The 72,089-nt window shown below is 43.6% G+C and overlaps 3 protein-coding genes across 5 annotated transcripts; 2 read left to right on the top strand and 1 right to left on the bottom strand.

The window, feature by feature from the left end:
- The first annotated feature begins 31,991 nt into the window (after positions 1-31,991).
- On the top strand, positions 31,992-36,787 carry LOC127343676 (uncharacterized). 3 transcript variants are annotated; one of them, XM_051369862.1, is made up of 4 exons: positions 31,992-32,263; positions 32,358-32,673; positions 33,408-36,035; positions 36,653-36,787. In XM_051369862.1, exons 1-3 carry the CDS (start codon positions 32,235-32,237, stop codon positions 35,997-35,999), a joined length of 2,937 nt encoding a protein of 978 aa, XP_051225822.1. In that variant the 5' UTR covers positions 31,992-32,234; the 3' UTR covers positions 36,000-36,035; positions 36,653-36,787. The 3 variants fall into 3 exon arrangements, with proteins under 3 accessions (XP_051225822.1, XP_051225820.1, XP_051225821.1); XM_051369860.1 differs by having other exon boundaries at positions 33,363-36,035; XM_051369861.1 differs by lacking the exon at positions 36,653-36,787 and having other exon boundaries at positions 33,363-36,465.
- A 181-nt stretch (positions 36,788-36,968) lies between these two features.
- LOC127343678 (HVA22-like protein f) lies at positions 36,969-38,119 on the top strand. Its single transcript, XM_051369864.2, has 5 exons — positions 36,969-37,106; positions 37,224-37,250; positions 37,349-37,471; positions 37,574-37,820; positions 37,899-38,119. Exons 1-5 carry the CDS (start codon positions 37,060-37,062, stop codon positions 37,923-37,925), a joined length of 471 nt encoding a protein of 156 aa, XP_051225824.1. The 5' UTR covers positions 36,969-37,059; the 3' UTR covers positions 37,926-38,119.
- Positions 38,120-38,283: 164 nt separating this feature from the next.
- Positions 38,284-40,348, bottom strand: LOC127343677 (GDSL esterase/lipase At5g45670). Its single transcript, XM_051369863.2, has 3 exons — positions 39,990-40,348; positions 39,324-39,448; positions 38,284-39,246 (listed from the first exon to the last, which is right to left on the bottom strand). Exons 1-3 carry the CDS (start codon positions 40,234-40,236, stop codon positions 38,524-38,526), a joined length of 1,095 nt encoding a protein of 364 aa, XP_051225823.1. The 5' UTR covers positions 40,237-40,348; the 3' UTR covers positions 38,284-38,523.
- Between the last annotated feature and the right edge of the window lie 31,741 nt (positions 40,349-72,089).

Raw genomic sequence — 72,089 nt, 5'->3', positions numbered from 1 at the left:
CGGCAACGGCGCCAGAAAATCTTGATTGCTTTGTTACGCGTACAGAACGCGTCCGTTGGGAACCCCAAGAGGAAGGTGTGATGCGTACAGCGGCAAGTTTTCCCTCAGTAAGAAACCAAGGTTTATCGAATCAGTAGGATCCAAGAAGCACGTTGAAGGTTGATGGCAACAGAGTGTAGTGCGGCGCAACACCAGGGATTCCGGCGCCAACGTGGAACCTGCACAACACAACCAAATTACTTTTCCCCAACGTGACAGTGAGGTTGTCAATCTCACCGGCTTGCTGTAACAAAGGATTAGATGTATAGTGTGGATGATGATGTTTGCAGAGAACAGTAGGACGAGTATTGCAGTAGATTGTATTCGATGTAAAAGAATGGACCGGGGTCCACAGTTCACTAGTGGTGTCTCTCCGATAAGAATAAGCATGTTGGGTGAACAAATTACAGTTGGGCAATTGACAAATAAAGATGGCATGACAATGCACATACATGATATGATGAGTAGTGTGAGATTTAATTGGGCATTACGACAAAGTACATAGACCGCTATCCAGCATGCATCTATGCCTAAAAAGTCCACCTTCAGGTTATCATCCAAACCCCTTCCAGTATTAAGTTGCAAATAACAGACAATTGCATTAAGTATGGTGCGTAATGTAATCAATAAATACATCCTTAGACATAGCATTGATGTTTTATCCCTAGTGGCAACAGCACATCCACAACCTTAGAACTTTCTCACATCGTCCTGCATTTAATGGAGGCATGATCCCACTATCGAGCATAAATACTCCCTCTTGGAGTTACAAGCAAAAACTTGGCCAGAGCCTCTACTAGCAACGGAGAGCATGCAAGATCATAAACAACACATAGATGATAGATTGATAATCAACATAACATAGCATTCATTATTCATCGGATCCCAACAAACGCAACATATAGCATTACAGATAGATGATCTTGATCATGTTAGGCAGCTCACAAGATCCAACAATGATAGCACAATTAGGAGAAGACGACCATCTAGCTACTGCTATGGACCCATAGTCCAGGGGTGAACTACTCACACATCACTCCGAAGGCGACCATGGCGGTGTAGAGTCCTCTGGGAGATGATTCCCCTCTCCGGCAGGGTGCCGGAGGCGATCTCCTGAATCCCCCGAGATGGGATTGGCGGCGGCGGCGTCTCTGGAAGGTTTTCCGTATCGTGGCTCTCGGTACTGGAGTTATTATCGACGAAGGCTTAAGTAGGCGGAAGGGTAGGTTTAGGGGCAACACGAGGGGCCCACACGCTAGGGCCGCGCGGCCAGGGCCTGGGCTGCGCCGCCCTAGTGTGGCGTCGCCTCGTCGCCCCACTTCGTATCTCCCCCGGTGTTCTGGAAGCTTTGTGGAAAAATAAGATCCTGGGCGTTGATTTCGTCCAATTCCGAGAATATTTCCTTACTAGGATTTCTGAAACCAAAAACAGCAGAAAACAACAATTGGCTCTTCGGCATCTTGTTAATAGGTTAGTGCCGGAAAATGCATAAATATGACATAAAGTATGTATAAAACATGTAGGTATTGTCATAAAACAAGCATGGAACATAAGAAATTATCGATACATTGGTGACGTATCAACATGTCACTTCAGAAATTATCTTTGTTATCGTTTACCTAGTCGGGACGAGTAGGAACTAAGCTTGGGGATGCTGATACGTCTCCAACGTATCGATAATTTCTTATGTTCCATGCTTGTTATATGACAATACCTACATGTTTTATACATACTTTATGTCATATTTATGCATTTTCTGGCACTAACCTATTAACAAGATGCCGAAGAGCCAGTTGTTGTTTTCTGCTGTTTTTGGTTTCAGAAATCCTAGTATTGAAATATTCTCGGAATTGGACAAAATCAACGCCCAGGATCTTATTTTTCCACGAAGCTTCCAGAACACCGAAAGGGAAACGAAGTGGGGCGACGAGGCGGCGACACACCAGGGTGGCGCGGCCCAGGCCCTGGCCGCGTGGCCCTAGCGTGTGGGTCCCTCGCGTCGCCCCTAAACCTACCTCTTCGCCTATAAGAAGCCTTCATCGATAATAACTCCAGTACCGAGAGCCACGATATGGAAAACCTTCCAGAGACGCCGCCGCCGCCAATCCCATCTTGGGGGATTCAGGAGATCGCCTCCGGCACCCTACCGGAGAGGGGAATCATCTCCCGGAGGACTCTTCACCGCCTTGGTCGCCTCCGGAGTGATGTGTGAGTAGTTCACCCCTGGACTATGGGTCCATAGCAGTAGCTAGATGGTCATCTTCTCCTAATTGTGCTATCATTGTTGGATCTTGTGAGCTGCCTAACATGATCAAGATCATCTATTTGTAATGCTACATATTGCGTTTGTTGGGATCCGATGAATAATGAATGCTATGTTATGTTGATTATCAATCTATCATCTATGTGTTGTTTATGATGTTGCATGCTGATACGTCTCCGACGTATCGATAATTTCTTATGTTCCATGCCACATTATTGATGTTATCTACATGTTTTATGCACACTTTATGTCATATTCGTGCATTTTCTGGAACTAACCTATTAACAAGATGCCGAAGTGCCAGTTGCTGTTTTCTGCTGTTTTTGGTTTCAGAAATCCTAGTAAGGAAATATTCTCGGAATTGGACGAAATCAAAGCACAGGGGCCTATTTTTCCACGAAGCTTCCAGAAGTCCGAAGGAGAGACGAAGAGGGGCGACGAGGGGGCCACACCCTAGGGCGGCGCGGCCCCCCCCCCTTGGCCGCGCGGCCCGTGGGTGTGGGGCCCCGTGCCGCCTCTTGACCTGCCCTTCCGCCTATAAAAAGTCTCCGTGACGAAACCCCCAGTCGAGAACCACGATACGGAAAACCTTCCGCAGACGCCGCCGCCGCCGATCCCATCTCGGGGATCCAGAGATCGCCTCCGCACCCCCGCCGGGAGAGGGGAATCATCTCCCGGAGGACTCTACGCCGCCATGGTCACCTCCGGTGTGATGTGTGAGTAGTCTACCCCTGGACTATGGGTCCATAGCAGTAGCTAGATGGTTGTCTTCTCCCCATTGTGCTATCATTGTCGGATCTTGTGAGCTGCCTAACATGATCAAGATCATCTATCTGTAATTCTATATGTTGCGTTTGTTGGGATCCGATGAATAGAGAATACTTGTTATGTTGATTATCAAAGTTATGCTATGTGTTGTTTATGATCTTGCATGCTCTCCGTTACTAGTAGATGCTCTGCCAAGTAGATGCTTGTAACTCCAAGAGGGAGTACTTATGCTCGATAGTGGGTTCATGCCCGCATTGACACAGGACAAAGCGATGTAAAGTTCTAAGGTTGTGTTGTCTTGTTGCCACTAGGGATAAAACATTAGTGCTATGTTCAAGGATGTAGTCACTAGTTACATTACGCACCATACTTAATGCAATTGTCTCGTTGTTTGCAACTTAATACCTGGAGGGGGTTCGGATGATAACCTCAAGGTGGACTTTTTAGGCATAGATGCGCTTGGATGACGGTCTATGTACTTTGTCGTAATGCCCAATTAAATCTCACAATACTCATCATGATATGTATGTGCATGGTCATGCCCTCTTTATTTGTCAATTGCCCAACTGTAATTTGTTCACCCAACATGTCGTTCGTCTTATGGGAGAGACACCTCTAGTGAACCTGTGGACCCCGGTCCAATTCTCTTTCTTGAAATACAATCTCATCGCAATATCGTGTTCTACTGTTTTCTGCAAACAATCATCTTCCACACAATACGGTTAACTCTTTGTTACAGCAAGCCGGTGAGATTGACAACCTCGCTGTTTCGTTGGGGCAAAGTACTTTGGTTGTGTTGTGCAGGTTCCACGTTGGCGCCGGAATCCCTGGTGTTGCGCCGCACTACATCCCGCCGCCATCAACCTTCAACGTGCTTCTTGGCTCCTCCTGGTTCGATAAACCTTGGTTTCTTTCTGAGGGAAAACTTGCTGCTGTGCGCATCATACCTTCCTCTTGGGGTTGCCCAACGAACGTGTGAAATACACGCCATCAAGCATAGATTTCTGGCGCCGTTGCCGGGGAGATCAAGACACGCTGCAAGGGGAGTCTCCACTTCTCAATCTCTTTACTTTGTTTTTGTCTTGCTTAGTTTTATTTACTACTTTGTTTGCTGCACTAAATCAAAATACAAAAAAATTAGTTGCTAGTTTTACTTTATTTGCTATCTTGTTTGCTATATCTAAAACACAAAAAAATTAGTTTACTTGCATTTACTTTATCTAGTTTGCTTTATTTACTGTTGCTAAAATGGCCAACCCTGAAAATACTAAGTTGTGTGACTTCACAACCACAAATAATAATGATTTCTTATGCACACCTATTGCTCCACCTGCTACTACAGCAGAATTCTTTGAAATTAAACCTGCTTTCTCGAATCTTGTTATGCGAGAGCAATTTTCTCGGTGTTAGTTCTGATGATGCTGCTGCCCATCTTAATAATTTTGTTGAATTATGTGAAATGCAAAAATATAAAGATGTAGATGGTGATATTATTAAACTAAAATTGTTCCCTTTCTCATTAAGAGGAAGAGCTAAAGATTGGTTGCTATCTCTACCTAGGAATAGTATTGATTCATGGACTAAATGCAAGGATGCTTTTATTGGTAGATATTATCCCCCTGCTAAAATTATATCTTTGAGGAGTAGCATAATGAATTTTAAACAATTAGATACTGAACATGTTGCTCAAGCTTGGGAAAGAATGAAATCTCTGGTTAAAAATTGCCCAACCCATGGATCGACTACTTGGATGATCATCCAAACCTTCTATGCAGACTAAATTTTTCTTCACGGTATTTTTTGGATTCAGCTGGTGGTGGTTCCTTTATGTCCATCACTCTTGGTGAAGCAACAAAGCTTCTTGATAATATGATGATCAACTACTCTGAATGGCACACGGAAAGGGCTCCACAAGGTAAGAAGGTAAATTCGTCGAAGAAACCTCTTCCTTGAGTGATAAGATTGATGCTATTATGTCTATGCTTGTGAATGATAGGACTAATATTGATCCTAATAATGTTCCGTTAGCTTCATTGGTTGCACAAGAAGAACATGTTGATGTAAACTTCATTAAAAATAATAATTTCAACAACAATGCTTACCGAACAATTCTAGTAACAACTATAGACCATATCCTTATAATAATGGCAACGGCTATGGTAATTCTTATGGGAATTCTTACAACAATAATAGGAATTCACCCCTGGACTTGAAGCCATGCTTAAAGAATTTATTAGTACACAAACCGCTTTTAACAAATCGGTTGAAGAAAAGCTTGGGAAAATTGATATACTTGCTTCTAAAGTCGATAGTCTTGTCATTGATGTTGATCTTTTGAAATCAAAAGTTTTGCCTAATGAGAATCATCATAATAAAATTACTACTACAGCAAATGCCATTCAAGTTAGAATTAATGAGAATATAAGATTAATGGCTGAACTGCGTGCTAGGTGGGATAGAGAAGAAAATGAAAAACTAGCTAAAAAGAAGAATATAGCTAAAGTTTGGACTATTACCACCACTAGTAATGCTAATTCTACACATGTTGCTGCACCTCCTACTAATACTAATAAAAGAATTGGTGTTAGCAATGTTTCCACTTCTAATGCAAAGCACGAAAAACTGCTCAAATCGCTAAAACTCATTAAACCGCCCGTGATAAAGTCACTGAAATTTTTTCCAACATTGGGGATGATGATCCCATTGCTTTAGATTATAATGGTTTGAATTTTGATGATTGCCACATCTCTGAAGTTATAAAGTTCTTGCAAAAACTTGCTAAAAGTCCTAATGCTAGTGCTATAAATTTGGCTTTTACACATCATATTACAAATGCTCTTATAAAAGCTAGAGAAGAGAAACTAGAGCGTGAAGCCTCTATTCCTAAAAATTTAGAGGATGGTTGGGAGCCCATCATTAAGATGAAGATTAAAGATTTTGATTGTAATGCTTTATGTGATCTTGGTGCAAGTATTTCTGTTATGCCTAAGAAAATTTATAATATGCTTGACTTGCCACCGCTGAAAAATTGTTATTTGGATGTTAATCTTGCTGATCATTCTACAAAGAAACCTTTGGGGAAAGTTGATAATGTTCGCATTACCGTTAACAATAACCTTGTTCCCGTTGATTTTGTTGTCTTGGATATTGAATGCAATGCATCTTGTCCCATTATATTGGGAAGACCTTTTCTTCGAACTGTTGGTGCTGTTATTGATATGAAGGAAGGTAATATAAAATATCAATTTCCTCTCAAGAAAGGTATGGAACACTTCCCTAGAAAGAGAATGAAGGTACCTTTTGACTCTATTATGAGAACAAATTATGATGTTGACACTTCGTCTCTTGATAATACTTGTAACACACTTTCTGCGCCTAGCTGAAAGGCGTTAAAGAAAAGCGCTTATGGGAGACAACCCATGTTTTTACCTACAGTACTTTGTTTTTATTTTGTGTCTTGGAAGTTGTTTACTACTGTAGCAACCTCTCCTTATCTTAGTTTTGTGTTTTGTTGTGCCAAGTAAAGCCGTTGATAGAAAAGTAAGTACTAGATTTGGATTACTGCACAGTTCCAGATTTCTTTGCTGTCACGAATCTGGGTCCACCTCCCTGTAGGTAGCTCAGAAAATTAAGCCAATTTACGTGCATGATCCTCAGATATGTACGCAACTTTCATTCAATTTGAGAATTTTCATTTGAGCAAGTCTGGTGCCATTTTAAAATTCGTCAATACGAACTGTTCTGTTTTGACAGATTCTGCCTTTTATTTCGCATTGCCTCTTTCGCTATGTTGGATGAATTTCTTTGATCCATTAATGTCCAGTAGCATTATGCAATGTCCAGAAGTGTTAAGAATGATTGTGTCACCTCTGAATATGTCAATTTATATTGTGCACTAACCCTCTAATGAGTTGTTTCGAGTTTGGTGTGGAGGAAGTTTTCAAGGATCAAGAGAGGAGTATGATGCAACATGATCAAGGAGAGTGAAAGCTCTAAGCTTGGGGATGCACCCGGTGGTTCACCCCTGCATATATCAAGAAGACTCAAGCGTCTAAGCTTGGGGATGCCCAAGGCATCCCCTTCTTCATCGACAACATTATCAGGTTCCTCCCCTGAAACTATATTTTTATTCCATCACATCTTATGTGCTTTTTCTTGGAGCGTCGGTTTGTTTTTGTTTTTTTGTTTTGTTTGAATAAAATGGATCCTAGCATTCACTTTATGGGAGAGAGACACGCTCCGCTGTAGCATATGGACAAGTATGTCCTTAGTTTCTACTCATAGTATTCATGGCGAAGTTTCTCCTTCGTTAAATTGTTATATGGTTGGAATTGGAAAATGATACATGTAGTAATTGCTATAAATGTCTTGGGTAATGTGATACTTGGCAATTGTTGTGCTCATGTTTAAGCTCTTGCATCATATGCTTTGCACCCATTAATGAAGAAATACATAGAGCATGCTAAAATTTGGTTTGCATATTTGGTTTCTCTAAGGTCTAGATAATTTCTAGTATTGAGTTTGAACAACAAGGAAGACGGTGTAGAGTCTTATAATGTTTTCAATATGTCTTTTATGTGAGTTTTGCTGCACCGGTTCATCCTTGTGTTTGTTTCAAATAAGCCTTGCTAGCCTAAACCTTGTATCGAGAGGGAGTACTTCTCATGCATCCAAAATACTTGAGCCAACCACTATGCCATTTGTGTCCACCATACCTACCTATACTACATGGTATTTTCCGCCATTCCAAAGTAAATTGCTTGAGTGCTACCTTTAAAATTCCATCATTCACCTTTGCAATATATAGCTCATGGGACAAATAGCTTAAAAACTATTGTGGTATTGAATATGTAATTATGCACTTTATCTCTTATTAAGTTGCTTGTTGTGCGATAACCATGTTCACTGGGGACGCCATCAACTTTTCATGGTTGAATTTCATGTGAGTTGCTATGCATGTTCGTCTTGTCTGAAGTAAGAGAGATCTACCACCATATGGTTAAGCATGCATATGTTAGAGAAGAACATTGGGCCGCTAACTAAAGCCATGATCCATGGTGGAAGTTTCAGTTTTGGACAACAATCCTCAAATCTCAAATGAGAAAATTATTAATTCTTGGTATATGCTTATGCATAAAAGAGGAGTCCATTATCTGTTGTCTATGTTGTCCCGGTATGGATGTCTAAGTTGAAGAATAATCAATAGCGAGAAATCCAATGCGAGCTTTCTCCTTAGACCTTTGTACAAAGTGCGGCATAGAGGTACCCCTTTGTGACACTTGGTAAAAACAATGCATTGTGATGACCCTAGTCCAAGCTAATTAGGACAAGGTGCGGGCACTATTAGTACGCTATGCATGAGGCTTGCAACTTATAAGATATAATTTACATGATGCATATGCTTTATTACTACCATTGACAAAATTGTTTCATGTTTTCAAAATCAAAGCTCTAGCACAAATATAGCAATCGATGCTTTTCCTCTATGGAGGACTATTCTTTTACTTTCAATGTTGAGTCAGTTCACCTATCTCTCTCCACCTCAAGAAGCAAACACTTGTGTGAACTGTGCATTGATTCCTACATATTTGCTTATTGCACTTATTATATTACTCTATGTTGACAATATCCATGAGATATACATGTTACAAGTTGAAAGCAACCGCTGAAACTTAATCTTCTTTTGTGTTGTTTCAATATCTTTACTTTGAATTGTTGCTTTATGAGTTAACTCTTATGCAAGACTTATTGATGCTTGTCTTGAAGTGCTATTCATGAAAAGTCTTTGTTATATGATTCACTTGTTTACTCATGTCATAAACATTGTTTTGATCGCTGCATTCACTACATATGCTTTACAAATAGTATGATCAAGATTATGATGGCATGTCACTCCAGAAATTATCTGTGTTATCGTTTTACCTGCTCGGGACGAGCAGAACTAAGCTTGGGGATGCTGATACGTCTCCGACGTATCGATAATTTCTTATGTTCCATGCCACATTATTGATGTTATCTACATGTTTTATGCACACTTTATGTCATATTCGTGCATTTTCTGGAACTAACCTATTAACAAGATGCCGAAGTGCCGCTTGTCGTCATTGCTTTTTGGTTTCAGAAATCCTAGTAAGGAAATATTCTCGGAATTGGACGAAATCAAAGCCCAGTGGGCCTATTTTTCCACGAAGCTTCCAAGTCCGAAGGAGAGACGAAGAGGGGCGACGAGGGGCCACACCCTAGGCGGCGCGGCCCCCCCCTTGGCCGCGCGGCCCCGTGGTGTGGGGCCCCGTGCCGCCTCTTGACCTGCCCTTCCGCCTATAAAAGTCTCCGTGACGAAACCCTCAAAGATCGAGAACCACGATACGGAAAACCTTCCGTAGACGCCGCCGCCGCCGATCCCATCTCGGGGGATCCAGAGATCGCCTCCGGCACCCACGGAGAGGGGAATCATCTCCCGAGGACTCTACGCCGCCATGGTCGCCTCCGGTGTGATGTGTGAGTAGTCTACCCCTGGACTATGGGTCCATAGCAGTAGCTAGATGGTTGTCTTCTCCCCATTGTGCTATCATTGTCGGATCTTGTGAGCTGCCTAACATGATCAAGATCATCTATCTGTAATTCTATATGTTGCGTTTGTTGGGATCCGATGAATAGAGAATACTTGTTATGTTGATTATCAAAGTTATGCTATGTGTTGTTTATGATCTTGCATGCTCTCCGTTACTAGTAGATGCTCGGCCAAGTAGATGCTTGTAACTCCAAGAGGGAGTACTTATGCTCGATAGTGGGTTCATGCCCGCATTGACACCGGGACAAGGATGTAAAGTTCTAAGGTTGTGTTGTCTTGTTGCCACTAGGGATAAAACATTAGTGCTATGTTCAAGGATGTAGTCACTAGTTACATTACGCACCATACTTAATGCAATTGTCTCGTTGTTTGCAACTTAATACCGGAGGGGGTTCGGATGATAACCTCGAAGGTGGACTTTTTAGGCATAGATGCGCTTGGATGACGGTCTATGTACTTTGTCGTAATGCCCAATTAAATCTCACAATACTCATCATGATATGTATGTGCATGGTCATGCCCTCTTTATTTGTCAATTGCCCAACTGTAATTTGTTCACCCAACATGCTGTTCGTCTTATGGGAGAGACACCTCTAGTGAACTGTGGACCCCGGTCCAATTCTCTTTACTGAAATACAATCTACTGCAATACTGTTCTACTGTTTTCTGCAAACAATCATCTTCCACACAATACGGTTAACTCTTTGTTACAGCAAGCCGGTGAGATTGACAACCTCGCTGTTTCGTTGGGGCAAAGTACTTTGGTTGTGTTGTGCAGGTTCCACGTTGGCGCCGGAATCCCTGGTGTTGCGCCGCACTACATCCCGCCGCCATCAACCTTCAACGTGCTTCTTGGCTCCTCCTGGTTCGATAAACCTTGGTTTCTTTCTGAGGGAAAACTTGCTGCTGTGCGCATCATACCTTCCTCTTGGGGTTGCCCAACGAACGTGTGAAATACACGCCATCACATGCTCTCCGTTGCTAGTAGAGGCTCTGGCCAAGTCATTACTTGTAACTCCAAGAGGGAGTATTTATGCTCGATAGTGGGTTCATGCCTCCATTAAATCTAGGACAGTGACAGAAAGTTCTAAGGTTGTGGATGTGCTGTTGCCACTAGGGATAAAACATCAATGCTATGTCTAAGGATGTATTTGTTGATTACATTACGCACCATACTTAATGCAATTGTCTGTTGTTTGCAACTTAATACTGGAGGGGGTTCGGATGATAACCTGAAGGTGGACTTTTTAGGCATAGATGCATGCTGGATAGCGGTCTATGTACTTTGTCGTAATGCCCAATTAAATCTCACACTACTCATCATAACATGTATATGCATGGTCATGCCCTCTTTATTTGTCAATTGCCCAACTGTAATTTGTTCACCCAACATGCTATTTATCTTATGGGAGAGACACCACTAGTGAACTGTGGACCCCGGTCCATTCTTTTACATCGAATACACCCATCGTAATACTTGTTCTACTGTTTTCTGCAAACATCATCATCCACACTATACATCTAATCCTTTGTTACAGCAAGCCGGTGAGATTGACAACCTCACTGATACGTTGGGGCAAAGTATCTTGGTTGTGTTGTGCAGGTTCCACGTTGGCACCGGAATCCCTGGTGTTGCGCCGCACTACACTCCGCCGCCATCAACCTTCAACGTGCTTCTTGGCTCCTACTGGTTCGATAAAGCTTGGTTTCTTACTGAGGGAAAACTTGCCGTTGTACGCATCACACCTTCCTCTTGGGTTTCCCAACGGACGCGTGCTGTACGCGTATCACATCCCCAAGCTTAGATGCTTGAGTCTTCTTGAAATATGCAGGAATGAACCACGGGGGCATCCCCAAGCTTAGACTTTTCACTCTTCTTGATCATATTATATCATTCTCCTCTCTTGACCCTTGAAAACTACCTCCACACCAAACTCAAAACAATCTCATTAGAGGGTTAGTGCATAATCAAAAATTCACATGTTCAGAGAGGACACAATCATTCCTAACACTTCTGTACATTACCCAAGGCTACTGAAAGTTAATGGAGCAAAGAAATCCATTCAACACAGTAAAAGAGGCAATGTGAAATAAAAGGCAGAATCTATCAAAACAGAACAGTCCGTAAAGACGAATTTTTTAGAGGCACTTAACATGCTCAGATGAAGAAGCTCAAATTGAATGAAAGTTGCGTACATATCTGAGGATTACTCATGATTTTTCGCAGATTTTTCTGAGTTTCCTACAGAGAGATATACTCAAATTTGTGACAGCAAGAAATCTGTTTCTGCGCAGAAATCCAAATCTAGTATCAACCTTACTATCAAAGACTTTACTTGGCACAACAATGCAATAAAGTAAAGATAAGGAGAGGTTGCTACAGTAGTAACAACTTCCAAGACACAAATATAAAACAAAAATTGCAGAAGTAAAATAATGGGTTGTCTCCCATAAGCGCTTTTCTTTAACGCCTTTCAGCTAGGCGTAGAAAGTGTAAATCAAGTATTATCAAGAGATGAAGCATCAACATCATAATTTGTTATAATAATATAATCAAAAGGTAACTTCATTCTTTTTCTAGGGAAGTGTTCCATACCTTTCTTAAGAGGGAATTGATACTTAATATTCCCTTCCTTCATATCAATAATAGCACCAACAGTTCGAAGAAAGGGTCTTCCCAAAATAATAGGACAAGATGCATTGCATTCAATATCCAAGACAACAAAATCAACGGGGACAAGGTTATTGTTAACCGTAATGTGAACATTATCAATCCTCCCCAAAGGTTTCTTTATAGAATTATCAGTGAGATTAACATCCAAATAACAATATTTCAATGGTGGCAAGTCAAGCATATCATAGAGTTTCTTAGGCATAACAGAAATACTTGCACCAAGATCACATAAAGCATTACAATCAAAATCATTGACCTTCATTTTAATGATGGGCTCCCAACCATCTTCCAACTTCCTAGGAATAGAAGTTTCAAGTTTTAATTTCTCTTCTCTAGCTTTAATGAGAGCATTTGTAATATGTTTTGTAAAGGCCAAGTTTATAGCACTAGCATTAGGACTTCTAGCAAGTTTTTGCAAGAACTTAATAACTTCAGAGATATGACAATTATCAAAATCAAAACCATTATGATCTAAAGCAATGGGATCATTGTCCCCAATATTCTGAAAAAATTCAGCACTTTTATCACAAACAGTTTCAGCAGTTTCAGGCAGTTTTGCACGCTTTGTATTGGGAGTAGAAACTTTGCCAACACCAATTATTTTACCATTGATAGTAGGAGGTTTAGCAACATGTGAAGCATCAACATTACTAGTGGTGGTAATAGTCCAAACTTTAGCAACATTATTCTTTTTAGCAAGTTTTTCTTCTCTTTCCCACCTAGCATGCAATTCAGCCATCAATCTAATATTTTCATTAATTCGAACTTAGATAGTGTTTTCTGTAGCAAATGACTTAATATCTTTAGTTTCATTAGGCATAACTTTCAATTTTAAAAGATCAACATCAGTAGCAAGACTATCAACCTTAGAAGCAAGTACATCAATTTTACCAAGCTTTTCTTCAACAGATTTGTTAAAAGCAGTTTCTGTACTAATAAATTCTTTAAGCATGGCTTCAAGACCAGAGGGTACACTCCTACTATTGTTGTAAGAATTACCACAAGAATTACCATAACCATTACTATTATTAGAAGGATGTGGCCTATAGTTGTTACCAAAATCATTCCTATAAGCCTTGTTGTTGAAATTACTATTTTTAATGAAGTTCACATCAACATGCTCTTCTTGAGAAACCAATGAAGCTAAAGGAACATTGTTAGGATCAACATTAGATCTACCATTAACAAGCATAAACATAATAACATCAATCTTATCACTCAAAGAAGAGGTTTCTTCAACAGAATTTACCTTCTTACCTTGTGGAGTCCTTTCAGTGTGCCATTCAGAGTAGTTGATCATCATATTATCAAGAAGCTTTGTTGCAGCACCCAAAGTGATGGACATAAAAGTACCTCCAGTAGCTGAATCCAATAGGTTCCTCGAAGAAAAATTCAATCCTGCATAAAAGGTTTGGATGATCATCCAAGTAGTCAGTCCATAGGTAGGGCAATTCTTTACCAAAGATTTAATTCTTTCCAATGCTTGGGCAACATGTTCATTATCCAATTGCTTAAAATTCATTATGCTACTTCTCAAAGATATAATTTTAGCAGGAGGATAATATCTACCAATGAAAGCATCTTTACATTTAGTCCATGAATCAATACTATTTTTAGGCAAAGATAACAACCAGTCTTTAGCTCTTCCTCTTAAGGAGAAAGGAAACAATTTCAGTTTTATAATGTCCCCATCTACATCCTTATACTTTTGCATTTCACAAAGTTCAACAAAATTATTAAGATGGGCAGCAGCATCATTAGTACTAACACCAGAAAATTGCTCTCTCATAACAAGATTTAGTAGAGCAGGTTTAATTTCATAAAATTCTGCTGTAGCAGCAGGTGGAGCAATAGGTGTGCATATGAAATCATTATTATTTGTGCTAGTGAAGTCACACAACTTAGTTTTCTCAGGAGTACTCATTTTAACAATAATAAAAATAAGTAAAGCAAACTAAATTAAGTAAAGTAAAACAAGTAACTAATTTTTTTGTGTTTTTGATATAAAGAAAGCAAACAAAACAGAAAATAAAATAAAGTAAAGCAAGACAATAAACAAAGTAAAGAGATTGGATGTGGGAGACTCCCCTTGCAGCGTGTCTTGATCTCCCCGGCAACGGCGCCAGAAAACAGTCTTGATGGCGCGTGATGCACACGTACGTTGGGAACCCCAAGAGGAAGGTGTGATGCGCACAGTGATACGCGTACAGCACGCGTCCGTTGGGAACCCCAAGAGGAAGGTGTGATGCGTACAGCAGCAAGTTTTCCCTTAGTAAGAAACCAGGGTTTATCAAACCAGTAGGAGCCAAGAAGCACGTTGAAGGTTGATGGCGGCGGAGTGTAGTGCGGCGCAACACCAGGGATTCCGGTGCCAACGTGGAACCTGCACAACACAACCAAAATACTTTGCCCCAACGTGACAGTGAGGTTGTCAATCTCACCGGCTTGCTGTAACAAAGGATTAGATGTATAGTGTGGATGATGATGTTTGCAAAGAACAGTAAGAACAATGTTTGCAGTAGATTGTATTCGATGTAAAAGAATGGACCGGGGTCCACAGTTCACTAGTGGTGTCTCTCCGATAAGAAATAGCATGTTGGGTGAACAAATTACATTTGGGCAATTGACAAATAAAGATGGCATGACAATGCACATACATGATATGATGAGTAGTGTGAGATTTAATTGGGCATTAGGACAAAGTACATAGACCGCTATCCAGCATGCATCTATGCCTAAAAAGTCCACCTTCAGGTTAGCATCCGCACCCCTTCCAGTATTAAGTTGCAAACAACAGACAATTGCATTAAGTATCGTGCGTAATGTAATCAACACAAATATCCTTAGACAAAGCATTGATGTTTTATCCCTAGTGGCAACAACACATCCACAACCTTAGAACTTTCTATCACTGTCCCAGATTTAATGGAGGCATGAACCCACTATCGAGCATAAATATTCCCTCTTGGAGTTACAAGTAACGACTTGGTTAGAGCCTCTACTAGCAACGGAGAGCATGCAAGATCTTAAACAACACATATATGATAGATTGATAATCAACATAACATAGTATTCCATATTCATCGGATCCCAACAAACGCAACATGTAGCATTACAAATAGATGGTCTTGATCATGTTAGGCAGCTCACAAGATCCGACAATGATAGCACAATGAGGAGAAGACAACCATCTAGCTACTGCTATGGACCCATAGTCCAGGGGTGAACTACTCACACATCACTCCGGAGGCGATCATGGCGATGAAGAGTCCTCCGGGAGATGATTCCCCTCTCCGGCAGGGTGCCGGAGGCGATCTCCTGAATCCCCCGAGATGGGATTGGCGGAGGCAGCGTCTCTGGAAGGTTTTCCGTATCGTGGCTCTCGGTACTGGGGTTTTCTCGACGAAGGCTATATGTAGGTGGAAGGGTAGGTCAAGGGGCGTCACGAGGGGCCCACACGCTAGGGCGGCGTGACCCCATCCCTGGCCGCGCGGCCCTGCTGTGTCGCCGCCTCGTGGCCCCACTTCGTATCTCCTCCGGTCTTCTGGAAGCTTCGTGGAAAAATAAGACCCTGGGTGTTGATTTCGTCCAATTCCGAGAATATTTCCTTACTAGGATTTCTGAAACCAAAAACAGCAGAAAACAGCAACTGGCTCTTCGGCATCTTGTCAATAGGTTAGTGCCGGAAAATGCATAAATATGACATAAAGTGTGTATAAAACATGTGTGTATCATCATAAAAGTAGCATGGAACATAAGAAATTATAGATACGTTGGAGACGTATCACACAACAGCAAGTTTTCCCTCAGAAAGAAACTAAGGTTATCGAACCAGTAGGAGATGAAGGCCACGTGAAGGTTGTTGGTGAAGGAGTGTAGTGCGACGCAACACCAGGGATTCCGGCGCCAACGTGGAACCTGCACAACACAATCAAAATACTTTGCCCCAACTTAACAGTGAGGTTGTCAATCTCACCGACTTGCTGTAAACAAAGGATTAAACGTATGGTGTGGAGAATGATGTTTGTTTGCAAATAACAACAGAGAACAATGATTGCAGTAGATTGTATTCAGATGTAAAAGAATGGACCGGGGTCCACAGTTCACTAGTGGTGTATCTCCAATAAGATAAATAGCATGTTGGGTGAACAAATTACAGTTGGGTAATTGACAAATAGAGAGGGCATAACAATGCACATACATATCATGATGACTAATATGAGATTTACTTAGGGCATTACGACAAAGAACATAGACCGCTATCCAGCATGCATCTATGCCTAAAAAGTCCACCTTCGGGTTAGCATCCGCACCCCTTCCAATTTTAAGTTGCAAACAACAGACAATTGCATTAAGTACTGTGCGTAATGTAAACAATACAAATATCCTTAGACAAAGCATTGTTGTTTTATCCCTAGTGACAACATCACATCCATAACCTTAGAACTTTCTCACACGTCCTGCATTCAATGGAGGCATGAACCCACTATCGAGCATAAATACCCCCTCTTGGAGTCACAAGTATCAACTTGGCCAGAGCCTCTACTAGCAACGGAGAGCATGCAAGATCATAAACAACACATATATGATAGATCAATAATCAACTTGACATAGTATTCCATATTCATCGGATCCCAACAAACACAACATGTAGCATTACAAATAGATGATCTTGATCATGATAGGCAGCTCACAAGATCTAAACATGATAGCACAAGATGAGAAGACAACCATCTAGCTACTGCTATGGACCCATAGTCCAAGGATGAACTACTCACGCATCAGTCCGGAGGCGATCATGGTGATGTAGAGTCCTCCAGATCCGCCGGCTGTGCATAACCGAACTGAAACCGAAAACCGAACCGAAAAAAACCTAACCGTAACTAATTTATGGTTTTTTTCAGTTATAGGTTAGGTTACAGTTAGCAAAATAGCTAACCGTATGACAAACGGTTAATTCGGTTTAAAACCGAAATAATTCGGTTTAACCGAATGAAACCGAATTGAGTAGACAGCGAACATTTTTCTTTGATGGCCCAGCCAAACTTCGCAGTATACTTTTATATAGAGTCGATATTAAATTCCATACAAAGAATACGCTCTAGCATGCTGGTTTAGACGTGCAGTTTAGCCTTACATGAGAATAGGTCGTGAGTTCAAGTACCAACATTGCACAGTTTTTATTTTCGTCCGCAGATTTTTTACATTTTTGTATCTTCCTCTTGTAAAACATTCAGTTCCATCGTAAAATAAAATAATATGAAATATATGTTCATAAAATTTATGTGTTATTCAAAAATTCGCGTCAACTTTGGTTAGTATGGTTATTACCGAAACCGAACCGAAATTTAATGGTTATTACCGAAACCGAATCGTATTGTTATACGTAACCGTATTAACCGAAGTATTGAAACCGTATTTACTGTATAACCAAATAAACCGAACCAAATTAACCATATTAACCGAACGCGCAGCCGGACCTCCAGGTGATGATTCCCCTATCCGGCAGGGTGCCGGAGGCGATCTCCTGAATCCCCCGAGATGGGATTGGCGGCGGCGGCGTCTCTGGAACTTTTCTCGTATCGTGGCTCTCGGTAATAGGGTTTTCGCGACAGACAGAATATATAGGCGAAGGGGCAGAGTCGGGGGACGCTCGAGGGGCCCACCCCATAAGGCGGCGCCCCCCCTCCTGGCCGCGCCGCCAGGTGGTGTGGGGCCCCCTCGGCTCCTCTTCGTTTCCTCTTCGGACTTCTGGAAGGCTCCGTGGAAAATAAGACCCTGTGCTTTTGTTTCGTCCAATTCCGAGAATATTTCATGTGTAGGATTTCTGAAACCAAAAACAGCAGAAAACAGGAATTGGCGCTTCGGCATCTTGTTAATAGGTTAGTGCCGGAAAATGCATAATAATGATATAAAGTGTATATAAAACATGTGAGTATTGTCATAAAACTAGCATGGAACATAAGAAATTATAGATACGTTTGAGACGTATCAGGGCTCAGTCAGACGGTGAGGCAAGACCGTTGGGAGAATCCTATACACCGACCAGGTCGGTGTATACGACGCGCCGACCACCCCCCGCGTCGTTTTTGGGCCGGCCCATTTAGATAGGACACGCCTTCCGAGTTCCGACCAGGGGCGACCGAGTCGTTCTTTCTTCTTCCTGATTTCCGCAGCCGAACGACCGAGCCTTCGTCCTCCCCAGTCCTTTTCTCCGCCTCCGACCATTTTCGCTCGAGTTCGGCTTTCCTTCTTCGCTCGAGTACTGGTTCCTTGGGGTTCTGCTTCGGGTCGTATCCATCGATGGCGGCGGAAGGCCAGGACTGTCCCCTCCTTCTCCTCGTATGCGCGGTAATTTTTTTGTTCTGTTCGGTTTTGGTTAGGGTTTTCATCGGATTGATTCATGGGGGCGGTGCTGATTCGGTAGGATGTGAGATGTTTCGAGATCTTTTCTAGGCTTACGAAACCTATTCGGGTGGTGGTGGAAGATTGGGTTTCTAGGGGGGTTTCCGAGCTCTCGATTCCGTTCGTGTGACTCCAATGCCGACGGAGGAGCAGGGGTTTGTCTTCCCGCTTTGCGGTGGTTTCTTGCTTGATTTGGGTCAGGGATTCTAGGTTTTCCGCTCGATCTGGTGCAGTTTCGTGCCTTTGCAAATGCGCATGACTCGTAGCTCTTCCCCTTACTAGCGTGTCTTTTGATTGATAGAACCTAACCAGCGTTCTTGGCATTTCCTCTATGGCATGTTCCTTCTATGCCTGTTTCTTGTGTGTAATGGCCATTAATGGAGCCCGAGATAGAGATGATTAGTAGTATCTAGGCATTAGTTAAGATGTTGTTTTTCGGTAGACGATTGATGAGCCGAAAGACTGATACTATGCCCAGATATGTAGGGGTTCTACTACTCACGTGTTCACGTAATCATATGTTGATCTTAGGAGTACATAAAGTTGTGTGGGTGCCCTTTATCTGGTAATAATCATCTTTTTGGTTTGCTGGATTTAATACTACTACTTACAAATAAGGGATATGGTTGGTTCAACCGTGTATCATATGGAGATGCAAAAGCTTGCTATGTATTCAATATTTATCCTCTAAGAGTAGGGTCTCATTGTCCGCTTTCAACATGTTCTTTTTGGTTTTATTATTAGTGAAGCATTTCATTTGCGCCCACATTACCTTAATGGAAATTTTGCTTTCCTCTGCAAGTTGCTATGGTCACTACTTGCTGGCACTAGTGTTTACCTATAAGGTTTCGTATCTTCGGTAGGCCAAGTGTTTACCTATTAGGTTCTTCTCCCGTACTGGTTCCTTGGTTGCCGTACTGGTTCCTTGGTGGTGGTGATCTCCCTAGAAACAATTGCTCATTAGTTTTTGTTTAGGGGTTTTTAGGATGATTTTTCGGTGTTGCAGGCGGTGCTGATTCACAAATATATATGTTTCTGTTTTCGCTAGGTTTTTTGTTTGTTCTTTAGCTAGCAGTTTATCCCAAACATCTCACACTATGGTAGCTTCACTTCAAGGACTAGCAACTGTTGTTATATATTACCTTTGTTTGCTCATTTTTCTTGCAGCTAATAAGGCAAGATGTTCTAGTTATTTTTTAGGCTTTGTGTTCTCTGTAGTTATGTAGCTTATTTGTCTTAAGTAGCCTTGACATGACCAGAAAGAAGAAGTGCAGTCCATAAAATATGCATGGGTGGGTGAATTCAGGAGTTGAGATTATATGGGTTACTTGTCGCTGAATACCTTGACCCATTTTTCTAGATGTGACATTACATGTGGTAGAATTTAATGGGGGCATTGGTAGCCGTTAGGCATCGAACTTGTACGAATAAGTAGAACCATGGAAAATGTTCACGAACCTGTAAGTAGAATACGTTATATGAAGATAGAATCTTCCTGTGGGATTGTTCTCCCATTGTATTTTGCTTCTCTCGATTATTTTCTCTTATGTACTAGCATTTCTTTGTTTTAGAAATGTACTAGCATTGTTTTCTCTCTGATTTGGTTTCTGATAGGCACTAGCATAGTTTTCTGATATGTTTTTTTTTCTTAATTGGTTTACGATATGCACTTACCACAGTTCCTCATATGCTTTCTGAAATGTTTCTTATATAGTTTCTCAATTGGTTTATATTATGTTCTAGCATAATTTTCTATTTCCTTTTTTGTAGTCAACGTCATGTATATTGAGCCGCAATGCAAGCCTAGCATCCAATCTAGGTTTTCCACGCTCAGATACATGAAAATAGTGAAGAAATTCAATCCAATCCAGAAGTCATTCATATTGAAGCATGGCCTTTATAATCTTCTGAACCTCCCTGATCACCTTATGGTTCCTATGAATCTCCTTCAGTGGCTTGCTGGCCACACTTCACATGGTGAAGCAAAGTTTCTGCAGCACAAGGAAAAGATCATCCACTTCACCAAGGATATGGTTGACAAGGTCTTTGGTTTTGCTTCTGGAGTTAAGCCATTTGTAATGGAGAGTAGCGATCCTGTAATCATCAGAGAAGTTGAAGTGTTAATTGACCAGTACCTACTAGGGAAGAAGCAGATATCTGTGTCGAATGTAGAATCTGTACTGCTTGGTTCTAATGAGGAGGTTGTTTTTATCAGGAGCTTCTTACTGTTATTCATCACAACAGTTCTTTGCCCTTCTACCTACAATTTTGTCAACCCGAAATATTTGTACTCCCTAAGGGACAGTGACAATGTTGAAGTTGGCAATCTTGACCTGGGAACCTTGTGCCTCAACCACCTGTGGAATGAGCTTGATGCTTGGAAAGCTAAGGTTTTTAAAGATGGAAGCGATTCAACAGGATGCTTTGGATTGGTGGTTGCTTACCTTTGTTGGCAGTACGTGTTCCATTTCCTGTATTTTCCTTTGTAATAAATAACTTTTTAACTGTGAAGTAATAGGTTTCTCTGTGTCTTAACTATAGTTCAATTTTTTACACAGGCGGTGTACATGGACTTTTTGGATTTTGGTGCCAATGTTGGGCAAATTGATTACAACCTACCAAGAATGTCACATATAAAGAATGATGATTTTGCCTTTGTTCATAACTCAGACCGTAACATGTTGTCACGGAAATCTTATGGGGTCCTTCCAGTACGTTTGTTCTAATCATCTATTTTTTTCAGGTTTCATTGTAATGCTCCATTTTTCTTTTCCATTTAACCTTTTGTGCTAACTAACTTATTTTTTTTAACAGCTCAGGGACATTTCTCTCACTCCATATAGTGTAGGCCTAGAAATTGTACCTGCTGTTCTGGAAGAAAATGCTGGTAATGATATTGTTGATATGCCAGCATTAGCGCATGCACCACCTTTAGATGAAGCAAACGTTCATAATGTTATCGAAGATGAAGCAATTGTTCATAATGTTATTGAAGATGACTTCATCGAAGATATTGCCAATCAGGAAACTGTATGATTTTTTGTCTATCCTTTCTCTTTGTAAAATGTATCTGTATGTGTTAATTCTGATTTTCTTGTGTCTACTCTTTTTTTGTCAGATTGACACCAGTGATTCAAAAGTGGACTTTGACAACATTGGGTCTTATACGATTGAACCCGAAGCCATGTCTCGTTCTCCCCTTGATTCTTTTTGATTCTGTTGAGAGTAGGCCTGCATGTGCTGGTATGTGAGGAACTATGTTTTTTCTAACATGCTCACAACTATGTTTTAATTCTTCCTTAAATGCTTCACATTTTCTTGTTTTTCAGTACAAGTATGAACAAAATTGCATTGTATATAAGCTTATTTTATGGACTCACATTATAATTTCTGTTTATAATTTTTACTGCATTGTAAATAAGCTTTTTATTACTGTTGCTGAGGTGTATTATCTTTTTTTACGTGCATCCAGTGGAAAGAATGGAAGGAGATAGTATGTCTGGTGACGCTTTACATAATATATCTATCACTTATGCCGAGTTCTCTGATAGCTATTCAGCAGAAGAGATAGCTGAATGCTTTGTAACCAATGATAAGTTAGAAACTAATCTAGTATCCAATCAAGGTTGGTGTAAACCATTTTTTTGTGTCTTTTATTTTTATGCTTGGAACTTTTTTTCATTTAAAAAGCTGCATATAATGACCTGATTTTAATATCATGACTCACATATAACCGCATGAATTACAATGGTCATGCAATACCAAATGAAATTTATTATGATGGTTTTCATGGTACCAATACTCCAGGAACAGACATGGGTAATTTTCAAAATATATTAAAGTATTATCATGCTATACAAGATTTAATTAAAAACAGGTTATCTGATATTTTTTATTCGGTTTTTCTTGGGTCATAGGAACAACAAATGATGTGATTGTAGTGCCTGCATCTATATCTAATCCAAATAGTTTCAAAAAGAGGAACAGGAAAAAGCGTGCTGCAAAAGCAACAACACCTGACAGGAACATGTCAGAGTTCATTATAGATGGTTACATTGAAGATTTCCACAATGATCATCTGAAGAAGAACAGATTTAAACAAGCAATTAAGTAAGTCAAATTCCTCTAATGTGACAAGAACAAGTAACTTTTCTTGTTATTCAAATGCCATGTAATCACATGATTTACTTCAGTTTGATTCTGTTTTTGAGTTTGTTGCATGTTTCTTCATGCCTACTCATAAGTAGATCAAGATTGTTTTAAATGTGAATAGAGATTGTTTCCTTTTTTGCAAAATCTTTTGTTTAAGAATGCATTATGATGTATTTTGTAAACCTAGAAGGTTCCTTCTAGGTTTTGTTCCTGCCTGTTAAAGCTTTCATCTGATAGTGGATTCAGGTTTAAATGTGCTCATAATTAATTGAACCTACAAACTATTCACTTCTCCTAATATCTTTCTATTTTGGTAGTTGTAATCAAATCATATCTTTTCTCACTGCTGTTGCCTTATTTGTTTGCACAATGACAGTTACTTCTCTACTTTTTTGAGATGGACATTTGGAACTTTCGTTAAGTATGTACTGTTTGCTTTAGATTAAGCTTCACTATTACTAGCAAATCGATCGTTTAGATGTCGTGGCGCCAAGGTTATGTACAGCTATACCGTTTACTATATATGTATTCTAAGGAAGCTTAAGATGAAATAGAAGCACCTTAGTGTATCTAGGTTAGATTAGGATGACAAGAAGCACCTTTAAAGTAATGTTTCTAATCTCCTAGACCCCTGCCATAATGATGGTGGTGTCTGATTTTTTTTAACAGTGGCATTGTTGTCGAAATTGGGCGTTACTCTGTAACATATGACAATTTCGTGAATTCATTCAAAGCTCATGGTGATGTGACGTGTGACACTATGTCAGTGTATGCTCAAATATACAATGATGAAGCTTCACATGATGCATTGTCAAAACCTTTTTTGAAGAAATTCACGTTTGCCCCTGCTATCTCTGTAAGGACACTAAGCGATCCTATTACTGCCTTTTTTTGACTATTACTTTTATATCTTTTTTTACATAATTATGTTGCTCATACATTTTTCCCAAACCACAGGAAATGTTAATGAAAGATCCGAGTGAGTTTGACAAGAAGTTTGTCATACTAGAGTTCAATTGGATAATGAACTACTTAGGTTTCGACCTTTCATCAATGGATATTGTAATTATCCTAAAAACTTTTATACTTGTCTTTGTTTTCTTTTTATGTCATCTATGCCACTTTTGATTTATATTCTTCTACTTTGTTCTACTATTTATCTTTTTTGGGCAGCTTCATTTTCCAAGTGTTTGGTCCACGAATTGGGTTCTAATTGCTGTCAACCCACTGTATGAAACAATTAATTTCTTCGATGCAACTTCTTTAACCAGTGCAGAAGATCAACAGATTTTGATGAATAACCTGGTACTTTTTCTAATGCACATCTAAATTTTTCCTAATACAATTCGGTGCAATTAATCTCAACTGTTTTTGTAAGGCCTCACGTTTATTCTTTTTAACTGTAGGCTATTAATCTCAATACTTTTTGTAAGGAACTCAAGATCTTTGCGAAGGATATTGGTAGCTTCAAGAAACCAAAGAGCCCAAGTTATACTGCAGATACACAACTGTGAGCATTCTAACCGTTTCAATTATTTTCCGACTTTTAATTTTCCTTCATATTTAACATAACTTAATTTTCAACTTCTCATCATGGTAACTGATTTCTAGGGAACTTCTCATCATAGCATTCTTTTATAATAATCATCAAAGGTCGGAGGCATAGTGTCATCATAAGGAATAGAATAGTTATCTTTCACAGTCGGTTTATCCGTGACCATACCATCATTGTTATTAGAAGGAGATGTATCAAACACATAATGATCAGTAGCAAAAGGATTTTCAAACACCTCTTCCCCAAGCTTAGAGCTTTCTATATCATTATGGGAGAAAGCATGGATAGCACTGATACTATGGCAATTATTATCATCATCATTTTCAGAATTAGTTTCCCAGAGATTTGCAATATCAAAAGTAGTGTGCTCATTCAAATCATGATCACTAATGTATGTAAAGGGCATAGGAAGATCATTGTATTCAGATTCATTATCATAATAATCATTAGGAGAAACATACTTACGGTTACCTAGCGTTATCTCATTCACGCGGGGATATGCCGTTACCTCTTTCTCTTTATTCTTCTTCTTCTTCTTCTTCTTCTTCTTCGTTCCCTTCTTCTTCTTCTTCTTCTTCTCTTCCTTCTCCTCGTTCCCTTCTTTAGGAGGAAGAGGCTTGAAGGGTGGCTTGTCCGCATAACCTGATTTACTTTCAGAAACAATAGAAGAAACTTGGGAGGATTCCTCCTTTTCGTTGATTAGTTCAAAACACACAGCGGTCCTATCATATTTTGGCAAGGTGCCATCTTCTAAAATATTTTGTATGTAAGTATTTGTATGGCTATTATCAATGCAATAAGAAAAACACCCATGCAGGACGTCATCAATATCAAGATCACTCATATGTAACAAAGAGATTTTTCTTGAGAGCTCTTCACACCACAAAAATAAAGTAAGTTCATCATGCTGATTAGCAGTAATTTCATCATCACAATACCAATTTGTAGCACTCATGGGGTTCAAATTATCATTGGAGGAGCATTGAAAATTAAAATGACCCACTCCATGGCAAAGTTCACAAATAAAAGGATAGAGGGCACACACTTTTTTACCAAGATCATCTAGAGCCCTAAACCACTTTCTAGTTTTTTCGTTAATATGATGGATACAATATTCATCTTTGATTTGATTAATTCCACAAGGTCTATGCATTCCACAAAAATTAACATGCTTATAGGAAATAGCATTCTTAGGAGTTTGAGCATGCTTATTGCAATCATTAACAACAATTTCATTCATCATGCAAGCTTCTTTAAAAGGTTCGTGATACTTATCAAAATTCTTCTTAGGCAATTCAAAATGAGAAGCAAAGGCTTTATAAAGATTTGCAGCAACTTGAGAGTCAAGACCATAAGTAGCACTCATATCTCGAAATTTATCAGTATCCATAAAAGCTTCAATGCATTCATAATCATAATTTATACCTGACTCTTCACCTTTGTTGTTCTCCCATCCTTCAGCGTTCTCCTCAATCCGATCAAGAAGATCCCACCTAGCTTCAACCTTCTTGCTTGTGAAAGATCCCTCTGAACAGGCATCCAGATAGTCCTTGTGTTGTCCTGAAAGCCTCGCATAAAAATTGTTAACAATAACATTACGCGGGAGCTCATGAATGGGACATTTGAGCATCAGTGACTTCAATCTCCCCCACGCTTGAGAAATACTCTCTCCATCGCGAGGATAAAAGTTATAAATATTATTCCTATCAATATGAACTTCATGAGGAGGATAAAATTTAGAATAAAAGAGAGATACAATTTCCTCCCAACCAAGAGAATGACTATTCTTCAACAATTTATACCAATGTGCCGCTTTACCAGACAGCGAAACAGAGAATAGCTTCTTCCTCACTTCATCCATAGAGATACCTGCACACTTGAATAACCCGCATAATTCATGCAAAAACAGTAAATGATCGCCAGGATGGACAGTTCCATCCCCTTCATAACGGTTATCAATAACACGTCCAATAATTTTCATGGGTATCTTGAAAGCAGTACTTGCAGTAGGTGGATTTAAAATATCACAAGCATCATTAGAGTTATCGCATATGGGAGATAAAGCATTATCAGAACAAATTTTCTCCCCTAAAGATGGGAAACTAAAAAGATCACAAATACTAGCTTCCCCAAGCTTAGACTTATCCATAGCATTAGCAGTGATTGCGTTCATACTAATAACATTGCTACTAGCATGCAATTGAGGCTCCATAGGTTCTTTAATTTTCGCATCACACAATTCATGTCTTAACTTAGGAAATAAATTAAAAAGCTCATAGTTGTATTCCATTATGCCTAACTAGTGTAAAACAAGAAACAAAAAGATGCAATTGCAGGATCTAAAGGAAATACCTTCGAGTACTTACAACGGCGGAAAATAGCTTAGTAGCCGAGATCCGGAGTGTGAGTACCTTTTACCTTTCCTCCCCGGCAACGGCGCCAGAAAAGTGCTTGATGTCTACGGGAGCTTCTATTCTTGTAGACAGTGTTGGGCCTCCAAGAGCAGAGGGTTGTAGAATAGCAGCAAGTTTCCCTTAAATGGATCACCCAAGGTTTATCGAACTCAGGGAGGAAGAGGTCAAAGATATCCCTCTCAAGCAACCCTGCGATCACAATGCAAGACGTCTCTTGTGTCCACAACACACCTAATACACTTGTCAGATGTATAGGTGCACTAGTTCGGCGAAGAGATAGTGAGATGCAAGTAATATGGATGAGTATGAGTGATAATAGCAATCTGAATAAAATATGGCAGCGAGTAAACATGCAACAAAACAGTAAACAAACGGAGATTCGATGCTTGGAAGCAAGGCCTAGGGATCCTGCTTTCACTAATGGACACTCTCAACAATGATCACATAATAGGACTACTCTACACCCTCTTGTTGGATGATGAACACCACTAATTGTGTAGGATTACACGAACCCTCAATGCCGGAGTTAACAAGCTCCACAATATTCGATATTCATATTTAAATAACCTTAGAGTGCAAGATAGATCAACACAATTACACCGAGAACTAACATAGCATGCACACTGTCACCATCACACTATGAAGGAGGCATAGATCACATCAATACAATCATAGCAATAGTTAACTTCATAATCTACAAGAGATTACAATCATAACCTACGCCAAGTACTACACGATGCACACACTGTCACAATTACACCATGCAGGAGGAATAGAGTACTTTAATAACATCACTAGAGTAGCACATAGATGATATTCAACTAGATCACATAAAGAGAGAGATGAACCACATAGCTATAGCGGAGCCCTCAGCCCCGGGGGTGAATTACTCCCTCCTCATCATGGAGACAGCGATGGCGGTGAAGATGGCGGTGGAGACGGCGGTGGAGATGACTCCGGGGGCAATTCCCCGTCCCGGCGGCGTGCCGGAACAGAGACTTCTGTCCCCCGAATTGGAGTTTCGCGATGGCGGCGGCTCTGGATGGTTTTCTCTGGTTTCGTCGAACTGGGTCGAGGATTTAGGTCAGGGACGACTAAATAGGCGAAGAGGCGGAGTCGGAGGGGCCATAGGGGGCCCACACACTAGGGGGGCGCCCCCCCCCCTTGGCCACGCCGCCCTGTGGGGTGGGGCCCCCTGGATCCCCTCTGGCCTTTCTCCGGTGCTCTGGAAGCTTCCGGGAATTTTAAGATCTTCGGTGTTGATTTCGTCCGATTCCAAAAATATTTCCTTACTAGGATTTATGAAACCAAAAATAGCAGAAAACAGCAACTGGCCCTTCGGCATCTCGTCAATAGGTTAGTTCCGGAAAACGCATAAATATGACATAAAGTATGCATAAAACATGTAGATATCATCAATAATGTGGCATGGAACATAAGAAATTATCGATACGTCGGAGACGTATCAGTAACTTTCTATTTTTTTATAGGAATGATGATGGAATTTGCATCATGCTTTATGCAGAAAATTGGACTGGAAAGTTCATGAAAAATTTCACCAAGGTATAATTAGTTTTTATTTCTATCTTGAGGGAAACAAACCTATTTTTTTTGACACTGCCTTTGCTTAGATAGTGACTAGAATGAGATATTGTTGATCCTAAATGGATGAATTCAGATTAGCCACTCAGCTCTAGATTCTCTCTACAACTTGTAACTTTTGTACTATTCCGTGGCTAATCGAGAGCTCTCTCTCTCTCTTAACTCTTTGGTTAACTTGAATCGCAGTTAGTTTTTTGCTGGGTAAGCAGGTGAACACAATAGAAAGGGGCATACGAATCTTGTGCTCACAAAATTCATCCATGCTCTTTTTTCTGAAATCAATAGTCTAATGTTTCTTTCTTTTTTGTTATAAAAAACTATCTTCATGTGTTTCAATTGCAGGAAATCATTCCAGAGTATTGGAAGATGAAAGGATATGACATGTTCTATTATATCCAGAACAAAGTTGCTGTTCAGCATTTTAAAAAAAGAAAGAAAAGGAAATTTTAGTGATAAGTCTAGTTAATATTTTTTATTGTTTTAGCAAAAATCAACCAAAGTCTTCTTTTTTTCTCAGACAGATATGTATTTTCTCTTTATATTTTTCTCCCATTTCTAAGCCTGTCATTATCTTCATGTAATATTTCTTCATCTTTTTCCATAAAGATATATGCATTTTGTATTTTGAAATGAAATATTTTGAACTTTCTCATGTCATGCAATAGCTTTTCTTCTAGCAAAGTTCGCTATCTGAATTGTATGTCATATGCATTAGATTAGATTTTTTTCATATGTTCTTTTTTCCGAATTGGTTTCCGGTGTAAACAAGCATAGTTTTCCCAAATTCTTTATGAATTATTTTTTTACATGTACTATCATAGTTACCATGAATTATTTTTTACATGTACTATCATAGTTAAATTCTTTATGAATTAGTTTTGGAATTATACTTTTTCCTAATATCCTATTTAAATGCAACTTTTGCAGAGAAGCATGGAGATGATCATTTCGTCAGGTTACAAGCACCGCTATATTTGCAATGCGAGAGGTTCTCACCATTTGGTTATCATTTGATGTATATCAACTGAGCAAATTTTGACATCACGTGATAGTTTTCAGTTGTAATAAACATATTTTTCCCCTAGATTTTTGTAATACAGAGAGGTACAAACTCTGAATTCAGAGAAAGTTTTCCGTTGTCTTAAACATATTTTCGAGATAGAGAGATACAAATTTGAATCAGGAGAAACTTCTTCCCTGTAATAAACATATTTTCTACCCTGGTTTTTTTTGTAATAACGAGAGATTTTCATATCTGTTGTCAGTAGCATGAATGGATTCTATATCTGCCCAAATTATGAGATTTTCCATAAGATGATAATCCATTAAATGGATTCTATGTTATAATTTTTGGTCACCTCCTCTGGTTTTTTTCAAGAAGAAAAATCCATTGATGCAAAAATTGGTCATACCAATAATCCGTTCATGGAGGAAATCCATTCATGGTATGAATTCGTCCATAATTATTTTTTAAGAGGAAAACCGCTCAAAATAAATAACCATTCAAGTTACATTTTTTTGGGAAACCCATAATTATGCAACAAAGAAAACCATTTATGCAAAGTTTTTTGTTCATGGTAAAATCCATTCACGCAAAATAAACGTTCCAAATAAGTACCTGTTCATTTATATAGAATCCGCACATGGGAAAAAAAGCACATGATTTACAATCGGTTTAGGCTCCATTATCGGGAACAATAACCGGTTTCGGTCATGGAAATTTTTTGTTATAGAGAAAAACCGTTCACAATAATAATCTGTTCATGACAAGAAAATCCTCCATGACAAGATTTGTGTCATGATAATAATCCGTTCATAACATATAATCTGTTCAAGAAGGAAAATCCTGCATGACAAGATTTTTGTTCATGGTATAGAATCCATTCATGATATAGAATCCGTTCATTAGTTTTTATTTTTTATTTTTTGGACGAATCTTTTTATGTTTTCTGGTTCTATCCATTTAAAGTTTTTATTCACGATTTTTTTATTTTTTTTGAATAATGAAAATCGTTCATGACAAAAAAAATTACGAAATGTTCAAGTGTTGATGGGAAAAATTCGTTCACCAGAAGATTCCGTTCATCATTTTTTTCTTAGTCATGATAAGATTCCGTTCATGATAAGAATTCGTTCATGATATAGAATCTGTTCATGATAAGAATTCGTTCATGATAAAAATACGTTCATGATTGTGAAATAATTTTCGTTCACATACGGATATACTGAATTTTTTGTTCAGCTCAAAATAAACCGTTCATGATAAGAACTTGTTCATGACAAGAATTTGTTCATGATAAGAATTCGTTCATGATAAGATTCCGTTCATGATAAGAATTCGTTCATGATATAGATTCCGTTCATGATAAAAATTCGTTCATCATAAAAATACATTCATGATTTGAAATAATTTTCGTTCACATACGGATATACCGAATTTTTTGTTCAGCTCAAAATGAACCGTTCATGATAAGAATTCGTTCATGATAATAATTCGTTCATGATAAGATTCCATTCATGATTTGAAATAATTTTCGTTCACATACAGATATACCGATTTTTTTGTTCAGCTCAAAATTAACCGTTCATGATAAGAATCCGTTCATGATAAGAATTTCGTTCATGATAAGATTCCGTTCATGATAAGAATTCGTTCATGATAAAAATACGTTCATGATTTGAAATAATTTTCGTTCACATACGGATATACCGAATTTTTTGTTCAGCTCAAAATGAACCGTTCATGATAAGAACTCGTTCATGATAAGAATTCGTTCATGATTAGAATTCGTTCATGATAAGAATTCGTTCATCATAAGATTCCGTTCATGATATAGATTCCGTTCATGATTTGAAATAATTTTCGTTCACATACGGATATACCGAATTTTTTGTTCAGCTCAAAATTAACCGTTCATGATAAGAATTAGTTCATGATAAGATTCCGTTCATGAATAAGATCTCGTTCATGATATAGACTCCGTTCATGATAAGAATTCATCATGATAAAAATATGTTCATGATTTGAAATAATTTTCGTTCACATACGGATATACCGAATTTTTTGTTCAGCTCAGCTCAAAATGAACCGTTCATGATAAGAATTCGTTCATCATAAGATTCCGTTAATGATAAGAATTCGTTCATGATTTGAAATAATTTTCGTTCACATACGGATATACCCTTTTTGTTCAGCTCAAAATTAACCGTTCATGATAAGAATTCGTTCATGATAAGATTCCGTTCATGATAAGAATTCGTTCATGATATAGATTCCGTTCATGATAAAAATACGTTCATGATTTGAAATAATTTTCGTTCACATACGGATATACCGAATTTTTTGTTCAGCTCAAAATGAACCGTTCATGATAAGAACGCGTTCATGATAAGATTCCGTTCATGATAAGATTTCGTTCATGATATAGATTCCGTTCATGATAAGAATTCGTTCATGATAAGATTCCGTTCATGAATAAGACCGTTGGCTTGCCCTCTCTTCATTAGTTGGTCCCCCTTGAGCTCTCGGTCCACAACAACAGCACCGCAGCGCACGCACGATGGCCCACCAAGGAAGACAACGCGCCGCGCGCCTCCCGATGCGGACAGTTAATGAAAAGCCGCCCGGTGAGGGCCCACCGTACAATCCGCCGCGCACTCACTTTTCCTTCGTAAAAATCGGTCCACATTTCCCTCCTCTCACAGCAGGTGTCCGTCGCCGGTAGCTTCGCTTCGCAGTCCACCCGGGCAACCCCCCTCGCCGCCGGCGAAGCGCGCCGCGCGGGAGCCAAATGGCGGCCGCCGAGCCCTTCTCCATACGGTGAGCGCGCGCCCCCTACTTACTATGCCTCCGCTTTCCTTTTTCTCTTCTGAGGACAGCTTAGCCTGGTCGACTGAATTAATGCCGCGCGCAGGGGGTTCGCCGCCAGGATGCGGGCCGAGGACGCGGACAAGTGCTGGCTGCTCGGCGGCCGCGCTGAGTTGGAGACGGAGACGTCGCTGCCGCTGCCGCCGATGGACCCTCCGCCGCGGTCGCGGTGGTGGGCCCACGAGCTTGCCGCTGTGCGGGCGCGGCCGGATGCCTGCGCTGCGGGTGGGGACGCTGCCGTTGGTGGCGGCGCCGGCAATGGGGGTGGTTTGGGGAGGACGACGAGGCGGAAGGGATCTCGGGGGAGCGCCGTCGCCGAGAGGGCTAATAAGCGGCAGAGAGTGCTCCAACTGAAGTACAAGGTATGGTGCCTCGGCTTTGTTTGTCCTTCCCGCCCAAGTATTCACTAGTAGGCAGTGGCCGTTCTCTGGGTTCATAAATCAAAACTTCATATGCTGTTCTGTTATTTTATTAGTCAGTAGGTTTAGGAGGGGCCTTGTCACATTGGTAATGAATGAATGGCATTTCCTTGCTCAAATGTAGATGTGGTGAACAATGCCCAAATTAGATTCCAAGATGGTAAAAACTTTGTAACGTACTTATTTTGGCCCTTTGAAATGGGACACTGGGAAGTAGCTGTCTAATCCATAGGGTTATCTTCTCTTGATGCTAGAAGACTAAGAGGACAGTGGTGCATATAGTTTGTACCTACTTCATATATTAAAGGAATACTCCAGTTACTTTTCCATATGTGCAACATGTTTGCTGCTCTTTCCTTTGATAACATGCAGCAAAGAGACTTTCAAATGTATGCTATACAGTACTATTTATTGATCAAATTACATCAAAGAATTTCTATTTTTTTTTTCCAAGCGATCCACCCAGGGGATCGATTTTCATTACCACGAGATAGCGAAAACAACAGTAGTTTCTTGCATCAAAGAAGTTCTATTGACTAACCACCTAATTCCATATTGTTTGCATTCCCCTAATCTAGTCAGCTTACTTTGTCATTTTCAGCTAATACTATGTAAGACATGTTCTTTAACAGGAGAGAACCTCTAAACCCCAGTCATCCTCTTGCTTACTTCAACAGGAATTGTTAAGAAAACACAAAGGCTGTACTGTTCGTACGCTGAGAGAATTTGTTCCGAGGAAGAAACTGCAAGAGCGACAGGATGATCATATCTCTGTTCAAGGAGACAGCTTGAAGAAACAGTGCGGGACAGGAATAGATCACAAACGAAGCATAAAAGCCAGTAGGCCAACTAATCATCCTCTAAATCATGTCTGTGAAGTGGTGGAGCATGTTACATACCCTCCCAAGGATGATATTTTTGGAGATCTACCTCTTTTAGAGAGCTCCAAAATCATGTTTCGTACTGGAGTTGATATACTCCCTACTGTTATAGAAGATTCTTTTCTAGAAAATCAAAATGGAGCAGATGCTTTATCGGAAACGGAACAATTGAAACTAATACCCACTTCTGACATATCAAAGCTAATGCCACCCCCCCTTGAAGACTTAGTGAAGAAGGATCAGACTCCTGATAAAGAGTCAACATGCATCTCCCCCAATGATGCAGGAAGAAGTCATTCTTTCTCTGCTAAGTTTGATGGTCCACTAAATCATACAAGTGTCACCATGGAGAAAGCTTGTCTTGCTGAAATGCAGCTGAAGTCTACTGATGTTCCTGCTTTAAGTTCTTATTGTAAAGATGAAGCAAAATCTGGTTCTAGCAAGCCTTCACAGGGTTGTTTGTACATGAATACAGACTGCTTTCAGGAAATAAAATTAGCTGGTATAAGTTCAGCGACTGTGAGAACCAGAACTGAAGCAACTAACAAAGATAGAGATTCATCAGTCTGTGGCAAGAAGAGCACTTATATCTGTGGTCGACTGGTTCCAAGCGATTTCTACACAAATACAGACTGCTTTCAGAAAATAGAAAGAACTGGTATCAGTTTAGCGACTGTGAGAATGAGAACTGAAGCAATTAACAAAGATAGAGATCCAGCAGTCCGTGGCAAGAAGAGCACTGATGTCTGTGATCGACTTGTTCCAAGTGAACACCATCTTTCACGTGAAGGCACTCTATTGTCAGTTGTATCACAGGGGACTGCCGGTGCAGGAATAAACACAGATGCCATATCTCCCTGCAGGAAGCCTGCTAAGGAATATGCCTTTACTTCCGGTCCTTGTAAATTTGCAAGCAATATATATCATGAAAGTAGAAAGAGTGTAGATACATGCAAACCATTATCAATGGATGACCAAGGTAGCTGGTACTCTAAAGTTTACCCAGGTCGCTCTCCTGCAAGTGGTTTACCTTTTATGAAGCTACCTGGCCTTGAAAGAATGGAGATCTCAAGCTATGATCCGAGAACAGGCGAAAATAACTTTATGAATGGACAAATAAAGAATACAATAAGATGCAAAGAGCAGCAGCCGGTGAGTGGCATGGCCAGTACTATACAAGGTCAGAATAACATTGGTTTCAGTGATTCGCAAGCAGGGAAAAAAGCCCTGGACGGTTTTGTGACACGGGATAGTTGCCATTCTCATCAGCCCACCATGCGCCTAATGGGCAGGATAGTCTCAGTCTGCAAGAGTAGCAAGGAGCAGGAGTTATCTACGGAGAAAGGGTTGATTGACAGTAGTATTTTTGAAGGAGACCGCCCCTCAGCAATTTCATGTGAATTGCCTCCAAAGAGACTGTTCCCTTTTAAAGATTCTGTGCTACCGAGGGCTCGTATTCTTGAATCTTCAGATACGTTGCCAAGGATTCCCAACAGCACTTCAGCACAGGCAAGGCCTATCATCAATGATGCTCAAAATCATAGTCTGCAACAGACTAATAACGTTTCTTCAACATTTAAAGATTGCGCCTGGAATTCTGGCAGTCAATTTGGTTGGCAAACTCAGGTAAACAAGGAATCCACCATAGGTGTGAACTACAGGACCAGACATTCTGAGCTATATCAACCACCAACACTGACAAGCATTCCTCGTAACCAATACTTTAACTTAAGCATCCCTGGATCAGGCATGCACACAGAAGATCACACTTTTGTTCGTTCAGCAGTAAATCAATCTTGTACTTCATTTCCACAGTGGCCATTAAATATGAGCATGCAGGGGAAGTACCAGAAATCCACATCCTCGTCTTATGAAGATCTTAGATCTGTTCCTACTCACCAACCCTACCAAGTACCTGGAGCAAATCTATTTTCCACACCAATAATATATTTTCATGACTGTGGTACAAATAGCGCTGAGTCCAGAAACTTTTATCAGCCAGGACACCCTTCCCTTACAGCTAATTTGGCAAGTAAATCCATTTCAGCATTAAACCCAATGTGCGCTGGCAGTCTTTTGAATATAGATGGCAGAAAGGGTGTTCCCTTCGTCGACCAAACAAGCAAGAGACCAGCTTGTGCAGATAATGTTTCACAGCAACCTGCAAAGAGGCAGGTTGTTGCAAACAAACTGGAGGAGTTAACAAGTCAGATGTTCCCAAATATGAAGAACTACTCATCTGGCTGGTCACTAAATGATGCAGTTGGTCCAAGGATACTTGACTTCAGTAACAAATTATCAAGAAATACCACACAAATATCAAAAAGCAAAAACAATAATTTAGGGGACAATTCAGTTCCAGTTGTTGAAGCAGGTCAAGGGCTGTAAGCATGGTTGCAGGAGCTAAAACCACGTTGAAGCCAGGTCTGCATTCGACTAATTTTTTAGTTGATAATGGTTTTGATTCAACTTTACTATAGTGGAATGCCAGAAAGAAGCAATGGAGTGTACCTGGTCCAGTTATATGTCTTGAGTTGTTTGGTATTTGGATAGTCAGCAAAAGGGAAGGCGCATTAGATTTTCTACAATTCTAAAGATGATAGTGTAGCAGTTGGTGGATTACTCCTATTCATGTAAAGTTTTAGCCCAAATGTGCAAGATCACTTACTTTGAAATAAATATCATGACAGATCTAACATCATATGTTAGTTTAGCTCATATGCCCCCCTTGATGCATATCAGTTCAATTTTTTTTTACGGTGAGTTCAATACTGTAATCTGCATGCTCTTTTGATCAAGTAATATGAAGTAAAGCACTAATGCTGCTGCTGGAAAGCTGCCAGTTTCACTTTTAGGAACTGTTTGCCTTCCTGTTCCTAGTGTTTTTGTTGAGCGATTTGCAATCTTCACTCTAATAATATCCCCTTTCAGCTAAAAGAGCATCATGAGCCGTAGCCAAACTTGTTTCAAAAAAATGAGCTGTAGCCAAACCACGCACCTTTTGTTGATTCATCTGTCTTGCTATGTGCTTAACATGCTAGGTGAGACAACGACAGGAGCATGGAAAGTACGGTTTCTTTCAGAAAGCAGCGCCCACTCTGAAGTCTGAACTGAACCCCCCCAAAAAACCAAAAAAAAACCTGTGATGCTTCGTCTAGGTAGCCTTCTGGTTGTGCAACCTTGGAAAAGGTTCGTGGCAGTACATGCAGTTGCTTCAGACCTTTCAACTCCATTTGTTCTTTCTTTCCTTGGGCCAAGAGTAAGGGAGACTTTGCATCGTATCTGCAAGGATGCCTTCCTTCTTCACCTTTAACCCCGATTTTAAACTGCCTTGACTGAAGTATAAAACCATCAGCTGTATCCCTTGTCATCTACACCGTCCCATTCCAACAGAGAAGAACATCAAGAATCCCCGGAGAAAGCTTCTCACAAGTTGCAGTAAGGAATCATGGGTGTTCTTGGTGCCCTTGCCAGGCATTTGGATTCTCTTGTTGGGTAAGCACACCTTTTCTCTAAGCAGTTCATGTCCCATTCTTTCTGCTGCTGCTGGTCCATATGAACTTTAAGCGTTTCAATCTGAAGTCCTTGTTTCTCCTATGTTGCACTCAACAGGCCTGGAATCATGCTGCTTTATCCGCTGTAAGTAATTTATCCCTTCATTCAGAAATAACGGTTCGTTTGAATAAACATCCCAACACCTTTTTCTGAATTCTGACATGGTTTTCCTGCACGATTAGATACGCGTCGATGCGTGCGATCGAGAGCCCCTCTTCCCTGGATGATCAGCAGTGGCTCACCTACTGGGTCTTGTACTCCCTGATCACCCTCTTTGAGCTCTCATGTTGGAAGGCTCTCCAGTGGTAAGCCATTAACCATGCCCCCCCTGTTCTCTGCTCAATTCATTCAGTTATTCATCGTGCATTGAATTTCTGAAGATTTCGCTCTGCCTGCCTATGTTTCAGGCTGCCTCTGTGGCCATACATGAAGCTCCTCTTCTGCTGCTGGCTGGTGCTGCCAATCTTCAACGGCGCGGCCTACATCTACGAGACGCACGTCCGGCGCTACTTCAAGATCGGCCAGTACGTGAGCCCCGCCTACAATGAGAGGCAGAGGAAGGTGCTGCAGATGATGAGCCTTGACGCCCGCAAGTCCGTCGAGCGATTCATCGAGACGCATGGGCCCGGTGCCTTGGAGAAGATCATCCAGGCGGTGAGTTGTTCTACCTAGTTTCCATGGTTTTATTCCTGAATGTTTTCACTTTCTGATGCCAAGGTTTTACATGTGCAGGCCGAACAGGAAGCCAAGAGAGCCTAGTTTAGCTTGTGGTGAAAGTAAAAGGCATTCTTTCAATTGGGGGAAACGAATGGAAATGGCTGCCGTGTGTTGTGGTTAATGTGCTTGAGCAGTTGTAATCCTTGTGCCGTGTGCGTGTGATTAGTCGGCTTGCTGGGCTTGGGAAGATACCTTGCTGCAGATATGTGAGAGTTGACACAACGCATCAGACTACATACTTGGTGTACAGTACAATCATGTGAAAATGCTTCTTATCTGACAGATCAAACCAGTCTATGAATTAAAAAAAAAACAGAATTCTAACTGTCCGATTAGTTAACACTGAATACGTATGCACTGTAAGCGAACAGAAATGCCAGACTGACAAACAAAACCAGTCTACGAATGAAAACCCAGAATTCTAACTGTCCAATTGATTAATTCTGCACTCCTCCTTTTCTCTCCGCTGAACACGAACAGAGATGCCACCGATTCAGGCATCCCTTACAACGAAAACCAATTATTTGTCTATACCCGTTACAAATTGCATGATGAGGGTATTCACCGTAAAGAAAAACAAGAGCAAAATACATTTCTGTACCTGACGAAGACACTGAAAAGAGATGGATGAGGTGAGAGATCAGAGGGAGGCGAGAGTGGCGATGTCCATCGGGTAGGCGTCGTTGGGCGAGGCGGCGCGGTAGGACCTCCGTCCGACGATGATGTTGGCCGCCTCCGACGGGTGGAAGGCGTCCCAGAAGATGTGCTGGTCCCTGTTAGCGCAGGGCGCCTGGTACGGCAGGCAGGTGACCTGCCCGTTGTTCCTCCCCACCCCGCAGCACCCGGCGTTGGGGACGGTGAACCCGTAGGCGCCGGCGTTTGCGAGGATGTCGGCGAAGATGTTGTATGCGTTGATGTAGGTGAAGTGCGCGCCGGGGAGCGAGTTCATCTCGTTGACGAGCCCCACCAGCCCGCGGTTGAAGATCTTGATGGCGCTGTCGATGCGCTCCACGCAGGTGGTGCCGTCGGGGCTGTACCGCGCCAGCTCGTTGGGCGCGCACCCGACCTGGCCGACGCCGATGAGGGCCACCTTGCGGGCTCCGTAGCTGTACATGACCTGGAGGTAGCGGCGGTAGTCGGCGATGAGCGACTCGGAGTACTGCTCCGGGGTGTAGCGGCTGCCGGTGCTGTAGAAGGCCGGCTGGAAGTAGTTGTTGAGGTAGTCGTTGCTGCCCATGCCCACGCTAAAGATGCACTGGCTCAGCCGGTTCGACGCCGTGTCCTGGTCGCCCAGGATGTTCACCATCGTCTGCACCGCCGTCTGGTAGTTCTGCACCTGCCCCGCGAACGTGATCCGGCCGCCCTGAAATGCATCCATGCAACACCGTTAGCATGAGCGTTTCTCTATCTTTTTTGGTTCGTTATGTGTTTTGGACGTACGAGCTGCTGGCCTGTCTCGGCCCGGATTCCGGCGGCGGCGGAAGCGAAGTTGACGCCGTTGAGGAGCTGGTCCCCGCCCGTCTCGGCGTAGGGAGGGATGAAATTGTCGAAGCCCAGAAGTTGAGCTGCGCATAAGAGAAATCTGTTTGTTAGGTATCAAATGAACTGCTAAAATTGCACTCCGACAGACATGGTTGAAGAACCAAACAAACATCTTCTCTTCTCTTAATTTTACCCGTGAGCCGTGACCTCGGTTACACTACTTGCAAGGACGATGAATCTAGCCACGTAATCCTACATTGGGTCCATGAATCTATGTCCACTCCACCCCGGAAAATTAAATTCCCCATAACCATCGCACCGAACACTGCATGCATTGTACTATAACGGCGAGCTGGCCCACGCATGGGTGTACGTCTCGCCAAAAAAGGCTACATTCACAATCCTTCATTACGCGCCTCCCTCGAACGGCAGGGCATGCAGCTCCCTGCTTATCTATCACCTGGCCCAGATACGCATGCATCGCCCATGACCGCCATGAAATTCATCGAGCTTGTCTGTCTAGACGCTCGTGCGCTAGTAGCTAGCAGTGACGAAAACGACAACAAGCAAGCCTGCGCGCGGGAGGCCAGGGCAATTTGACACATGGTGGGCTGATTATATTACCGATGACGTCGACGGTGGTGAGGCCGTTGGTGAACCTCCCCGAGGAGCCGCCGGGGAAGTCGACGCCGTAGGGCGGGTAGTTGGCCCGCGCGAGGGAGACGATGTAGTTGTTGTTGCCGTTGTCCACCAGCGAGTCGCCGAAGATGAAGTAGCACGGCACCTGCGGGTCGCACCGTGCCACCGTCGCCAGCGCCAGCAACGCCACCGCCACCAGGCACGTCAGCCGCCCCAGCTCCATGGTCTCCATAGCTAGAGCCTAGAGCTAGAGATGTAGCTAGCTAGGCACGGGCACAGAAGAAGGAATTGGATATGGATGGAAGAGCTGAGGAGCTGGTCACACTCTCACACTGACGGACGGGAGCTAGCTGGGATCGATATATAGGCGCCGCACGGGCAGGGGCGGCGAGCGAGCGGTAACACCCGGAGTGATAGCAGATGGACGCTCCACTTGCACGCATGGTCGCACTCGGTGGGCGATACACTACACTACAGTACTGGGCTACTGGCACTCGCCAAGTCTGATCGAGCTGAGTTGGGACGGCCGGGGCCGGCCGGCTGAAAATACAGTTACTTCCACGCAGCTTAATTTCAGAGCCGTGCATTAACTAAACCGCGCAGCATCGTGGCCGTGTCTTGTGGAATGTGGAGTAGCGGCAATGCGTCCATGCATGATGTGATCAAGTGGAGTTACTTGTCCGGAAGCTGCTACGTACGTAAGCACTGCTGCTGCAGTGAAGTTTAGTCAGTGGGCTAGCTACCCGCGCGGGTGTTGCAGCTTACATAGATCTGCATTTGTATAATGCAGCTTCTGTGGTAGTAGTTCATTGAATTCTCCCGGCTGCTACCGACGGGTTCAGTGAGAAAGTACATCCTGTTATCACTGCGCACTGCCGAGTACTGGTTGTTGGATTCGGCGTGTACGTCTGTGCACTACGGGAAAGCAGGGCGTTGCCGTGCGCCACTTCGCACGGCAAAGACGCCTGTACGCACGGCAACGGCTTTGCCGTGCGTGCACTCACGGCAACGAGTGCCCGGCAAAGTCTTCGACGGCAAAGCCGTCTTTGCCGTGCGCATGGAAAAACTGCACGGCAAAACCCTTTGCCGTGCGTTAACATCGCTGCCGTGCGTGAGCATCTCTGCCGTGCGCCAATTCTTTGCCGTGCGGCAGGGAGGCTGCCGTGGGCCAGTTCTTCGCCGTGCGCCACCAGGGCTTTGCCGTGCGCCTGCCAATGCCGTGCGCTCATCCAGTGCCGAGCTGCTCACCTTTGCCGTGCGGCCTAGCCCTAGCACGCACGGCAAAGGCCCCTACAGGCACGCCTGCATGCCTCCAGGAGCACAAAGCTTGCGCCACGTGGCACCTTTGCCGTGTGTATGCACACGGCAAAGTGACCAAAAGTCCTTTGCCGTGTGCATACACACGGCAAAGGCCCCTGGTTTTTTCATTTTTTTGCTGCTTTTCATTAATCCCTGCATTTCAAAATTGCATTTCACATATATATAACATATACAACATATATATTCACCATAGCATCACCAAACACATCAACAACACCACAAATACATCGAGCACACATAGTTCATGCATAACAAAGTGCAATGTCCATTATTACAATCCATAACAAGTGCAACATCCATAACAAGTGCGAACAATCCATTACAACGACGACGAGTGCACGAAGACCATGCCATCAACCTTGTCCTCCTCCATTGCTTGCGCCCGCCTCATCGTCATTGCGTTGTGACACATAATCTACAAGGTTTGATGGAATTGGCATTTGTCATTTGCATATTGAACACTTGAACAAGCACAAGTAGCGGGTTGGGCACAAGCGTAGGAGGACTCACCGAGGTTCATGCTCCGGATGATGTTCGTGTTGTTGACGGTGATAGGTGTCCCCGGGGTATGAGTGGGCGGTGGCGGCATCCACGGCATGGAGTAAGGTGGAGGAGGAAGACTCCGGTGGAGAAGACGAGCCGTCCGGCTCATCACCACTCATTCGTGCTCGATGCCGCCGCATCATCTGCTGTCATTGCATCCGCAGCATCATCTCGTGCTCGCCGCCGCCGATACTCCAGAACCTCGCCGCTCCAAGTTCCGTGCGTGCTCCCCGGGGCCGCCGCTCCTTTTTCTGCCATCTCCGCCTACGATGTGTCCGCGATATCATTAACATTTCAATGGAAAGCATGTGCATGTAAAGGAAAGGTAGAGGCCCGAGGAAGAACATACCCGTAACCGCCGACAGCTAGATCCGAAGCCCGTGGCCGGGGCTCTACCTCAGGCTGGCCGCTCTTACGACCACGACGGATCTGGCGGAGAGAGGGAACCTTCGCTGGGTCGACGCACCCGTCACCAAACCATAGGCGGCCATGCTTCAAGCCTTCTCCCGCAAGCACCGCGACCTCAGGGTCAAAGTCCTCGGCCTCTGGGTTGGCGTCCTCGCCGTACTTCTGCTTGAACTTGGAGACATACGACATGCACTGGGTCTCGGATTGCGGGTTAACCCACACGGACCCCGTCTCAGGATCAGGCGTCTTCCTTTGCTTCATCTTCTTTAGCACGGCAAAGACGTTAGGCTTCTTTCCTGTCCTGACTTCCTGCAAAAGAGAACATGTAATAAAGTGAAGTGGCACACCCTTGCAGAGTTAGCAAATATATAACATGAATTCAAATAATGAAGGAACCATTAATTTGCTCACCTCCTTCTGCAGGTGAAGAGAGATGGGGATGCTGCCTTGGATATGTGATCCACCTCGCATCTCTGCCCGCTTCTTCTTGCCCTCCTCGTGCTTCTTGAGGTACTGGGGGCATGTCCACCACATGACCATCGCACGAAAGCACCTATCGTCGTTGCCGACGTACTGAGGAGGGTTTTACATGCACAAGATAAACCCATTATGGTAAAATAAACTACATGGCGATAAAGAAATCAATAACACATAAATGCAAATACACCGCAAGTATCGCCACGGCCGCATGAGCGTGTCGCGAGCGTCCTCCGTACTCATGTGGACGAAGCGGTCGGCGTGCCAGTCGCGGACGCATTGAATACGTGCCTCGTAGTGCATGCCAGTCACCCTCTTCCTTGCAAGCTGGTGTAGGACATCATCGCACGCATTCTCCTTGCCCTCGGCCCTCTTGAAGTATTTCTGCAACCATGCACATAGGTAAAACAAGGGGCATTAGTGCAATTATTGTGAACCAAGGAGAGTGTATGAATGGTAAGAAGTCAAAAGTCACGTACCCAGAATTTGGCAACAACCAAATCCGCCGCGGTGCCGCGGCCAAGAGGATCTTCCGCGAGGCTGTAGTGCGCCCACCTCCAAGCTACGTCGCAGCCACCAGTAGGGAAATTGACTATCCCAGGGAAATACCATCTAAGTAGGCCCCCAAGGATGTTCGAGTACCCACGTGGCGGTCTCTGCGTCGGGTCTTCATACTGGAACGAGCTGCACCATGAAACGACAACATCAATATGTATGTGATAATAATTTTGATAATGACAAAATTGCGATAACGAAATGCCAAAAATTAACATGTACCTCCTTCCATAGGGCTGTAGAACAACGTGCCTGTAGCGCCGATGCTTCGGCGCGGGAGCTGTGTTATCCCACGCCGATATGGCTTCCTATCACGTGGCCTCGCCTCTCCACACCGGGAACGCATCGGTAATCCTCCGGCTCACACCACTCTAGGCTTGGATGAGGATCGAACACTAAGTTCCCCAACCCCTCATCCTCCGAGAGGTCCTCCTCGTCCCCCTCCTCCTCCTGGTCCTCCCCACCCCCCTCCTCCTCCTGGTCCTCCCCACCCACCTCCTCCTCCTGGTCCTCCCCACCCCCGTGGTGCTCCTGGTCCTCCTCCTCGTCATCATCATCGGCTGCGGGAGGGGGGCTAGGACTAGGAGTGAGTACCCGCGTCACATTCTTCCTACGCGGCCGCCCTGTGGGAGCGACAGGAGGGGGGCTAGGAGGGGGGGTAGTAGCTCGGCCCCTCCTCGAAGTCCCTACACCTACCAAGTCCTTGAGCTTCTTTTTAAGACCGCCACCCTTTTTTTTGGCGGCATGCTTCAATCACCTGCAAACACAAATGAAGAGAGTGGTTTATTAGTACGCAATATTGTAAAGAGATAAATATTAGTGAAAGCAACAGAAATATAAGTAGATGAACATTAATGAAAGCAACAATAATGCAAAAGGATGAACATTAATTAGTGGAAGCAACAAATAGCTAGCATAGAGTTCTCTCAAACATAGCACGAAGTTCTTACAAATAACCTAGCTAGACAATCTCTATTACACGGAGTTATTACAAATAGGCTAGCCTCACAATTACTACTACATAGATCAGTAGCCTGTGTCGCCATCCGTGATTGGACCGCGTGTCTCCTCATCGTCATCTGGCTCGGCGAACCAATAATCATCAATAAAACCTGGAGGTGGTCCATCTGCATCGAGGTCAATCCCTGCTTTGAATGCCTCGAGCAAACTCAGGTCTTCCGGGGCACAGACATCCTCAGCTTCATCTTCTGCATTGTCTCCATCCATGCCCGCGTCTTCTTGTTCATCGTCTACGACCATGTCATCGATAGTCGGCAAGCCGATTGTGAAATGGCCGGGGAGCCCTTCTTCCTGATAAAACTCGACACTCCTTGCTGAGGGGTCTACGCGGCGGTAATCGTCAGTGTTTGGCGGGGGCGGCCTATTGCGTGAAGGCACCGTCATCACACCATCCCATCCATGTAGACGTTTTGTCGGGTTTTTGCACGCGTACGGGAGATAGAATACTTGAAAGGCCTGGGTAGCCAAGATGTACACATCCTCTCCCTTATAAACGGAGTTCCTTTGAACTTCAACCAACCCAATTTCAGGATCCCGTCTCACCCGATGTGGGTCAAACCAATGGCATTTGAAGACGACGGGATTTAGCCCTTTGTGAAACCCGTAATTCAGCTCGTATATACCCTCGACTCTTCCATAGTAATGGAGCCCATCATCACCTTGACATACCACCCCGCTATTTATTGTCTTCGCGTTGGGCCGGCTTGTTGTGTATTGATGGGTCTGGAAGCGATACCCGTTCACGTCATAGGAGTTGAACGCTTCTACGGAATGGTCAAAGCCCCTAGCAATTTTTCTTAGCTCTGACTTCATCTCTTTGTCAGTTCTTGCCTACAAGTTTAGCACAAGAAGTTTAGAACGAGAAATGACCGATAAATGTCGGAAGTGCTAGCTAATTTGGATAGAATAGTACCAAATTACAAAACCAGCTACTGAAACCGAAACCGCCGCCCTTATCGAAAATTTGCTTGGATTCTTCTGGGGTAGGCTCCCTGTGGGTATTCTTCCAATGTATAGCCTTGAATTTCCTATACCGATGAAAAGAGGAAGAGTTAGCCACGACCATACGAGTGAATGTTTGCGAATAATTAAATGGTTCGCACTTACTCGATGTACGGCTTCACTTCGACCATGGTGTTTAAGACATACGAGTGGATCAAGGTCCGCTCATGTAGGTCCATTCTGTACGGCTTCGAGCCACTTGACTTGCCACCAAGCCCCACGAAGATGCTAAGCTTGGGTACTTCTTCATTGTTGGCGGCATTGTAACGGAGGACCGGGTTGTGCTTTGTGGGAATGTTGGGATCATAGTGCTTAGTGGTGAAGTTTGCCACCTCCACATTCAGGACTGCCTCGGCTATGGATGCTTCGATCTTGCATTTATTGCCGCCATTTGACGGCTTTTGTGTTTCTCTCTCGGGACCAAATCGCCAACGGCCCCACCCGGGCCCCCTTTAAGCACTCCTCCGCGAGGTGCAGGATCATGTGTTGCATCGGATTAAAAAACCCTGGAGGAAAGATCTTCTCTAGATCGCAAAGCAACACGGGTGCCTCTTCATCCAGCTTCTCAATCACTTTAGTGTCTAACTCCCTAGCACAAATCCGCGGAAGAAAAACTCAACCTCGCTAGCACTCGCCAAGTCTTCTCAGGGACATAGCCTCGAATCATCACCGGCATTATCCGCTCAAGCCATATGTGGTAGTCATGACTCTTCACCTTGTACTCGCAGCGTTTCAATGTTCAGGCCCCTCATCCAGCTTGGCTGCGAACCCATCGGAGAAAAACAAGGAGTCCTTCATCCATTGGAAGACCTCCCTTTTTGGGCCTTTGTGAGGCGAACGGAGCGTGTGGCTTAGTCCAAGTTTTTTGGCACCATTAGGTGGCTGCATGTTCAACTCCGGCCTATCACACCACATTTCTTGATCAATTCGAGCCTTTATGTTATCCTTCGTCTTCTCAGTGTCCACAATCGTGCTCCAAATGGCTTCACTGATATTCTTCTCGGTGTGCATTACATCAATGTTATGCGGGAGCTCAAGAAACTCAAAGTAAGGGAGCTTCCGTACGCACGGCTTGTGAGTCCATTGGTGTGTCTCCCCATATCCCAAGAAACCATTCCCATCAGGGCTAGGCTGAAGAGCATCTAACTCGGCCTTGATTTCCGTTCCGGTCTTCGGAATTGGCTTCGGGCCACAGACAACACGGCCTTTCTTGAAACTCTTTACATCACTCCTGTATGCATGCCTCCGCTCAAGGAACTGTCGAGCTTCATCAAAGCATGAATACTTGCCTCCCTTGTTTAGCCAGAAGAAAGTCACGGCCTGTCTGCACTGTGGGCAAGGCCACTTCCCATGTGTACACCACCCGCAGAACAAAGCACGTGCTGGCAGGTCATGCAGGGACGTGTGGTACCACACATACATATCGAAGTACTCCTTCTTTGATGCGTCATATGTTCGGATCCCGCGACCTTCCCAGCCATGAACCAAGTCATCCACCAGCGGTTCCAGGTACACATTCATGTTCTTGCCCGGGTATTTGGGCCCTGGGATTATCATCGACACAAACATGTTCTCTGATCTCATGCAGACGCTGTGGGGAGGTTCATGGGAATAACAAACACTGGCCAACAACTGTATACTGCAGCCGACATACCATATGGATTGAACCCATCGGTTGATATCGCAACTGCTACGCTCCTCGGGTCACCTGCTTTCAGTGGAAATTTCTTGACAAAGTTCTTCCATACAGTACCATCCGACGGATGTATCATCTTGTCGGTGTATCTGTTTCCTTCCACGGCCCACCTCATCTGGTGGGCAGTATCCTCGGTCATGAAGAGCCGCTGGATCCTCGGTAGAACTGGAAGATAGCGGAGGATATTCTTGGCAACCGTGGTCTGCCTCTTCTGACCATCACCATTGCGGTCTACCTCAAAGTACCTAGAGGAATTGCATTTGATGCAATAATTTGTGTCTGCGTGCTCCTCTCTGAATAGCATGCATCCCTTTGGACAAGCGTGTATCTGCTGAGATGACATCTTAAGGTCACTGAGCAATTTGGTCGAATAGTAGAAGTTTTGCGGCAAGAGGTGCCCTTTCGGCAGAAGGCTGCCTACGATGACCAGAAGTTCATCGAACCCATCTCTGCACAAGTTCCTATGGCACTTCAAGGCCATAAGGCGAGCGATGGCATCTAGTTGGGTAACCTCTGTATTTTCATGTAGGGGTTTCTGCGAAGCAAACAGAGCTTCATAATACTCCTTTGTGTTTTCCTCCGGGTCCTCACTTGTCTCCGCATCCTGAGGTGTCTCCACCTCTACATGAGAGCTTTCAGGCACATTACCATTAGCCAAGTTTTCTAAGCACCTATCAAAACCAGTGTCATATTCCCCCCTAGGTTGAATCTGCCGCACCTCCTTCCTAGCACGTTTCTTTGCCTTTTCTCCATGGTAAGTCCAAATCCTGTAGGACGGTGTGAACCCAAACTTGATCAGGTGCATACTCATAGTTTCCTTGTCCCGTGCCTTTCGGTTAGCGCACTTACTACAAGGGCACCAAACACTTATAGGTCTGCTAGGGATGGCAAACGCCCTATCCACAAACTGCTCGGTCTTTTCTCCCCATTCATCAGTATAGTTCCACTGACTGATTCTACCATCGTACATCCAGCCACGATTATCCATCCTCTAATCAGCAACAAAACAGACGAACATACCATTTATATATCAAATACGAAATAAATGCATCATATATTTATTTATTTTACGCGTGCATCAACCTGAAACTCTACTAGGTGGGATCCTAGCAGCCGCCGGATCCGTAGATTGAGTACGTTCTCCGTGCTCTACCCCGATCCGAGACAAAATTTCGGCAGCACCTCCCCGCTGCTCTCCCGATACACGTCTCGGCAAAAAGCCGAGAGGGGTGTGCATCCGGAGAACAACGGGGAGGCGCTACCGAAATCCTATCTCGGATCGGGGTAGAGCACGGAGAACGTACCCAACTACGCATCAGCCGGCTGTCCCGATAAATGCTGTAAGAGTTACGGTTCATAATATGCGAGACCACTAATGCATATTTATCCGCGTAACCCTTACGGTCGGGAAGAGACGCCTAGGTATCGCGACAGACTTGGTGATCTAGACATAAAGAAAAAACCTAGGTACAAGAGAGGCGAACGGATTCTCACCCTCGAAGCGTGACCGACAGCCGGCGAAGAAGACCAACGACCCTCCGCCAAAATCCCCTCCGGTAAAATGGTCCCCTTGAGCAACGCTCCTCAAGCACCCCGACAACGCCGGCCCCTGTGTCCACCTCAAAACATCGTCTGCATAGCGAGAAAAGTAATTAGCGACAAAAGATCATTTGTTTGCTCTAAATCCCACTATTGTAAATACAATATTTCTCTAAATCCCTATTTTCTCTAAATCCCTATTGGTTTGCTCTAAATCCCTATTTTCTCTAAATCCCTATTGGTTTGCTCTAAATCCCACTTTCTAAAATATTTTCTATACTAAACTACCCTATTTTTCATGCATATTTATTGTAACTACTAATTAGCATGCATAATATTTTTTAACTACCCTAAATACAATAAGTAATATGAAAAATTCAAAAAAAAAGAGGCACATACCTTGACCCTCCTCAGGTGGTGGCCGGCGCGGGAGGCTGCGGGTGAGGTGGTGGTGGCGGCTCGGGTGGCGGCTCGCTCGGGTGGTGGCGAGCAGGGGAGCAACAGCGGCGGCCTGCAGCGGGGAAGGGGGCGGGGAGGGGGCGGGGAGTAGCGGTGGCGGCGGGGAGGGGCAGTAGCGGCGGCGGTGGGGAGGGGCGTAGCGGCGGCGGCGGGGAGTAGCGGCGGCGGCGGGGGGAGTAGCAGATAGCGGCGGCGGCGGGGAGGGGCGGGGAGTAGCAGCAGCGGCAGCGGCGGCGGGGGAGGCGGCGGCGTGCGGCCTACGTGCGTGCGGGGGAGGTGGCGGCGCGGGGGGTGAGCGCGAGGAGAGAGGTCGAGAGGCGCGCGTTTGTGGCTCAGCGCATGCCGAACAAATCCACTTATCTGCACGCTTTGCCGTGCGAACTCCTTTGCCGTGCGGCAAAGGAGCTTTGCCGTGCGGGGGCTCTTTGCCATGCGCGGAGAAGCCTTTGCCGTGCGGCAGGTTTTATTTTTATTTTTTTTAATTATACATTGTCATTTACATAATTCATTTATATTATATAATTCATATACATTGTCATTTACATAATTCATTTATATTACAACAATGTGTAACTGGATCAAATATGAAAATAAATATACAAGTAACTATACTAAAACCCTAGCTATTGTCCATCTACACTTGATCAAGTTGATCACCTGGATCATCTAGTTCATCTTTAACCTGCACACAACAAAAATAGAAGAAAGAATTGAACCAAGTGGCAATGCCACTTAGCTGTTAGAAATAATGATCCAGGGTAGATAAGCATCAATCAGGTCGAGCTGATCCAGAGAAGGGGGAGCAAGTCCCAACATATTTTAATTATCAACAACATTCATTTCTATATCCACATTACATTAAACCTATTTTTTCAATATGTGTATCATTTAATAAAGTATGTATCATGCTTTCAGTTTCAAAAAAACTCAGCATGCAATAGTAGCCTAAACCCTAACCCTAACCCTAAACCCTAACCCTAACCCTAAACCTAAACCCTAAACCTAAACCCTAACCCTAACCCTAAACCCTAAACCTATAGTAGCCTAAACCCTAACCCTAACCCTAAACCCTAACCCTAACCCTAAACCCTAAACCTAAACCCTAACCCTAACCCTAAACCCTAACCCTAACCCTAAACCCTCGCGCGGAGAAATCTAGGGGGGTAGACCCGCCGGGGCACACGTTCCGCTGTTTTTGGGGAGGACGGGGATAACGACCGTCGGAGCATCGGAACCCCACCAAACCTTGCATGTGGACCTATGATATGTGTCAAAGTGTGGTGCAAGGTCTAATGGTGCAAAAGTAGCTCCCCTAAACCCTAAACCCTAAACTGGGGAGGCTTCGAGCCCTAAACCCCTCTAAATCCCTAAACCACGACGCCGGAGCTGCAGAACCATGCATCATAAACCCTAACCCTAAACCCTAAACCTATACCTAACCATAAATACTTACCCTTTAACCTAAACCCTAGCCCTAGCCCCTAAACCCTAGCCCTAACCCTACACCTAACCCTAACCAGTAGATCAGGCACACCGTCGATCGTGTGATAATGGCTCTAGCTGCGGGTATATGTGCCAAAGGGTCCCAATCTTGGTTCTCCATGTGTATATGTACTAAACAAACCTAAAAGAATGAAAATTTACATTGGTGCACCCTCGCGCAGAGAAATCTAGGGGGTAGACCCGCCGGGGCACACGTTCCGCTGTTTTGGGGGAGGAGGGGGATAACGACCGCCGGAGCACCGGAACCCCACCAAACCTTGCATGTGGACCTATGATATGTGTCAAAGTGTGGTGCAAGGTCTAATGGTGCAAAAGTAGCTCCCCTAAACCCTAAACCCTAAACTGGGGAGGCTTCGAGCCCTAAACCCCTCTAAATCCCTAAACCACGACGCCGGAGCTGCAGAACCATGCATCATAAACCCTAACCCTAACCCTAAACCCTAAACCTATACCTAACCATAAATACTTACCCTTTAACCTAAACCCTAGCCCTAGCCCCTAAACCCTAGCCCTAACCCTACACCTAACCCTAACCAAGATCGTGCACACCGTCGATCGTGTGATAATGGCTCTAGCTGCGGGTATATGTGCCAAAGGGTCCCAATCTTGGTTCTCCATGTGTATATGTACTAAACAAACCTAAAAGAATGAAAAGTTACATTGGTGCACCCTCGCGCGGAGAAATCTAGGGGGGTAGACCCGCCGGGGCACACGTTCCGCTGTTTTGGGGGGAGGAGGGGGATAACGACCGCCGGAGCACCGGAACCCCACCAAATCTTGCATGTGGGCCTATGCTATGTTTCAAAGTGTGATGCAAGGTGTGATTCACCAAATGGTGCATGGCATGGATCCCCGGTCTGACATCCCTCACCTTCGGGCGATAACACTTAATGATTCCCCGGACGTGTACGGTGAAGTGTCCCGCCACGGGTATATCGGGGGCTAGACTGTGCCAAAGGGTGCCACACATGGTTTTCAATATGTCCATGGACTAAACAAACCTAAACCTATGAAAAGGTATATTGGTGGAACCTCGCGTGGAGAAATCTAGGGGGTAGACCATCCGAGGCCCACAGACAGCCGTTTTTAGGGGGGGAATGACCCCCGGAGCACGAATGCCACCAAAACTTGCAACTGGACCTAAAACCTAACCCTAACAAACCTAAAAGAATGAAAAAGTACATTGTGCACCCTCGCGCGGAGAAATCTACGGGGGTAGACCCGCCGTCCCGCTGTTTTGGGGGGAAGGAGGGGGACGGCTGCCGGAGCACCGGAACCCTGATATATGTGGGGGGATGAACATGGAGAGTAATTTTGTATTGCACATTGTCTAATAAATAGTCATCAAAAAGAAAAACTAATTAACAAAATAAATATAAGTATTAGATGAAATAAAATAGTTAGAAAAATAAATTAAATGGTTGTTGGCGCACGGCAAAGAATGCAACGCACGGCAATGGAGTCTTTGCCGTGCACTATTCCTGGCCGCACGGCAAAGGGAGCACCACGGCAAAGAATGCAACGCACGGCAAAGAATGCAACGCACGGCAAAGGATCTTTGCCGTCCTGGCGTCTTTTCCGTGCGCTTCTGGAGGGCTTTGCCGTGCGCCAACGCGTTGCCGTGAGGCACTTCTAACTTTGCCGTGCGGCGATACTTTGCCGTGCGCCACCATAAAACTTTGCCGTGCTTTATTTCTTTGCCGTGCGTCCCTCTCACGCCACACGGCAAAGAAATCTTTGCCGTGCAGTGCCTCACGGCAATGAAATGCTGCACGGCAGCGCCTGATTTTCCCGTAGTGGTGTGCCATGATTCCGTCACAGTGCTATGAGTACATGAACAGTTTTCACCGCGTGGCAGGGTTTTTCTCTTCAGAAATGGACAAAACCAAGAAGAGTTTTTCTGTGCAGACAGAGCTATTCCTTTTCTAGTACCGTCGAACCAAAACATGGATAAGGAAGTGACATTTGAAGATAAGGTGACTGGCCAATTCTTCGACTTGATTCTTACAATGCCCACAATTTTGCCACCCTCGACGCTTAAGCCTACCCGCTGTCCACGCCCCTATTTTGAAGGATCAACATGTTAGAGTTGTATAATCCCTCTTCTTGTATTCCCCAGTGTATGAGGGGTTTACCTGTACATTGTAACACATGTACATGTACTGGCCTATGGCTCTCTGTGAATACTAGTTGCCATTCTCCAACATGATATCAGAGCTTAGGTTTAGCTCCTCTAGCACGTAGCAACTCCGTACTGCCGCCGACGATCTTTCCGGTGAGCTTCTCCGGCCGTGCCTGCCCATGCAGCAGCCATCACCCGGCCAGATCCGTCCATGCCCCGTCTCCGGCTACGCCTGGACGACCCTACCTCGCGTCCGGCCGACTCTGCCCGGCCCAGGCCGGCTCCGTTTCCGGCCGCCCCGGCCGGCGTTGCCCCGCCTCCGCCGCCTCCGCCCCGCCCGCCCACGTCGGCGCCGTTTTTGGCCGCCCCGGGCGGCCCTGCTCAGGCTACGGCCCCGCCCAGGCGCTGCTCCATCTCTAGCCCGCCTCCGGCCCAGGTGCTGCTCGGGCTGCAGCGCGTTCTGCCCAGGCGCGGGCTGTAGCGTGGTTCTGCCCAGATCTCGATCTAGGTCAAAAAAAAATCATGGCGTCCTCCGCATCTGGCTATGTCAGTATTCCTCGATGTCCGGTGATCTTTGATGGCACCAACTATGGGGAGTTTGCTGCCTTTATGCGCATTCACATGCGTGATCTTCGGTTGTGGGGTGTTCTTACTAGCGAGGTCTCTTGTCCGCCACATCCCACTGCTCATGTGCCTCCTACCCCGCCCTCTGTGCCACAGGCTCTTGCTGAAGATGCTACTTAGGCTGATCTGGACGCAACCAAGTCTGCTGAGACTGCTGCTGATGAGGCATATGAGGAGCAGGTACTTGCCTATTCAGTGGCTCTTGGCTCCTATCGTGATAGTCTGGCTACCTTTACTCAGTGGTGTGATGAGGATACTAGAGCTGCCGATGTTCTTTCGCAGAGTGTTCAGCCCCAGTTTGCTTCTGAGTTTATGGGCCTTGCTACTGTTGCTGAGATGTGGTCTCACCTTCGTCAGCGCTATCAGCCTTCTGGGGATTCTCTATACTTTTCTGTGTTGTGTCAGGAGCATGATCTTTAGCAGGGTGACTCTACTGTTGATGAGTTCTACACCTAGAGTGCGGCGATCTGGTGCTAGCTTGACTCCCTTCACAGTGCTGTCTGTGGTACTTGCCAGTGTTGCCGAACAGTACGTTCAGATATGGACTTTCAGAGGATCCATGAGTTCATGTCTCGACTTCGTCCAGAGTTTGAGCCCTCTCGTGCTCAGTTGTTTGCTCGAGGCCGTGTTCCTATCTCAGAGGTGTTCACAGAGCTTCGTGTTGAGGAGACTCGTCTGCGTGGTGCTGGACTTGTTGGGACACCTTCTGTTCTTGCTGCTCGAGTTTCCGCTGCACCTGCACCGCCGCTTCTACCCACACCAGCGCATGTTGCTTCTGGAGGAGCCCGCCCTTTTCGTGGTGGGGGTCGCCCTCGTCCTCCTCGGTTCTGCACACACTGTCGGAGGTCTGGTCACCTTGAGTCGGACTGCTATCAGAAGCAGCGGGGTGTGCCTCCTCGTGCTCCGCCTTCAGCGCCTGTCACCACCAGTTTCACTGAACAGGATATAGCGAGACTTCAGCGTCTTCTTGCCTCTTCCGGCTCTGCTTCGACGGGTACTGCTGCCTCCGCGACTGTTTCCTCTCCACAGTCAGGTACATCTCCGTGGGTTCTAGATTCTGGAGCTTCTTTTCACTTGTCTCCTGATTCTTCCTCTTTTTTTTCTCTTCGGCCTCTTCCTCTTCCTGTTCGTGTTCTTACTGCCGATGGTACTTCTCTTTCTGTTGCTACTCGTGTCACTCTTTCTACTCCCTCTTTTTCTGTTCCTGATGTTTCTCATGTTCCCCGTCTTACCATGAACTTGTTTTCCGCTTCTCAACTCACTGATTCTGGTTGTCGGGTCATTCTTGATGTTGATTCTTGTTATGTTCAGGACACTCACACTCGGGCACTGGTTGGGGCTGACCCTCGGTGTCGTGACTCCCAGGGACTTTGGGAGCTTGACTGGCTTCATGTTGCTTCTTCAACCACTTCACCGACTGCACCATGTGTGCTTTCTGCTTCCTCTACCGCCTCCTTTCAGCAGTGACATCATCGTCTTGGTCATCTTTGTGGTTCTCGCTTGTCATCTTTACTCCGTCGAGGTCTTCTGGGGCCTATCTCAGGAGATGTCTCGCTTCAGGGTTATCAGGGTTGTAGGCTTGGTAAACAGAATCAGTTACATTATCCTACTAGTGAGTCTGTATCTCAGCGTCTGTTATTTGGTCCATTCTGATGTATGGGGTCTGGCTCCCTTTGCTTCCAAGGAGGGCCACCGCTACTATGTTATTTTTATCGATGACTTCTCTCGCCATACTTGGATTTATTTTATGACTTCTCGCAGCGAGATTCTCTCGATATATAAGTGTTTTGCTGCCATGGTCCATACTTAGTTCTCCAAGCCTATACGTGTCTTTCAGGCTGATTCTACTAGTGAGTATATCTCCCAGTTGTTGCGTGGTTTTCTTGCTGAGCAGAGTACTCTTGCCCAGTTCTCCTGCCCTGGCGCCCATGCCCAAAATGGTGTGGCTGAGCGCAAGCATCGCCACCTGCTTGAGACGGCTCGGGGGACGATGATCGCTGCCTCTCTTCCTCCACACTTCTGGGTTGTGGCTGTGCCTATTTCCACCTATCTCATCAACCTTCAGCCCTCCACAGCCTTGCAGGGTGGTATTCCTCTTGAGGTTCTTACTGGGCACACTCCTGATTACTCAACCCTTTGTCTTTTTGGTTGCGTTTGCTATGTTATCTTGCTCCACGTGAACGCACCAAGCTGACTGCTCAATCTGTTGAGTGTGTGTTCCTTGGCTACATCCCTGAGCACAAGGGATATAAGTGTTGGGATCCTATTGGTCGTCGGATGCGCATATCTCGGGATGTCACTTTTGATGAGTCCCATCCTTTCTACCCGCATCCCTCCTCCTCTTCCTTCTCGGAGGATGATATCTCTTTTCTCTTGTTTCCTGACTCACAACCTCATGTGCCTCAGGTCCCTGCACTGCCGAGTCTCTCACCACCTTCTCCTCCTTTGCCCACCATACCCCCCTCTCCCCCCTCACCATCTTCCCCACCCTCCACACCTTCCTCTCCCATGTCACCTTCCTCGCCTACGATGGTTCCTCCCTACCCTTTTCACTACTCCCGTTGTCCACGTGAGGATGCTGCTGCTCCTCCTGACATGCCCTCCACCTCTGGTGTGATGCCCTTTCTATCCGAGGCGACTCATCATCTTCGTGCTCGTCCTCGTCCTCCCCCTGATCGCTATTCTCCCACTCACTACGGCCTCTCTGCTGTCCTTGAGCCGACCTCTTATCGGGATGTTGTTGCTCATCCCGAATGGCAGCTAGCGATGTCTGAGGAGATTGCTTCTCTCGAGCGTACGGGCACCTGGGACGTTGTCACCCCTCCTTCCTCTGTTCGTCCCAACTGTTGGAGATATGCCCAAGAGGCAATAATAAAATGGTTATTATAATATATCTTTGTGTTCATGATAATGTTTACATACCATGCTATAATTGTATTAACCGAAACATTGATACATGTGTGTTATGTGAACAACAAGGAGTCCCTAGTAAGCCTCTTGTATAACTAGCTTGTTGATTAATAGATGATCATGGTTTCATGATCATGAACATTGGATGTTATTAATAACAAGGTTATGTCATTATATGAATGATGTAATGGACACACCCAATTAAGTGTAGCATAAGATCACGTCATTAAGTTATTTGCTATAAGCTTTCGATACATAGTTACCTAGTCCTTTCGACCATGAGATCATGTAAATCACTTATACCGGAAAGGTACTTTGATTACATCAAACGCCACTGCGTAAATGGGTGGTTATAAAGGTGGGATTAAGTATCCGGAAAGTATGAGTTGAGGCATATGGATCAACAGTGGGATTTGTCCATCCCGATGACGGATAGATATACTCTGGGCCCTCTCGGTGGAATGTCGTCTAATAGCTTGCAAGCATATGAATGGTTCATAAGAGACCACATACCACGGTACGAGTAAAGAGTACTTGTCATGAGACGAGGTTGAACGAGGTATAGATATACCGATGATCAAACCTCGGACAAGTAAAATATCGTGTGACAAAGGGAATCTGTATCATATGTAAATGGTTCATTCGATCACTAAGTCATCGTTGAATATGTGGGAGCCATTATGGATCTCCAGATCCCGCTATTGGTTATTGGTCGGAGAGAGTACTCAACCATGTCCACATAGTTCGCGAACCGTAGGGTGACACACTTAAGGTTTGATGTTGTAATAGTAGAACTTGAATATGGAATGGAGTTCGAAGTATTGTTCGAAGTCTCGGATGGGATCCCGGACATCACAAGGAGTTCCGGAATGGTCCGGAGAATAAGATTCATATATAGGAAGTCATTTTATAAGTTTGAAAATGATCCGGTGATTTTACGGAAGGTTCTAGAAGGTTCTAGAAAAGTTTGGAAGGAATCACTAAGGAAGGAGGAGTCCCGGAGGTACTCCACCTCCCCATGGCCGGCCAACCCTAGTGGGGGAGTCCAAGGTGGACTCCACCTAAGGGGGCCGGCCACCCCCCTTCATGGAAGGGTGGGAATCCCACTTGGGTGGGAGTCCCACCTTGGGTAGGTTTCCCTACTACATGGAAGGTTCTTGAGTTGGGGTCTTATTCGAAGACTTGTAGTCCAACACTTGGGATCCACCTATATAATGAGGGGCATAGGGGAGGGGGCCGGCCACCACAAGCCCTCAAGGAGGCCGCACCCCATAGTGGCTGGCCACCCCTCTCCCAAACCCTAGCCGCCCCCTCTCTCCTCCACCTCTCCCGCACGCTTAGCGAAGCTCTATTGGAGTTCTCCATCGCCACCGCCACCACGCCCTCGTGCTGCCGGATTCAAGGAGGAGCTACTACTTCCGCTGCCCGCTGGAACGGGGAGAAGGACGTCGTATTCATTAACACCGAACGTGTGACCGAGTACGGAGGTGCTGCCCGATTGTGGCACCGTCAAGATCTTCTACGCGCTTTTGAAAGCGGCAACTGATCGTCTACCGCAGCAACGAGAGCCTCCTCTTGTAGGCTTTGGAAATCTTCAAGGGTTAGTCTCGTTCATCCCCTCGTTGCTCCCATCTTCTAGATTGTATCTTGGCTTGGATTGCGTTCTCGCGGTAGGAAATTTTTTGTTTTCTATGCTACGAATCCCTACAGTGGTATCAGAGCTGTGTCTATGCATAGATGGTTGCACGAGTAGAACACAATGGTTTTGTGGGCGTTGATGCTTATGTTGTCTTTAGTTTGAGTACTTTGCATCTTTGTGGCATAGCGGGATGAAGCGGCTCGGACTAACTTTACATGACCGCGTTCATGAGACTTGTTCCTCGTTCGACATGCAACTTGTATTGCATAAGAGGCTTTGCGGGTGTCTGTCTCTCCTACTATAGTGAAGATTCAATTTACTCTTCTATTGACAACACTAGTATCACCGTTGTGGTTCATGTTCGTAGGTAGATTAGATCTCTCTCGAAAACCCTAAACCACGTAAAATATGCAAACCAAATTAGAGACGTCTAACTTGTTTTTACAGGGTTTGGTGATGTGATATGGCCATAATGTGATGATGAATATGTATGAGATGATCATTATTGTATTGTGGCAACCGGCAGGAGCCTTATGGTTGTCTTTAAATTTCATGTTGAGTAGTATTTCAAAGTAGTTGTAATAGTTGCTACATGAGGTGAACAACCATGAAGACGGCGCCATGGACCTTGACGCTACGCCGACGATGATGGAGATCATGCCCGTTGATGATGGAGATCATGTCCGTGCTTTGGAGATGAAGATCAAAGGCGCAAAGACAAAAGGGCCATATCATATCACATATGAATTGCATGTGATGTTAATCCTTTATGCATCTTATTTTGCTTAGAACGCGACGGTAGCATTATAAGATGATCCCTCACATTAATATCAAGATAATAAAGTGTTCTCCCCTCGTATGCACCGTTGATATAGTTCGTTGTTTCGAAGCATTGATGACCCACAAGTATAGGGGATCGCAGCAGTCTTCGAGGGAAGTAAAACCCAAATTTATTGATTCGACACAAGGGGAGGTAAAGAATACTTATAAGCCTTAACAACTGAGTTGTCAATTCAGCTGTACCTGGAAAAGCACTAGTAACAGGGGTGATGTGAAAGTAGCAGTAATATGAGAGCAGTAGTAACAGTAACACAGCAGCAGTAATAGCAATATGAGAGCAATGGCACCAGAAAATAGTTGATACTACTTCCAATGACATGTAGAACGAGTATATAATGATGACAGATGGACCGGGGTTCCCAGCGATCTACACTAGTGGTAACTCTCCAATAACAAGTAACAAGTGTTGGGTGAACAAATTACAGTTGGGCAATTGATAGGATTGATAAAGCATTAAGAAAGAACGTCAATTCATTAATCATATAGGCATGTTTTCCATAAATAGTCGTACGTGCTCGCAATGAGAAACTTGCACAACATCTTTTGTCCTACCAGCCGGTGGCAGCCAGGCCTCAAGGGAATCTACTGGATATTAAGGTACTCCTTTTAATAGAGCACCGGAGCAAAGCATTAACACTCCGTGAAAACATGTGATCCTCACATCACCGCCATCCCCTCCGGTTGTGCCGATTTCTGTCACTTCGGGGCCTTTGGTTCCGGACAGTGACATGTGCATACAACTTGTAGATACAATCTAAGCAATAAGTATAGAGCTTAAATCTAAGATCATGCCACTCGGGCCCTAGTGACAAGCATTAAGCATAACAAGATTGCAGCAACAATAACTTCACAAACTTTATAGATAGACTAATCATAATGTATCATCCATCGGATCCCAACAAACACAACACCGATTACATCAGATGGATCTCAATCATGTAAGGCAGCTCATGAGATCATTGTATTGAAGTACATGGAGGAGAGTATACCAACTAGCTACTGCTAGAACCCGTAGTCCATGGGGGAACTACTCACGGAGCATGATGGAGGCGGTGGCGTCGATGGAGATGGCTTCCGGGGGCACTTCCCCGTCCCGGCAGGGTGCCGGAACAGAGACTTCTGTCCCCCGAATTGGAGTTTCGCGATGGCGGTGGCGCCCCTGGAGTCTTTCTGGAGTTTCGTCAATTGGTACTGCGTTTTTAGGTCAAAAGGGGTTATATAGGCGAAGAGGCGGCGCAGGAGGGTCGACAGGGTGACCTCCCCATAGGGGGGCGCGGCCTGGGGCTGGCCCGCGCGGCCCACCCTCCTGGTGGCCCCCTGGCTCTCCTCCGACTCTTCTTCGGTGTTCTGGATGCTTCCGGGAAAAATAGGATGTTTGGCGTTGATTTCGTCCAATTCCGAGAATATTGCCCGAACAGCCTTTCTGGAACCAAAAACAGCAGAAAACAGGAACTGGCACTGTGGCATCTTGTTAATAGGTTAGTTCTGGAAAACGCATAAAAACATTATAAAGTGCAAGAAAAACATGTAAGTATTGTCATAAAACAAGCATGGAACATCAGAAATTATGGATACATTGGAGATGTATCAGCATCCCCAAGCTTAGTTTCTGCTCGTCCCGAGCAGGTAAACGATAAAAGGAATAATTTCTGTAGTGACATGCTACTTACATAACCTTGATCATACTATTACAAAGCATATGAAATGAATGAAGTGACTCAAGGCAATGATCTATAGTTGCTAACAAATAGATTACATATAGCAAAACTTTTCATGAAGAGTACTTTCAAGACAAGCATCAAAAGTCTTGCACAAGAGTTAACTCATAAAGCAATAAATTCAAAGTAAAGGCATCGAAGCAACACAAAGGAAGATATAAGTTTCAGCAGTTGCTTTCAACTTTAAACATGCATATCTCATGGATAATTGTCAACATAAAGTAATATGATGAATGCAAATAAGCAAGTATGTAAGAATCAATGCACAGTTGACACAAGTGTTTGCTTCTAAGATGGAAGGAAGTAGGTAAACTGACTCAACATAAAGGTAAAAGAATGGCCCTTCGCAGAGGGAAGCATTGATTGCTATATTTGTGCTAGAGCTTTGGTTTTGAAAACATAAAGAGAGCATAAAAGTAAAGTTTTGAGAGGTGTTTGTTGTTGTCAACGAATGGTAGTGGGCACTCTAACCCCCTCGCCAGACAAACCTTCAAAGAGCGGCTCCCATTTTATTTTATTTTTGGGTGGCACTCCTTCCAACCTTTCTTTCACAAACCATGGCTAACCGAATCCTTCGGGTGCCTGCCAACAATCTCATACCATGAAGGAGTGCCTTTTTATTTTAGTTTTATTATGATGACACTCCTCCCCACCTTTGCTTTCTCAAGCCATGGCTAACCGAATCCTTCGGGTGCCGTCCAACAATCACATACCATGGAGGAGTGTCTATTTTTGTTAATTAATTTGGGACTGGGAATCCCATTGCCAGCTCTTTTTGCAAAATTATTTGATAAGCGGATGAAGCCACTAGTCCATTGGTGAAAGTTGCCCAACAAGATTGAAAGATGAACACCACATACTTCCTCATGAGCTATAAAACATTGACACAAATCAGAGGTGATAAATTTTGAATTGTTTAAAGGTAGCACTCAAGCAATTTGCTTTGCAAATGGCGGAGAAATACCATGTAGTAGGTAGGTATGGTGGACACAAATGGCATAGTGGTTGGCTCAAGGATTTTGGATGCATGAGAAGTATTCCCTCTCGATACAAGGCTTTGGGCTAGCAAGGTTGTTTGAAGCAAACACAAGTATGAACCGGTACAGCAAAACTTACATAAGAACATATTGCAAGCATTATAATACTCTACACTGTCTTCCTTGTTGCTCAAACACTTTTACCAGAAAATATCTAGACCTTAAGAGAAACCAATAATGCAAACCAATTTTAACAAGCTCTACAGTAGTTCTCCACTAATAGGTTTAAACTACATGAAAAAACTTAATCATGATCTACTTCAGAGCTCAAAACAATTGCCAAGTGTCAAATTATCCAAGACATTATGAGGCATTTTCTGTTTCCAACTAAATAACCATAAGTATTGTAGCTTCCAACTTTTATCATTGAACATTAAAAGTAAAACGAAGAACAAGTGTTCATATGAAAAAGCGGAGCGTGTCTCCCTCCCAAACAAGGATTGCTAGGATCCACTTTATTCAAACAAAACTAAAATAAAAGCATACAGACACTCCAAGTAAAGCACATATGATGTGACTGAATAAAAATATAGTTTCAATAGAAGAAACCTGATAAGTTGATGAAGAAGGGGATGCCTTGGGCATCCCCAAGCTTAGACGCTTGAGTCTTCTTGAAATATGCAGGGATGAACCACGGGGGCATCCCCAAGCTTAGACTTTTCACTCTTCTTGATCATATATCATCCTCCTCTCTTGACCCTTGAAAACTTCCTTCACACCAAACTTCTCATAAAATTCATTAGAGGGGTTAGTACTCAAAAAATTTGAATCCACCTTGGTCCTGTAGTGACACATTGCAAGAACTCAATAAAACATTAGCTACAGCTCTCCATGTCTAGAAAGCCTTGCTTAAAGTCCACAAGAGACAATGCAAAAAACAGAGACAGAATCTGCCAAAACAGAACAGCCAGTAAAGACGAATTTTTAATAAATACTTCTGTTGCTCAAATCAGAAAACTCAAAACTAATGAAAGTTGCGTACATATCTGAGGAACACGCACGTAAATTGGCATATTTTTCTGAGTTATCTACAGAGAAAACAGCCCAGATTCGTGACAGATAGAAATCTGTTTCTGCGCAGAAATCCAAATCTAGTATCAACCTTCGATTAGAGGCTTCACTTGGCACAACAAAACACAAAACTAAGATAAGGAGAGGTTGCTACAGTAGTAAACAACTTCCAAGACACAAATATAAAACAAAGTACTGTAGCAAAATAACACATGGGTTATCTCCCAAGAAGTTCTTTCTTTACAGCCATTAAGATGGGCTCGGCAGTTTTAATGATGCACTCGCAAGAAATAGTATTTGAAACAAAAGAGAGCATCAAGAGGCAAATCCATAACACATTTAAGTCTAACCCACTTCCTATGCATAGGAATCTTGTACACAAATAAATTCATGAAGAACGAAGTAGCAAGCATAAGAAGATAAAACAAGAGTAACTTCAAATTTTTAAGCATATAGAGAGGTGTTTTAGTACCATGCAAATTTCTACAACCATATTTTCCTCTCTCATAATAATTTTCAGTAGCTTCATGAATAAACTCAACAATATAACTATCACATGCAGCATACTTTTCATGATTTCCAAACACATAATTTTTATCAAGCTCAAAAATAGTGGAATTAAAACTTTCAAACTCACTTTTATCAATAATATAACAAGGTGATCGATCAATCTCAAGAGATATGGGACACATAGATAAAGTCAAGAACTCTCCAATCCCATTTTCATTAGTAGTACAATTAATATTATCAAGTAACATAGGACCATCATCTAGAGCTTTATCATAAACATTTGCTAAGCAAAATTCTTTAGTACCATGCATTTCGACATCAGGCACAAACAAAGCATTATCATAAGATTTATCAAAGTAGCATGGATTATCATATATAATAGTAGCATAATTATTTTCACAAGTTTTACTTATAGGGAATATTTCAAGTGAATCCTCAGGAACATAACATTCAACCTCTTTCGGTAAGCATGGAGGACAATCAGATTGTGTAAGAGATAAAGAGTTACTCTCATTAGAAGGTTGGCATGGGTAGCTAATCCATTCTTCCTCCTTTTGTTCATCGCTCTCCTCTTCTTTTTCATCCAATGAGCTTTCAGGTTCATCAATTTCTTCTTCCACCGGTTCCTGCAAATTGTGAGTGCATTCTTGTGCATTAATGAGTCTCTCTTTATAATCAATGATATAAGGATTACCACTGTAGCATTCTATGCAAGAATTAAGGATACAAGAGACATAATCTTTAAGGTCCTTACAAGCAACACAAGTTTCATAATTCTTAACCATGAAGGATTCTATCTCGGAGGCACCCATAAATAAGACAAATTGTTCTACCTCTTCGAACCCATAATGAATATAGCAATTCCGATTATAGTTCTTAATTAAAAATTCCTCACTAAAGCCACATTGAAAATTAAGATGTTTAGTATCTTGTTGAGAGCAACAGTTTATATCATGGCGTTTAAGCAAGATTTTAGCCATTGTATTCAATTTTTCTATCATAGCACTCATTACTTTACCAGTTCTTGATTCTCTATAATTATTATAACATTCTATAAGCTCCAAGTAGGTTGTTGGTTCTCCCATAACAACAGTTTTTAATTTTTCGATTTTTCAAATTTTTATGGATTTTTGGGTATATGAGGAAAATAAAACATGTAGGATAACGTTGCATAGAAAACAAAAAATTTCCTACCGCGAACACGCAATCCAAGCCAAGATGCAATCTAGAAGACGGTAGCAATGAGGGGTTTATCGAATCTCACCCTTGAAGAGATTCCAAAGCCTACAAGAGGAGGCTCTTGTTGCTGCGGTAGACGTTCACTTGCCGCTTGCAAAAGCGCGTAGAAGATCTTGATCACGATCGGTTCCGGCGCCACAAACGGGCAGCACCTCCGTACTCGGTCACACGTTCGGTTGTTGATGAAGACGACGTCCACCTCCCCGTTCCAGCGGGCAGCGGAAGTAGCAGCTCCTCTTGAATCCGACAGCACGACGGCGTGGTGTCGGTGGTGGTGGAGAAATCCGGTGGAGCTTCGCTAAGCGTGCGGGAAGTGGAGGAGCGGGGCGGCTAGGGTTTGGGGAGAGGGGGGCGCCGGCCACTATGGGGTGCGGCCACCTTGGTGGTGTTTTAGGTGGCCGGCCCCCTCCCCCTTGGCCCTCATTATATAGGTGGAACCCCAAGAGTTGGTCTCCAAGTCTTCGAATAAGACCCGAACCAAAAACCTTCCATATGGAGGGGAAACCTAGCCAAGCTAGGACTCCCACTAGAGATGGGAGTTCCACCTCCCATATGGGGGGGTGGCCGGCCCCCTAAGGGGGCGTCCACTTGGGACTCCTCCCCCACTAGGGTTGGCCGGCCATGGAGGTGGAGTCCCATGTGGACTCCACCTTCCTTGGTGGTTTCTTCCGGACTTTTCTAGAACCTTCTAGAACCTTCCATAGAACCTTCCGCGTCAATTTAATTCACATAAAATGACATCCTATATATGAATCTTATTCTCCGGACCATTCCGGAACTCCTCGTGATGTCCGGGATCTCATCCAGGACTCCGAACAAATATTCGAACTCCATTCCATATTCAAGTACTACCATTTCAACATCCAACTTTAAGTGTGTCACCCTACGGTTCGTGAACTATGCGGACATGGTTGAGTACTCACTCCGACCAATAACCAATAGCGGGATCTGGAGATCCATAATGGCTCCCACATTTTCAACGATGACTTTAGTGATCGAATGAACCATTCACATACAATACCAATTCCCTTTTTCACGCAATATTTTACTTGTCCGAGGTTTGATCTTCGGTATCACTCTATACCTTGTTCAACCTCGTCTCCTGACAAGTACTCTTTACTCGTACCGTGGTATGTGGTCTCTTATGAACTCATTCATATGCTTGCAAGACATTAGACGACATTCCACCGTGAGGGCCCAGAGTATATCTATCCGTCATCGGGATGGACAAATCCCACTGTTGATCCATATGCCTCAACTCATACTTTGGGATACTTAATCCCACCTTTATAGCCACCCATTTACGCAGTGGTGTTTGGTGTAATCAAAGTACCTTTCCGGTATAAGTGATTTACATGATCTCATGGTCATAAGGACTAGGTAATTATGTATCGAAAGCTTATAGCAAATAACTTAATGACGAGATCTTATGCTACGCTTAATTGGGTGTGTCCATTACATCATTCATACAATGACATAACCTTGTTATTAATAACATCCAATGTTCATGATTATGAAACTAATCATCCATTAATCAACAAGCTAGTTTAAGAGGCATACTAGGGACTTCTTGTTGTCTACATATCACACATGTACTAATGTTTCGGTTAATACAATTATAGCATGATATATAAACATTTATCATAAACATAAAGATATAAATAATAACCACTTTATTATTGCCTCTAGGGCATATCTCCTTCAGTCTCCCACTTGCACTAGAGTCAATAATCTAGATTACATTGTAATATACCTAACACCCATGGCATTCTGGTGTTGGTCATGCTTTGCCCTAGGGAGATCTTTAGTCAACGGATCTGCTACATTCGGATCGGTGTGTACTTTGCAAATCTTTACTTCTCCATCTTCGATGTACTCGCGAATCGAGTGGTAACGCAGCTTGATATGCTTCAGCCTCTTGTGTGATCTTGGCTCTTGTGCATTGGCGATGGCACCCATGTTATCACAGTAAATGATTAATGGGTCCAATGCACTAGGAACCACACCGAGCTCTACAATGAACCTCTTCATCCATACCGCTTCTGATGAAGCCTCGGAAAGCCGCTATGTACTCGATTCTGTTGAAGACTTCGCCACCGTGCACCGCTTCGAGCTTGCCCACTTCGCAGCACCATTCAATATAAACACGTACACAGATTGTGACTTAGAGTCATCAGGATCAGTGTTCCAACTTGCATCGGTGTAACCACTTACAACGAGCTCTTGGTCACCTCCATAACAAAGAAACATATCCTTAGTTCTTTTCAAGTACTTCAGGATATTCTTGACCGCTGTCCGATGTTCCATTCCCTGGATCACTTTGATATCTGCTAGTCAAACCAATAAAGATGTGCTATATCTGGTCTAGTACATAGCATGGCATACATGATAGATCCTACTGCCGAAGCATAGGGGATTTTACTCATCCTTTCTCTTTCTTCTGCCGTAGCTGGTCCTTGAGTCTTACTCAAGACTTTGCCTGGTAACATAGGTAAGAACCCTTTCTTACTTTCGTCCATTCTAAACTTCTTTAGAATCTTGTCCAGATATGTACTCTGTGATAGCCCTATTAGGCGTCTTGATCTATCTCTATAAATCTTGATGCCTAATATATACGATGCTTCACCAAGGTCTTTCATTGAAAAACTATTATTCAAATAACCTTTAACACTGCTTAATAGTTCTATATCATTCCCGATCAACAATATGTCATCTACATATAATATCAGGAATGCTACAGAGCTCCCACTCACTTTCTTATAAATACAGGCCTCTCCATGACACTGTATAAACCCGAAGTCTTTGATCACCTTATCAAAGCGTCGGTTCCAACTTCTTGATGCTTGCTTTAGTCCATAAATTGAACGCTAAAGTTTGCATACTTTGTCAGCATTTTTAGGATCGACAAAACCTTTGGGTTGTACCATATACAACTCTTCCTCAATGTCTCCATTAAGGAACGCAGTTTTGACATCCATCTGCCAAATCTCATAATCGAAAAATGCAGCTATTGCTAACAAAATCCTCACAGATTTTAGCTTCGCTACAGGTGAGAAAGTCTCATCGTAGTCAACTCCTTGAATTTGTCGGAAACCCTTTGCGACAAGTTGAGCTTTATAGACAGTAATATTACCATCTGCATCTATTTTTCTCTTGAAGATCCATTTATTCTCGACAGCCTTTCGGCTATCAGGTAAGTCTACCAAAGTCCATACTTTGTTATCATACATGGATCCCATTTCGGATTTCATGGCTTCTTGCCATTTGTTGGAATCTGGGCTCATCATCGCTTCTTCATACGTCGCAGGGTCCTCATCATTGTTATCCACAATCATGACATTTAGACAAGGATCATACCAATCAGGAGTGGTACGTTCCCTTGTCGATCTGCGAGGTTCAGTAGTTTCCTCGTTCGAAGTTTCATGATCATTATCATTAGCTTCCTCTCGTTGCGGTGTAGGTAGTACGGTACAACTTCCGCATCGCGCTACTCTGATCAACGAGTATAGATTCATCAATCTCATCGAGTTCTACTTTTCTTCCAGTCACTTCTTTAGTGAGAAATTCTTTCTCAAGAAAGGTTCCGTTCTTAGCAACAAAGATTTTGCCTTCGGATTTGTGATAGAAAGTATACCCTATAGTTTCCTTAGGGTATCCTATGAAGACGCATTTCTCCGCTTTGGGTTCTAGCTTGTTCGGTTGTAACTTCTTTACATAGGCTTCGCAACTCCAAACTTTCAGGAACGACCGCTTAGGTTTCTTATTAAACCATAATTCATACGGTGTCGTTTCTACGGATTTTGATGGTGCTCTATTTAAAGTGAATGCGGCTGTCTCTAATGCATAACTCCAAAATGATAACGGCAAATCAGTAAGAGACATCATAGAACGAACCATATCTAAGAGAGTTCGATTACGACGTTCGGACACACCGTTACGTTGAGGTGTTCCCGGCGGTGTCAATTGTGAAAGTATTCCGCATTTCTTTAAATGCATGCCAAACTCATAACTCAGATATTCACCTCCACGATCAGATCATAGAAATTTGATCTTCTTGTTACGTTGATTTTCTACTTCACTTTGGAATTCCTTAAACTTCTCGAAAGTTTCGAATTTATGTTTCATGAAATAGATATACCCATATCTACTCAGATCATCTGTGAAGGTTAGAACATAACGATAACCACCGCGCGATGCTACGCTCATTGGTCCACATACATCGGTATGTATGATTTCCAATAAGTCAGTAGCTCGCTCCATCATACCAGAAAATGGAGTCTTTGTCATTTTTCCCATTAGACATGCTTCGCATCTATCAAGTGACTCAAAGTCAAGTGATTCAAGTAATCCATCAGTATGGAGTTTCTTCATGCGTTTCACTCCAATATGACCAAGACAGCGAGTGCCACATATAAGTAGAATTATCATTCAATTTAATTCGCTTAGCATCTATGTTATGTATATGCGTATCACTACTATCGAGATCTAACAGAAATAAGCCATTCTTTTGTGGTGCTCGACCATAAAAGATATTATTCATAAAAATAGAACAACCATTATTCTCAGACTTGAATGAATAACCGTCTTGCATTAAACAAGATCCAGATATAATGTTCATGCTCAACGCGGGTACAAAATAACAATTATTTAGGCTTAAAACTAATCCCGAAGGTAGATGTAGAGGAAGTGTGCCGACAGCGATCACATCGACTTTGGATCCATTTCTAACGCGCATCGTCACTTCATCTTTCAGTAGTCTTCGTTTATTCTTTAGTTCCTGTTTCGAGTTACAAATATGAGCAACCGAACCAGTATCAAATACCCAGGTACTAGAACGAGAACCAGTGAGATAAACATCTATAACATGTATATCAGATATACCTTCTTTCTTTTTCTTGACAAGGCCACTCTTCAGATCAGCCAGATACTTGGAGCAATTACGCTTCCAGTGTCCCTTCTCCTTGCAGCAATAGCACTCAGCATCAGGCTTAGGGCCGTTCTTAGGTTTCACAGGAGGCGTGGCAGCTTTCTTGCCACCCTTCTTGAATTTTCCCTTAGACTTGCCCTGTTTCTTGAAACTGGTGGTCTTGTTGACCATCAACACTTGGTGCTCTTTCTTGATCTCAATCTCAGCAGCTTTTAGCATGCCAAAGAGTTCAGGTAACTCCTTGTTCATGTTCTGCATATTGTAGTTCATCACAAAGTTCTTGTAACTTGGTGGCAGTGATTGAAGGACACGATTAATCCCGATCTGTTAGGAATCACTATTCCCAAGTCATCGAGTTTCTTCGCATGCCCGGTCATGGCGAGCATGTGCTCACTAACGGAGCTGCCTTCTTCCATCATGCAGCTGAAGAATTGTTTCGATGCTTCATAGCATTCCACGGCCGCATGAGTCTCAAAAATAGCTTTCAGCTCTTTCATCAACTCATGAGGATCGTGGTGCTCAAAACGTTTTTGAAGATCGGATTCCAGACTGCATAGGATGGCACACTGAACTTGAGAGTACCGTATTTTCCGAGTCTCGTAAACAGCTTTTACTTCATCGGTTTCAGTTTCTGCAGGAGGGTCACCTAGCGGTGCATCAAGCACATATTGCAGATTTCCGCCAGAGAGGAAGATCCTCACATGACGGAACCAGTCGGTGAAGTTGCTACCGTTGCTCTTAAGTTTCTCTTTCTCTAGGAACTGATTAAAATTGATTGGGGACGCCATCTCTCCAACATATATTTGCAAAAGTTTAGACTAAGTTTATGACAAATTGAGTTCAAATTTTAATTCAACATAATTAAAAATCTAGGTGAACTCCCACTCAAAACAATATCCCTCGCATTGTCTTAGTGATCACACGAACCAAATCCACCGCACCTATGTCCGATCATCACGAGACAAGGTGTGATTTCAATGGCGAACACTCAAAGTGTTCATCATATCAACCATATGATTCATGCTCTACCTTTCGGTATCACGTGTTCCGAGACCATGTCTGTACATGCTAGGCTCGTCAAGGCCACCTTAGTATCCGCATGTGCAAAACTGTCTTGCACCCGTTGTATGCACTTGTTGATTCTATCACACCCGATCATCACGAGATGCTTCGAAACGACAAGTCTTGGCAACGGTGCTACTAAGGATGAACACTTTATTATCTTGAGATTTTAGTGAGGGATCATCTTATAATGCTACCGTCGCGATCTAAGCAAAATAAGATGCATAAAAGGATTAACATCACATGCAGTTCATATGTGATATGATATGGCCCTTTTGTCTTTGCGCCTTTGATCTTCATCTCCAAAGCACGGACATGATTTCCATCATCTTCGGGCATGATCTCCATCATCGTCGGCGTAGCGTCAAGGTCAATGGCGCCGTCTTCATGATTGTCCTCCATGTAGCAACTATTACAACTACTTTGAAATACTACTCAACATGAAATTTAAAGACAACCATAAGGCTCCTGCCGGTTGCCACAATACAATAATGATCATCTCATACATATTCATCATCACATTATGGCCATATCACATCACCAAACCCTGCAAAAAACATGTTAGACGTCTCTAATTTGGTTTGCATATTTTACGTGGTTTAGGGTTTTCGAGAGAGATCTAATCTACCTACGAACATGAACCACAACGTTGATACTAATGTTTTCAATAGAAGAGTAAATTGAATCCTCACTATAGTAGGAGAGATAGACACCCGCAAAGCCTCTTATGCAATACAAGTTGCATGTCGAACGAGGAACAAGTCTCATGAACGCGGTCATGTAAAGTTAGTCCGAGCCGCTTCATCCCACTATGCCACAAAGATGCAAAGTACTCAAACTAAAGATAACAAGAGCATCAACGCCCACAAAACCATTGTGTTCTACTCGTGCAACCATCTATGCATAGACACGGCTCTGATACCACTGTAGGATAATGTTGCATAGAAAACAAAAAATTTCCTACCGCGAACACGCAATCCAAGCCAAGATGCAATCTAGAAGACGGTAGCAACGAGGGGTTTATCGAGTCTCACCCTTGAAGAGATTCCAAAGCCTACAAGAGGAGGCTCTTGTTGCTGCGGTAGACGTTCACTTGCCGCTTGCAAAAGCGCGTAGAAGATCTTGATCACGATCGGTTCCGGTGCCACAAACGGGCAGCACCTCCGTACTCGGTCACACGTTCGGTTGTTGATGAAGACGACGTCCACCTCCCCGTTCCAGCGGGCAGCGGAAGTAGTAGCTCCTCTTGAATCCGACAGCACGACGGCGTGGTGTCGGTGGTGGTGGAGAAATCCGGCGGAGCTTCGCTAAGCGTGCGGGAAGTGGAGGAGCGGGGCGGCTAGGGTTTGGGGAGAGGGGGGCGCCGGCCACTATGGGGTGCGGCCACCTTGGTGGTGTTTTAGGTGGCCGGCCCCCTCCCCCTTGGCCCTCATTATATAGGTGGAACCCCAAGAGTTGGTCTCCAAGTCTTCGAATAAGACCCGAACCAAAAACCTTCCATATGGAGGGGAAACCTAGCCAAGCTAGGACTCCCACTAGAGGTGGGAGTTCCACCTCCCATATGGGGGGGTGGCCGGCCCCCTAAGGGGGAGTCCACTTGGGACTCCTCCCCCACTAGGGTTGGCCGGCCATGGAGGTTGAGTCCCATGTGGACTCCACCTTCCTTGGTGGTTTCTTCCGGACTTTTCTAGAACCTTCTACAACCTTCCATAAAACCTTCCGCGTCAATTTAATTCACATAAAATGACATCCTATATATGAATCTTATTCTCCGGACCATTCCGGAACTCCTCGTGATGTCCGGGATCTCATCCAGGACTCCGAACAAATATTCGAACTCCATTCCATATTCAAGTACTACCATTTCAACATCCAACTTTAAGTGTGTCACCCTACGGTTCGTGAACTATGCGGACATGGTTGA

This window comes from Lolium perenne, chromosome 3 (genome assembly GCF_019359855.2).
Source record: "Lolium perenne isolate Kyuss_39 chromosome 3, Kyuss_2.0, whole genome shotgun sequence".
Lineage (NCBI taxonomy): Eukaryota > Viridiplantae > Streptophyta > Magnoliopsida > Poales > Poaceae > Lolium > Lolium perenne.
The sequence above is the reverse complement of the archived record's forward strand: the minus strand, read 5'-3'. Positions and strand labels throughout refer to the sequence as shown.

Coding starts and splice junctions, on each gene's coding strand:
- LOC127343676 (XM_051369860.1), top strand. CDS start 32,235: ATGGCGGCCGCCGAGCCCTTCTCCATACG. Junction 32,264..32,357: donor GCCGAGCCCTTCTCCATACG/GTGAGCGCGCGC, acceptor TGCCGCGCGCAG/GGGGTTCGCCGCCAGGATGC. Junction 32,674..33,362: donor TGCTCCAACTGAAGTACAAG/GTATGGTGCCTC, acceptor GTTCTTTAACAG/GAGAGAACCTCTAAACCCCA.
- LOC127343678 (XM_051369864.2), top strand. CDS start 37,060: ATGGGTGTTCTTGGTGCCCTTGCCAGGCATTTGGATTCTCTTGTTGG. Junction 37,472..37,573: donor TGTTGGAAGGCTCTCCAGTG/GTAAGCCATTAA, acceptor CCTATGTTTCAG/GCTGCCTCTGTGGCCATACA. Junction 37,821..37,898: donor TGGAGAAGATCATCCAGGCG/GTGAGTTGTTCT, acceptor TTACATGTGCAG/GCCGAACAGGAAGCCAAGAG.
- LOC127343677 (XM_051369863.2), bottom strand. CDS start 40,236: ATGGAGACCATGGAGCTGGGGCGGCTGACGTGCCTGGTGGCGGTGGCG. Junction 39,449..39,989: donor CACCACCGTCGACGTCATCG/GTAATATAATCA, acceptor TCTTATGCGCAG/CTCAACTTCTGGGCTTCGAC. Junction 39,247..39,323: donor CCGAGACAGGCCAGCAGCTC/GTACGTCCAAAA, acceptor GATGCATTTCAG/GGCGGCCGGATCACGTTCGC.